The following is a 72,089-nucleotide window of genomic DNA, read 5'->3' as shown; positions in this document are numbered from 1 at the left end:
GTTGACACATGGAATACAAAGTTCATTTTTTCTACAAGTTCGCGACTTAGGTACAATCACGCAGGAAGACTTAAACTATCTTTGTATTGAATACCCAATATAATAGGTAAAAATAATTTAGTGCCGGAATTTAGCTCTGCAGGATTTCGCGTATTATCACAATTCCCGAATACGGAATAAGATCCCTACCTACACTTCACGTTCGATGCACCTGCAGGCCTAACGTTGCGTTGATCACTCAGTAACCTCCCGGGACTTGACATGGTACCAGGGAGATGGTGTAAGACTTAATACATATTCTTTATTCATTGAGGCGTAACGCTGAAAAGCGACTTTAGGTCTTGGAGAGTTGAGCGACCGCGCAAGGTATCAGCCAAGGAAAGACAAGAGCTACGAAAGACGTGGAAATTACAGACTCCTTAGCCCTCGTAAACATAATAGCATGGGGGTCGGAAAAGAACAAGCGTTAACCGAGGATGATCGGATAGGATGGATAAAAGTGAGTGGCCTAACACAAGTAAGTAGAAGCATGCGTGTACAAGGGCTCTTATGGCACTAACCCGGTGGAGGCTGTGCTAGGGATTTTTTCAAGTATTACCCCAATTCGAGGCTCTATCCTCCTAACCGGATGCCCTTCCTAACTTGAGACTCTAGGTGGAGTGATGTAACAGGGGAGGAGGGTGGTGGTGATGGAATACTGTTGTAAGAAAAAACTAAAAGCGGTGTTATGGGCTCTTAGCTTCCGAGCGTGTAATTAGCGGCTAGAGGACCTCAAGCTGAGCCTGGCATTAATCATAGATGTTTATTTGAATAGGAAATCGAGGTTGCTATTAATTTGAAAGGATTAACTATTCCCTAGACAAAATGAGCAATCAAAAACCTAAGACAGAATATTCAATTTGTAAATTATAATCTAAAAACATTAAAATTAAAATTAAAAAGTAAAGAATATCAATTACTCTCACAGTAAAGAAATCCCCAAAAATTCATATCATACATAATTAACAGGTCGTAACAAACCTAGAAGTAAACATTCAACCGTCAACATTGAGAAATACAGGTAGTTCAATATAAAACGTGTGGCATTCAAAATAACAGGTGAGGGCTCTACATTATAAAATATATTCATTGTTTAAATCATCATTTTAGCGTGCAATTATTTCTTTCTTTCTTTCTTTCTTTCTTTCTTTCTTTCTTTCTTTCTTTCTTTCTTTCTTGGCAATGTGACTACTGTGCCACTCAGCTGACGAAGTAAGTTTCTGGAACATTATAATAGGGTTGCCATGTCTGCAGCACTTCGTAACTGAATCAATTTCCCTTCAGGTAATTCTCATCGTGGCCAGTGTCACTAGAATTGACCCCACGTAACCTGGCTCTTAGGAGGACTACCTGTTAATTTGTGGTGTCATTGAGTGTTCCAGCCTCGGTGCGAGCTCTGTGCGGCACTCTATGGATCACTGGCAGAACATGTGGAGATGAGGGAACTGCAGCTGAAAGATGACACCAGAGTGGTGGAAGAACGGGAGAGCACCCTTAGGGAGACAGAGAACAGCACGAGTTCAAGGGAAGAAGTGCTGAAAACGAGGGACATGATGATAGAACAGAGGGAGGAGGCATTTGAGAAGAAAGCAAAGGATGTGAAGAAAGCACGTAAGGACAGAGAAGAGGAGTTGGAGAGAGCATGTAAGAATAGAGAGGAGGAAATGGAAAGGACATGCAAGGACGGAGAGAAGGTTGTTGAGAAGAGAGAGCTAGCGTGCGAAGTAAGAGAGAAACTTCCTCTCCAGAGAGAGAGAGGGCGTGGCGAAACAGAGAGGAAGGTCCACGGTGGCGGACACTGCTCTTCCAGTACGAACCAGGTCACGAAATCCTTCAGCAAATTCTATATTAGGCCGCTGATCAGGGATATATCAATGTGAAGCGCACTGATTTGAACCATGCTGCAGAAGGGGACAGCTGCATGTTGTGGAGGGTGTGGTAGTAAAGGAGAGGACTGTCTTCACATCCTTTGCTTTCCTCTCAATAGTGTATAATAAACTCGCAATTTCAAAAGTCCATTAAGCAGTAACACATTATTACACAAAAATACGCCCAACCATCATTTCTTTTATAGTCATTCATTGTCATTCCGTCTCTTTAAAGTGTTTTGCTTTACGAAGATGTCTAGCCTCCATAACCTCTGAATAAACATTTGAGTATGGAAAGGGACATAGTGCTCGACATAAAAAATGGTATAACTTGAAAACCATACTTAATATGATTTCCATACTTTGTAGCTGAACACGCAGAATTATTTTGTATAAATGCCTAATAGAAGCTTTTTTGATCAAACCTTTCTTTTAGCTACAAAACAGATTTTCCCTTTTTCCTGAAAAGTAAGGATTTTGGAATGTGTACACTATTCAACTCGCCTATTCAATTACGTTTTCCGTACTATCCCAGTTAGGAGCTATTGATCTTTTCTTAAGTTTTCCAGTTTTTTTGGTGTTCATTACACACGCAAGCTGAGGAAATGTTCATATCAGTATAAGCCAATTTCCAGCTGTCTCACTTTGTGTTGCCATTGCCTTTTCGATATGCCGTGCTACTGCGCGACTTTCCGGAAAGTTTTGCTCGTAGATAACCAGCAGAAGCGATCACAAAGGCGGTGAACGTGCGAAAAACGCCAGTGAACTACAGGAAGAGATTCCTACGCCTTGGAACGAGTGTATACGTGCTGTGTAGTAATACAATGCGTATACAACCTTTATTAGTAAGAAAAATATAAAACGCTTATACAGGGTTTATTCACTGTATAACTATACAAGAGTTAAACAACTGTATAAGGACTTTTATTAGTAAGACGGAAGGAGTGCCTGCACTAACCTCTTGTACAAGCTGCTCAGTGGGCTCACCTTGATATAATGATGTACCTCACTACACTAGACCCTCTAGTCTCAGTGTTATGACTAGTAGTGGTAACACTACACTACATTTGGCTGCACGGGAAGGTCACTTTGGAGTAATGAAGTATCTCAACGCAGTAGACCCCACTAGTCTCATTATTAAGACTGGTGATGGTTACACTCCATTACACCTGGCTTCTCAGGGAGATCACCTTGAAGTAACAAAGTACCTCACCGCACAAGACCCCACTAGTCTCAATGCTAAGACTAATCGTGGTTACACTACACTACATGTTGCTGCACGTGAAGGTCACCTCGAAGAAATGATGTACCTCACCACACTAGACCCCACTAGTCTCAATGAAAATATTATTTATGGTTACACCCCACTACACCTAGCTTCTCAGGGAGGTCGCCTTGAAGTAATGAAGTACCTCACCGCACTGGACCCCACTAGTCTCAATGCTGAGACTAGTAGTGGTTACACTACACTACACGTGACTGCACAGCGAGGTCAGTTTGAAGTAATGAAGTACTTTACCACACTAGAACCCACTAGCCTCAAAGTTAAGACTAGTGGTGCTTACACACCATTACACTGGGCTGCACGTGGAGGTCACTTTGAAGTAATGAAGTACCTTACCACACTAGAACCCACTAGCCTCAAAGTTAAGACTAGTGGTGCTTACACACCATTACACTGGGCTGCACGTGGAGGTCACTTTGAAGTAATGAAGTACCTCACCACACTAGACCCCACTAGTCTCAATGCTAAGACTAATAGTTGCACAACCCTGACCCTTGCCAAACGGAGGGAGGAAGGCACCATGAGGTGGTACGCTTCCTAGAGCAGTGCTCACTGAACAAGTAAGTTACTCGGACGCAAAACAATAATCTAGTGTTTTTCCCTGTATCGGTAGTACGATCCTTACCTGCGCCCTGGAGGTGAGGAGGAGCCCTTCCTCCTCTCAGGAGGTTCAGTGCTACAACAGTGAGGGATCCTACCGGTAACAAAGAACTCTGTGTTGTGTCGTTGCCTAGAAGTGAATGGTATTCTGTGCTAAGGTTTGTACCAATGCAAATAAGTTGTTTCAAGGTAATAAAACTGTTAAATGTGAGTTTGTGTTGGCCCCAGCCCCATCTTCATTGTGATTAAATTAGCAGCTCCCTGCCTCCTTTGCTCTCAAGGGGTGCAGAACATATAACTCTCTCTAATTGAGAGTTGAGTAGAGTAATATACTTGCACAGTATCGTCCAATTAAGTGGTTGAAGCCGCTCTACAGGCTGAAGACAGTGTGGATAGTCAGCACCATAGATCACCCAGGTAAGTGACCTCGAGAAACTTTTCCGTTGAAGACACTGGCAAGGAAATATGCAGCAGGATCTCACATAGATAGGTGGCCTTCAGATGTGGCACAGATGGGAAACTTGAAGTAGTGTACGTAATTTTCCCATCACACAGACGACAAGCACATCAGTCATCTTATAATTTTCATTTTTTTTCACTCCTCACCACTACATTTGTGTTTTCAGTAGTTCCTGCATTGATCCCTGCAGAGGTATTTGAATTACTTTTTAAACAGGGGTGAAAGTGAGAGGCGATGTAAGTGGCTGTGTCAGCGGAGAATAAGGCAGACTTATGATCCATGTATCCCAGTGCTTGAAATACGATTTTACCAGAGTATAAAATCAGGCTTGGAATTATAAACCATATTCTGATATTAATTACATAGTATTTATCAAAATAATAATTATCTCAATTAACTTATGACGATAAAAATACCTTTGGCAGTGAATGTTTGGTTTGAAAATCCATTTGCTCAATAAACTCGCGTCCTCACCCTGAAGTAGTGCAGCTAATTTCAGGAGCACCTCCCGCCCAATGGTGCCGCATATAACTTTTTAACCACGTACCTGGAATCGAACCCGAGCTAAATGTTATGCTGCCGTAGTGTCATTGAAATGGCAGAATGGTTTGAACATAACACAGGTTGAAAGGAGGGAGCTGATGGCTGTGATACTGAGCTATGCAAAGGAGGAAAACGGCCAATGACATAAGAGGCCTGTCGCTACAAAGAAACTATTGTTCCCATACGAAGCTTGAGTGGGTCACTAGTTGCACTATGCGATATTATGCAATTCAATATCAACATTTTAACTCTTACTTCCAACAAATCATTTGCGAATCTCCCCACAAGAAATACATCATTTGATTCATTGATGCATTTAGGAATAACCGTGGTATTTAAAATAGAGGGTGCAACCTTCAGTCAGTCGCCACTGATCTGCATTTAGGGCAGTCACCAGGCGGCAGGTTCACTACTAGATGTTCACCCAGTATTTTCTCAAACCGACATGGACAGGTCTTGCGGTGACAATGAGATATGGAAGGAAGTTACTCTGGCCTTAGTTTGCCTGGTGTGGAATTTGGAAACCACAGAAATCAAATTCAAGTCTGCTGAGGTGGGGTTTGATCTCATTTTCTCCCGACAGTTATGTGGTCACTAGCTCTGTGGAAACATTTTTTGGTTATGCTGAAACTAAGCTGTGAGGGGAGAAGTGCAAAATAATAGTGATTGGGCTCAATTAGTTACCCGAGCAAAAATTACCTTCTGAATGTAATAAGTAAAGTTACAATCATCGTAGAACGCGAGTCTTCAGAGAACCACTGAGTTTTTCCACATGGGTATTCCAGAGGGAAATACATTAGTCTGTTTCGTAGCTTTTAGTATAAGGATATTAAGTGGCTATCATTGCTGCGTTAGACTAAACAGACATTCAAAATGATAGCTCCCGAGCAAAATTAGAACGTCACTTTCGAGTTTTCAGGGTAACTTATTCAAATAGCTGAGTGGAAATGCCTTAACCCGTTCACTGTCATATGTTTATTCCGGCTCTATTCTCCACGACGTGGGGGCTGTATTCCCTCCCTCTAATATGAGACGATCTTAAGTGGGACCAAGGACTGTCAACTTGGAATGTCGTTTGGTGACCGCGGTTCCGATAGGAGAGTCTGGTATTAAGCTCCTCCACAGTTTGAGGTGCTCGAGTCCTAGGGAGTCCTCCCTCTCTTTAGCCGATACCTTCACTTCGCCTCCACTTTCCCTCTGATTAGTGTTAATAGAGGATGGTTGCCCAGTTGCACTTCCTCTTAGAACAATAATCACCACGATTACCTAAATCTCAACAAGCTGTGAGTAAATGAATGAGTGCTCAGGCTCCAAAGTTACCAAGCTCTCGATGCGATGTATATCAATTACTACAATATATAGATTACAATTTTATTTTCAGAAGTAAATTACGAGTAAATATTACTAAGAAAGTAGTCGTTAGAAGTAATAGAATTACTTGCCAACTCTATAAGTAAGATATTCGTGCTTATGACACAAGCTCGTATTACTCCGTGTTAACGTCAGATACGTACGGTAATGATGTCGGAACAGAGTACATTTTACTGTATTGTTACATCCTGATTGTTACAGAGCACTTCATAAGCAAGTAATACCTTTTCTACGAATTCCATGATCATCGTCTTAGCGCTTGTCCCGCAATGGAGCAGCGTCTGCCGTCTTTTGTAAGCCAATTTTCACTTGGTTCTATGAAGGGTATCATTTAAAACCAGATGAATATCCCTCATGTCTTCTTGAAGGTGATCAAGCCAGTGTTTCTAGGACCGACCACGTGGCCTGTTTTCAGATGGTGTGATGTGAAGTGCCCTCTGTACACATTACACGGCCACACCAAGTAGGTTATAATGATTATAGCAGAAACACTCTCGAAAGTGCAGCCACTACCACTATCTAGCGGCTCGCTGTCGATTGCTCCTTGTATTTGGTTAGGAATACTGCAGCATCAGCCTCACAATTGCTGTCATGTGATGGGGATATTAAGTTATATATCTAATAGTTCTTAATGCACTGTGAAATTTAGATGCATCTGGAGCAACATTGTCGCCCACTTTATCCCTGACAATGGCAAATGTATTTTCCAGACTATCTTGTGTCAGTCTTCTAGTGAAGAGAAATCGAAAATCTAATCGCTCCATCAATTCTGACCGCAAAATCTTAAGAGTAGTGATATTATCTACCCAACCTCGAATACATATTAGGTCGAGTTTACTATTACCACCTCTGTTTAACACAATGATCCGCCTTAGATATTTTCTATTTCTACCAATTTTCCTAAATGATTAGAATTACTGCAAAGTTTATTTCTATACTGCTTGGGGCCAGATAGATAGATAGATAGATAATGCCTTTATTGGTGGCGAAGTTAGGGCTCAAGGCCCTCTCTTACACTTAACCACTAGATGAGTATACATATACATAACTTATAATTTCGAATACAAATAAAACAAATAATACTAATAGCAATAGCAATAATAATAATAATAATAATAATAATAATAATAATAATAATAATAATAATAATAATAATAATAATAATAATAATAATAATGAAAGAATCCTTAATTTTAAAATACACAAAATAACGTACACTTACAGTGATACTATGTTTTGAGGAACTGAAGATTTCAAATAATCTGTCACATATTTGTATTAAATCAGTTCTAACAGCCGCAAAGGGTGACAGTGAATTAAACTGAACACGCGCCTTTATGCCACATGCAACAGAATGGCGCACAGCCTGAACAGCTAAATACACCTTCATTGGTGAAAAGAAGCGAAGTGACATACATTGTTTTGTTAATTTTGGGGCTAGTCTGGGAATAATGGTTGAATCTTTGTTATAAAATTCTTCAGTATGAGACTAGCTACAAATTTCCCCGCCTACATTTAAATCATACTTCTTTAGATTGTTTTTGAGTGATTTAATCAAGTGAGGGGCGTTATAGAAAAAGTATTTTTTATTATTTATTTCTATTACTTGGATACCACGGTGGACAGAGGGAAAAGAAGCTGCGGGCATGAATTGGTCTATCTAGAACAATCAAAAGATTAATTAAAAGCTTTAAAATTAGAGTTATATTTATTTTTTGGCTGTTTTTATGCTAAGTTTTAACAAAACAAAACGCTCAGTAACGGAACAAGATTTCGGGTACAGAACTAGCTCGTTAGCTTAGATATAAGATACAAGATATCTAGAAAATCAACCAAAATTGCTAATTAAAATTACGAGCTTAAAGCTCCCCATTTTACAAATGTTACTTGAGCACTGTTGCTCCATCAAGGAGACAGGTCTCCCAATTTTACAAATGTTACTTGAGCACTATTGCTCCATCCACTCAGTGGTCAAGGAGACAGGTCTCCCAATTTTACAAATGTTACTTGAGCACTGTTGCTCCATCCACTCAGTGGTCAAGGAGACAGGTCTCCCAATTTTACAAATGTTAGTTGAGCACTGTTGCTCCATCAAGGAGACAGGTCTCCCAATTTTACAAATGTTACTTGAGCACTATTGCTCCATCCACTCAGTGGTCAAGGAGACAGGTCTCCCAATTTCATTCACAGAGTACTCACAACGTGCAATCTTCCGAGAGCACCTTTTGCTCTACAAAGTTACCGCCTTCCAAAAGGCACCATTCAATATTTACACTAACACCTCTACAAGAATAGAAAGAGCATCTATGCTCTATGAATATATCCAGGAGGCTGCGCTCCGAACCTTATACCCTTACTGCCTTCTCAAGGCAACCTTCAACTTTTACATTTACAACCAGAGCATCTTTGCTCAATAAAATTAACATTTTCCAGGTCTCTCGAGGCACAACCTACATTTTACAATTCAAACCGTATTCACTGTCTTAAGCACTCAACAGTCTAACATCTTAACATAAATAATCATTTCTATAGCAGTATGGAATACTCATTCTACCGGAACTTGTTGGGAGAAAAAAACGCACATTAAAGTTACTGGCCCAAAAATCAAAATGATGCGGAGGCGGACACTTGCACTCTTTGAAATTTGCACTAAAAGTATTAAAACACTATTTGGACGTTACAGAGGCTACGGAGGTGACTACATGGAGAAAAAATGCTAGGTGGATTTTAACTAACTCGAGGGGAGGGTTTCCTATCTTTAATAATGTAACATTAAATTTCTAGTCTTCTAAAATGTAAATTTCTACTTCTAATGTAAATCATAGTCATCTCAATATCAAGATGAGAGGGAATACAAGAGAGTTTTAATCACCATTCCCTGATTTCGGTTAAGTTCTTATGACATGTTTGAAATTCACATTTAAAGTTTGAAATTAACATTTGAGAAAATAAAAGTTACAGTACTAAATATTTGAAACGTACCCCCCGAGCTAGCTCTCAAAGGCTATCACGTAATTACGCCGAGACTGCCATTACCTTGAGCTGGTGGACATCCAGAAGATGGACGAGGGAGCCTTTCCCCCTGCCTCCGTTACGTACACACTCTATACTGGAGCGGTCACCAGGCCTCGGCTTTTATAGCGGAGGGGTAAGTTCCAGGAAACTCTGGACCAAGGCTCTGTTCCACTCCCAATTCTTATTAGTTAATTTATTAAATATGAGAAATTTTTGATTGGTCGATAAATAAATGTACAAGAATTTTCACTGCCAACGTCTTCAGTTGGTGGGAAGATATAGAAGTGTTGATAACTTTTGTACATCAAAAACAAACAATAAATATTCCAGTTTAGGAAACCTTAACACACAACATTAATTTAAATTTTAATAGTTCATCTTCACCTCAGAGGGCGCAACATAAGTTGATAGCAGTGACATCTGTCGAGAAATGTTCCACGCTATTTCCAAAATGAGTTTCAGATTTCATGACCTAGATGGCCTTCTACAAGGCGCTAGTTTTAAATGCACGGGGGGGGGGGTGAAGGGGGTGTATCTACGGTGCAGAAACCATGGCATGGATCTATTATGTTCTACCGCTTTTCCCACACCAGTGGGTGCGAGATGTGTCGCACATGTGCTTTTGACTCTGTTTTGCGATATGATGCTCTTCCCGGCGCCAAGCCTACGTGATGGGATGTAATCACTATTGCGTGTTGGTAGTGTTGCCTAAATATGAAGAGGAAAATTCTGGGACAAACACAAACACCCAGTCCCCGAGCGTGAACTAAGACCAAGTACAATATTATCAGACCTGAATGCATACAGTGGCGGCTCGTGATCAATTCCGCCAGTGGGGCCCGATATAGAGTCTCCGCACATTAAGAAGAGTCAATAATGTATAATATGAGTCAAAACAGACTGAATTCATTCACTATTTGTTCAGTTCATACGGAGAAAACTGGTGAAATGCCCAACTTCACGAACAGAGTCATTGAAATATTTGCCAGTTAGAAGAACAGGCGTGCTCAACCGCTGTATAAATGCCATTTGGTGAGTTAAATTCTGTTTTCATAATTAACTATTTAGTGTATATATTTAGGCCGATATATTTCGCTATATGTACTCTCATTTGGAGTTTTTTGTGGTACGGTATAGATACCCATGTTTCTAAAATACCTGCCTCAATCCCATTTCCAGTTTCGACTGATAGTACGGTAGTTGCCTGCCATTATAATAGAAACTTTTCAAATGTTATCTGTCTGGAAGTAGGAAACGGGGTCTGCCATTGTAGCGAAAACTCCCCAAATCGATTATAACCGCGCAGTAAACAATGGGGCCTGCAATTTTAATGTAAACTTACCAACTCGATTGCGAATGCCAGTAGGCAAGTAAGCCTGCCGTTATCATCACAAATCCGTAACAAACACTTTACATTGGAAACAACGTATGGGGACCTCTCCATGCTGTTTCTCTGAAAACGCTAAGAGACAAGCTATTTTAAAACAATATTATTTACTGCATGTACAGTATTTACTTCAATATTCGTAAACAGTGCACAATACCGTAGCGAAACACGAGTACATTTGCTAGTATGGCAATAAGTTTAAGACTTAGCGGAGTAATCACAACAACTCTGTAAAAGGTAGGCCTAATTTTCACAAACCTACAATTCAGTACAAGTGTTTGCTAACATACCGAAGCACATTGCATGTGATATATTTCTAGTTGAAAGTAGGAGTTCTTATACATGGGAAGCAAAATATTAAAACGTTACTTTCTTTAAATAAAGTGCATTTTATGTAATGTCTGTGATATAAATGATATAAATATCGATGTAAAAGTGTTTAATTTGTTTCTTTGACATGGCCTCCAATATGAACCGGAGCGATAAATATCTTATCTCCTCCTCACCGTGTCGAAAGTGGATTATTATTATTATTATTATTTTTAATGTGTACAACTTTGGCATTTTGGATATTCGTTGCACAAAATCCACATGCTAAAATTTTGTCACGGTATTTTTGGAGTCGGTTTACTACTGTTCTCCTGTATGTGTTGAAGAATGAGTCACTCTGCTGTGAACTTACTCCCTGGCAAGGAGTCACCTAGGCGCCTCTGCGAAGTAATTTGCACGTTACTGCTCATCGGAGGAATCGAACCCAATCCTGGGCCTAAGTTTGAGGTACATAAAATATTCCCTGTATCAATGTATCTTGTATCAAGTAATAGCCTGATGGTGGAATTCTGCAACACATATTGATTTATGATTTCTCAAAATAATCGAGCATTGCTCATTAGGCTTATTGTTCCAGATTGTTGTAAATAACATTACACACTTGTATGATGATGCTCTTATTCAGCTGCTTCAAAATTCCCACGAGGACTCCATCTTGTCCCGGTGCCTTTTCCTCCCTTGCGAAGGTTTATTGCTCTTATAACCTTTCCCTTGAGTATACCAGCGCCAGATTCAGAATTGCTGTCATATACCGCGCCATGGCTTATATTGAGCAAGAAGATTGTCTGTGTGACTTGTCGATCCTCTAACCTCCGTTCTGACATTGAAGTATCGTCATCTTTCTCCCTCCCCCTTATCCAGCTCCTGCTGGGCTGGGATTATGTCAGTATATTCCAGGGACCTCCTTAACTTTTACAGTATTGCCGCGCTTTTACTCTCCCTCATTTTAAAACACCCCGTCATTTACAACATATTTTTGTTGGTCCTCTCTGTGTCCCAATGCCCGCAATGAACTAAAATATTTAAATTTACGTTTGCGACATTTTATGCATCCCGCTATTTACACCGCGTCAGTCTGTTCGCGACGGGTAAATGGAGTAAAATGGTGTCGCAACCAACCTGTAACGCTTCTACTAACCACGGCATGATGACAAAACTAGACAGCACAAATGTTACGACAACGCTCTGGCAAAACTAGGGGAAGCTTCGCAAACCTCATGACAACTCAGACGAGGGGGTTGCCTACCCAACAAATTATTACTTAATTATTTTATTAACATGAATTTTTTTTGAGCTGGCGGTCTATGTGAAATTAGTGTGGACGAAAAACAGACACCATAACCAGGCAACCAGTGCACGACATATGGATGGAAGGTCGACGCTATTATGGTGGACAGAAAGGCATGTTTCGGAAAATGAGCGTAAAGCGGCGAATATTCTTGGCTTTGAACATTTAAGTGCATCGAATGGCTGGGGAATGAAACGCAGTTAGTGACGGGACTACGGAAGAGAAGATTGCAGGAGCTGACCCCCAATTACGAACAGGGGAACAATTGTAATTTAAACGGAATTGGGCTGTTTTTCAAAGTGCTGCCCGGCAAGACCTTGGCATTCAAAGGGAAGTCTCACAGTGATATGAGAGACTCCACCACTTTTTGATAGGGAAATCGAAAAAGCCTCGTCGCTTCATGAGTGTGCGATCATTAAGAACTGCCTACGATGCCAGTCACAGTTTGGACGACATCGGACCTTTTTCGACAGCAGTTAGTGGCTTTCGATTCAAAAATGGGTGCGCAAAATAGGAAGGCCCTTCTTTTCATCGACAGTGGTCCTTCACATCCTGTGGATTTTCATTTAAGGAACATGCAGTTAGAATTTCTGCCTGTCAACTGCACACGTAAGCTGCGGCCTATGGATATAGACATTAGACACCTCTTTAAGTCATTGTATAGGAAGAACCTGGTGCAGCATATTTTATTCCTTATTTTAAGTTTCAGCCTTGGATGCGTTTCACTTTATTGCAAAGTTATGAAGCAGACGACAGTTTCAACTCTTGCCTCCCATTGAAAGAAGAAGAAGTAGGCCTGCTTGCTGAGGTATGGAGAATGCTGCGGTCAAACTGTACTGATGAGGACTTTCTTTCGTGTGGATGATTCTGTGATAACTGCAGAGGAAAGAAGTGTGGGGGCACAGTGAAGATATGCCTACCAGTACTGACGCAAGTGCGGCAGTGAACACTTTACGTAGGCATCTGCCTTCTGTCCAGGGGCGTGAACATAATTTTAATATCCTTTATGAATTTGAAAAACAAATAGAGTACATTAGAGCTAAGAAGAGTAAACTGAAATAATTTCTGGTCTATTTCGGTAGCAAGCAGTGTTTGTGTAGTTTTCCATCTGGAATAAGTATGAGTTAGTATTGTTAATAGGTACAGTAGTAGTAATTAAAATATTTCATGAAGTGAGAATATTTATTGCCTGATTATGTTGAAATTCTAGGAAATATACCCAGATTAAAATGATATACTCTACTACACTACATTCTGGTGGTCAGTGGATGAGTGGAATTACAAAGGCAGTGTAGTGTCAACAGTTAATTTACACTGGACCTTTACTTGAGCAGGCTTAAGATTAAAACACCGTAAATTAATATTTTGCCTTTGTGTAACGTTTACAGTATAGAAGTTGTTAGCTACTTTCCTCACGTTTACACCAGTATTCTATCTTCACATTTCGATTTAAGCGTGCCTTTTTTCAACTTAATTTTCCTGTATATTTTCGTATCTTTGGTTTTGTAACTAGTATTTTAATATTCTTAACCTACCGCCTATTTTCCATTGTTTTCAGATTTTCCACAGTCACCTGTTCCTTTGTCTTATTAATGGAGTCGGGTGCGAGGTGTCCTTGTGCAGCAATTTTTGGTATATTTCACATCTTCCGTCTGACTTTTTCAAATTCGGCGGAAATTTGGCTTTTTACTGGAAATAACTGATAAGATCTTTGTAACTTTGATTTTGATTTCATCATCCTTCACTAAATGTGTGTCTACATTCTTGTTGATGCCACTGGATTTTATCAGTCATTTAACACTGTTCTACTTGTACCAACAACTCGCGTGTGATGTATTCTAACAGAGAGGAATCTGTTCTGAAATCTTATATTAACCAAGGTAAGGTCTATATCGAAATATTGTACCCGTAAAAATGTGTTCATATCTTTAAGGCGCTTGATATTAAATGAACGAGCATGAGGCTTAATCTCTGTTGTGGCTTTATCATTGGAGCTGGTACAGAGAGAGGTATAGTTATCAAATTGAGAGATTATTTTGATAAATTGAGTTTATTGATCATCAAAAGCAAGTTCATATCACCTTCATACAGCAGCGTGGAAATGTCGTGGCTGGTTGGTACCTCCAAGTCCTGGGATGGTGCTGGACATCGACTGGGCAGGGACCACACCTGCTCGGATGAGGAATTCAGGAACGTCTGGAGGTTCTGGAAGTGTCTCGACGTCCTGGAAGTCTCGACGTTCTGGAATGTCTCGAAGATTGGTACGTGCTCTTGGGTTCGATTCGAGACGTAATTCACACCTGAATTTCCTGTACGGCACTCCACACATTCAGGGCACTGTCTGAACAGATATGACCTTTTTAATTATGATTACTGCAAAAACGTTCTAGAATAATCACTCGAAGAACAAGTACTGGTAGAAATGCAAGTTCATAAGGCAAGCTCACTGTAAGTCAGAATGTTCTAGAGGATTACTGTTACTGCAGCCCTAAATGCATAGTTCTGAAGGTTTAAAGCATATTGGCGATGAACTGAATAAGTAGCACTCGGAAACTGTCCTGTTGCATTAATAAGCGAAATGAATAGCCATTAAAGAAAGTAGTATTTGAAAGAAAAAGTCTGACTTCATAAATTATGGATCACTCAAAATACTGGAAAGTTCTAGGCTTTAGGGAAATGCGATATGCGTATTCCGAATTGTCACAGTCTTTAAGAATCAAACATAAGTCCCTGTGTAGCACTTGGAAAGTATTGCATATTTCGCAATTAAACGTAATGTTGAATGTCCCCTAAGTTCAATGTTCCAGAAATTGATTCAAAAATATAAGTTCGCGTAAGTTCAATGTGATACACAACACACGTGAAAATTCAATCGTCGTCGAATAAGTAAGTCCTTATGTGGCACTTCAAAAAAACAAAGTTCCAATGTGTAGAAATAACAAAGTTCCAATGTGCCGAAATGTTAAAGTCCCAACACGACACTCGAAGAAAATAAAGTTCCAACGTGTCGAAATGTTAAAGTCCCAACACGACACTTGAAGAAAATAAAGTTCCAACGTGTCGAAATGTTAAAGTCCCAACACGACACTCGAAGAAAATAAAGTTTCGATGACAATGTTCCAGTACGTCACCTTAAGAAAATAATAAAGTCTTATCGCGACACTTGGCGAAAATAACTACGTTTCAATGAGACGCTTCAGAAAAAAACAAAGTTCTTATATGGCACTTTAAGAAAACATCAAAGTCCAATCACGACACACGAAAGAAAAACAAAGTCCCAATGCTTCAATATGACAAAGTTCCAATATGATGTCCGCAGGAAACAAAGTCCCATTCAGGCACTTCAAGAATATGGCAAAGTCCTGATACAACACTTAGAGAAATACCGAACTTGGATTTCGCAGACTGTCAACTAGAAGTTCGACACACACACAGGACTTTTCTTGTCACCCGTGTCACAGAGACGGCGGAGTGACAGACACTGAATTCGTAGGTCGGGTGGTCTTCCTTTTATACACGTTCGCATGGAAGTGTCTAGAACTCAGGTACTATCTACCCTTATAACTTCTATAATACTCGGTGGATTTTCTTGAAATCTGAACAGATGATGTCTATTGTAAGGGCCTTTAAGATGGCAGTGTCAAAATAGCAATAAATTAGCTCAAAGATGTACTTTTGAGGACGAGCTGGATCATTACCATATATGGTAGCGGAGAGCTGGCTTACGGCGGCCACGTCACTCGCTGGGTACGTCACTGCGTTCGGCGGGCTGCCTACCTTCCATCTCGCGCGAAGTTCAACAAACATACTTCGGACTTCTGTCGTAGCGGTGTTCCCGGTACAATATGGATGCAATTTTAACGACGGAATAATTGGTGGCTAATCTGTAAGCCTAAATTTCTCCTCTGTTACCTCTTTCTTATATCCATAACTCACACCGGCATATTTTATTGAGGGGCATTTGACTTTCCAATACATTCACTTGGTATTTATATATTTGTCGTCATCCGGCTGTCCTCAGTTTTAATCCATTTTCTATTAATTTCAACTTACTTTACTGAATTATTTTCTTCCTTAATTACCGTATGTATGCGAGTGCTAATCCCGAAAGCTTGACACTGTTTCCTTTGAGGAAATATTCTAAGCTATGCAAATGTATAACTTTCGGCCCCGGAAAATATCGTAATATGGATGCAATTTTAACGACGGTGCACACCTTCGTTTCGGGATAATTGGTGGCTAATCTGTAAGTCTTTTCACAAATCAGAAAGCACAATCGCCTTTCATTTTGGAGAGATTTACAACTTTGGTCCTATGACTTTTTATCGTATTTCTATTCCTTATACGTTAAATAGAGCTGTATTTCTCGATTTCAAATTAATTTAGTACTTTCACACGTATATGTTAACATTAATTTGGCCCACTTATAGGAAAGGTAGAATCATGACATTCGGCACACACATTGGCATGACCAGTGGCAATGTGATAGCGAAATTTTATGTTTCTGTCACATGAGTATCACAAATATAAAGTAGTATTCGAAAACTGTACAAAATTTCACACACAATGATTCTAGCTCAATCTAATCCATAAATATAAGAGATACGAGAAGATGTCATTGGACCAACCATGTAAAACACTGAAAGAGGCGTCTGATGGTGAGGTCCGTTTGCAGATATGTCGCAGAGTTTCAAAGCAGTAACCCTCGAAATAAAGGTCTGCACTTCTAGAGTGTGTCTGTACATTGACAATTTTGGCGACATTTCTGTACAGTTATCCGTTTCAGGTGTAATAATAACAACCATCTGCATAATGTTTTGGTTTAGTTTCCTGAAAGTCCTAATTTTAACCCTCCTCGCCCAAAATTCTCATTGCGGCATAATCTGCCAGACGAACAAGAAAACAGGAAATTGGCAAAATTATAGGTTTTAGCCTGTAACGGACAGAACATTTCCAAGAGCTTTACATTTTTAACTTTTTCCCCAAAGAATATCGAAATATGGAGGCAATTTTAATGATGGTGCAGATCTTCGTGAAGTCCTATCACATAAGGGAAGGCACAATCTCCGTTCAATTTGGAGTGAACTACAACCTTGGTCTTATGACTTTTTGTTGTATCTGTATCCCTTTTACGTTTGATTTTTGTCTATTTCTCGATGTTAAGTTAATTTGGACTTTTCACATGCATAATTCAAAATTTCAGTCACTTATAAGAAAGATAGAATCTTCAAACCCTACAAGAAAATTGGCCCACCCAGTAGCCATATGTGAGCCAAATGCTATGTATGTAGCTGTCACATAATTATCTGAAAAGTAATGCAATGTGAGATAATCTTACAAAAATTGTACCCTATTCAACGTTTCTAACTCAATCTGACCCATGAATAGATCAGATATCATACGACCAGCCTTTTAGGCCGCTAAATCTGACGTCTTACGGTACAATCCTTTGTCGATATGACGTACCGTTTTGCAGCAGTCAATCTGTAAATGAAGGTCTGCAATATTTTAAGCATGCATATACTTTCGTATGTCGACCTATATATATTCACTGATGTCGTGTTCTAGCGATCGAGAAAGGGTGTGTCTGCTATTGTAATCAGTACTCCCCACACCGACTTTGACTGGCAGTAGGAATGGGGTCCTTCCCCAACATCTGTGTAACTGGCATTAGTAAGGACGGCCTACCATTGTAATGAATAATTCATTCTCGATTTGACTTGCAGAAGGCAAGGGAGCATGCATTGTTGTTTAAAATTCCCCTACTCGATTGTTTTAGGCTGTAGGCAAGGGTACCCGCCCTTATAAACAAATTTATCCATCTAAAATGTGACTGGTATTAGGCATAGTGGCCTGCTATTTTGATGGAAACTCACCAACTTGGTGTGACTGGTAGTAAGCTGGCTGGCTGTATGAAAAGGGGCCTGTCATTATAATTATAACTGCACAACTCAATTTCGACTGGTGGTAGGGAAGTTGCCAAACATTCTAATGAAAACTGTAATCTGTCTAGAAGTAGGAAAGAGGGCCTGCCATTGTAACGAAAACTCCCAAATCGATTGTGACAGCGCAGTAGGCGATGGGGACTGCAATTATAATGAAAACTTCCACACTCGATTGTGAATGGCAGTAGGCAAGTGAGCCTGCCGTTATCATCACAAATCCGTAACAAGCACTTTACATTGGAAACAACGTATTGGGAACCTCCCTGTGCTGTTTCTCGGATAACGGTGAGAGACATGCCATTTTAAAACAATCTTATTTACTGTATGCACAGTATTTACTTCGATATTGGAATACAATGTAGAATACCGTAGCGAAGCACGGGTACATTTGCTAGTCTGGAATAAGTACGAGTTAGTATTGTTAATAAGTACAGTAGTAGTAATTAAAATATTTCATGAAGAGAGAATATTTATTGCCTGATAGAAAATTATGTTGAAATTCTAAGAAATATACACAGATTAACACTTGAACTGCCACATTTTGGTTTAACGCAGATGCTATCTCGGCGCACTGAGCTGAGGATTTTGAGCCACTTCACGCACAATTTGACGTTTGTCTTGTACTGATAACTTTGAGGGGCGGCCACTTCTTGATCTGTTTTGTTGTCTTTGTTCTTTTGTACCTGTACACAATATTTTTAACAGTTGTAACAGTTCTGCCAATTATTTCACTTATTATGTCCTTAAAAGATTTGACTTTTTTAAAATAGTCACACTAAAATCTCTTCCTTTCTTCCACGGTTGTTTCATTTTCCTTCCCATTGCTGGCCGAACACGGAAACAGTGCTGAATATTACCTTCCAACGTATCAGCACACACACACACTGAGCCCGAGTTGCGGCAGATAGCACGATGTCACGAAGATATTGTTTACTAGATCAAAACTTGTTTGGCGTGTAATGACGCACGCCGTTGTATTGCTGTTCCATTTGCAAAAAGCGTGAATCTCAGACTGCGTACCGTATTCAACCCACTGATCTACTTGACTGTCCTAGATATCTGCATACGAGTAATTTCAGTAGAATTGTAGTGAAGATAAGGTATAATATATTAGATAGTATCTAGGCAGTTATATTCGTGTTTTTCTTCGTGTACGACAATCCTTTCGCTACTTAAGCATTTAAATAAACTCAGTGTAGTGTACCGGTAGTGTAGATACATTGTAGTATAGATACAGTACATTTAGATAGTGCCGTATCTGACCTGCTATATTCGTGTGTTATCTTTCGTGTGTATTAGACCATAATACTAATAATAATTTGTCTAAGCATTTAGCTTCGTTGGTAATCTCTGAGTACAGTAGTTCTTGCAAGTTTCATTTCTGTTTGTGCTTAGTAGTGACATACGGTACCGGTGTTGTAATTAGGGTACGTCTGAAAGTAGTTTGAAATTACTATAGTGTACTGTACAGTAGTATACGAGTAATATCCTATTAGAATTTAGTGTGCTTATTTTATTATTGTAAAATATTTGTGTAGTACTGGTGTAGTAGATGTATCCGTAGAAACTCGTACTAAAATACTGTTGTTGTAATTACGATAGGCTTAATTGCAGTTTGGAATTGTGTAGTTCTTGCGTATTACTTTCTATATTCAGTAATTAACAGCAGTTTTCATCCTGTTAGGGGTTGTAGGATACAAAATAGAGCACGACTAAGTAGTATTGTAGTGTAGTCGTATATTAATTACTTTATTGTGCGATCTTTGAGTACTATCCCAGACAAAATATCCCTCCGTTCATTTATTTTTTTGCAAATAAGTTATTTTATTTTTAATTTCATTTTTTCCGTAAAGAATGGCTAAGGAGCGCGAGTGTACGAACTGTGGGTGTGGCGCGGCATTGACGGTTATGAGGGTGGAGTTGGAAAGTTTGAGGGAGATAATTAGGATTCTCACAGAAGACAGGAAGGAAGATAGGACTCCCTCAAACAATGTACAGGTTACAGTAGGTGTACAAGAGCGAGGGGAAGCAAAGGGGGGAGTTGTAGAATACAGGTGGTCTAATGTTCTAAGGGGAAGGAAATTGCAGGCTAAGGGCTCTATTCAGGATCAGAATTCAGGACAGGTGTCTGTGCGAAATCGGTACGAGTCACTCCAGGTAGAACAACAGAGGGAAGATGAGGGACAGGGAACTGTTGGTGAGATGTGTGGAAGTAAGAGGAAGGGAAAAGGTAGGAAAGGGAAATGTAGAGTAGAGGATAGGAAAATACAGGTCGAACAGGGACATGGGAAGGAGAAAAGGGATAAGGAAGTAGCTTCTGCAGCTATCAGGAAAGATAGGGCTGACCAGGAGTGGAGGGGATCAAATGAGGTGAGTAGGGTTGAGGTTCTGGTCATGGGGGATTCCATCGTTAGACACGTGGGGAAAGTGTGTGGAGGAAAGGGAACCAGGGTAGAATGTTATCCAGGAATTAGGTTGGGGCAGATGTTGAGGAAAGTAGAAGAGAGGGAGGAGGGGAAGGAGAAGGTGGTAGTGTTTCACGATGGTACCAACAACGTAAGGCAAGCTGATATAAGTACCAACATAGTTGGAGATGTGTGGGATCTGGTAAATGCAGCACGGGTGAAGTTTAAGAAAGCGGAGATTGTTATTAGTGGAATACTGTGTAGGAGGGATACTGACTGGAGGGTGATTGGGGATTTAAATGAGACTATGGAGTGGGTATGTGGGAAACTGGGAGTGACATTTCTAGATCCTAATGGGTGGGTAGGAGATAGGGATCTGCGCTCAGATGGCCTTCATTTAAACCGCAGTGGTACGTATAAGTTAGGAAATTTGTTTGGAAGGGTAATAGGGAGGTACATTCAGGGAAACGGGATGGCCTAGGGAGCGGTGATAAGGGAACAGGGAACTGGAAATCAAGTAGGGATGAGATAAAATTGTTAGTGTTGAACTGTAGAAGTATTGTAAAGAAAGGAATAGAATTAAATAATTTAATAGATATATATTTACCAGATATTGTAATAGGAGTTGAATCATGGCTGAGAAATGATATAATGGATGCAGAAATTTTCTCACCGCACTGGAGTGTGTATAGTAGAGATAGGATAGGAATGTTGGGAGGGGGAGTGTTCATTCTGGTGAAAGAAGAATTTGTAAGGTACGAAAAAGTTAAAGATGAGACACATGAAATTCTAGGTGTAAGGCTCATTTCTAAAGATAATAGGCAACTTGATATATTTGGAGTGTACAGATCGGGAAAGGGTAGCACTGACGCGGATTTGGAATTATTTGATAGGATAGTCAGCTATGTGGGAAACGACATGGAAAGAAATGTGATTGTAGCGGGAGATCTGAATTTGCCAGATGTCAGTTGGGAAGGAAATGCGAACGACAGGAAGTATGACCAAAAAATGGCAAATAAGTTAATATGGGAAGGACAGCTGATTCAGAAAGTGATGGAACCAACCAGAGGGAAAAATATCCTGGATGTGGTGCTGATAAAACCAGATGAGCTCTATAGGGGAACTGAAGTAATAGATGGTATTAGTGATCATGAAGCTGTTTTTGTGGTAGTTAAAAATAAATGCGATAGAAAGGAAGGTCTTAAAAGTAGGACTGTTAGGCAGTACCATATGGCTGATAAAGCAGGTATGAGGCAGTTTCTAAAAAGTAACTATGATCGGTGGAAAACGGTAAATAAAAATGTAAACAGACTCTGGGATGGGTTTAAAGAAATTGTTGAGGAATGTTTGATCAAGTATTCTATAATTATGATAACATTGCTTTTACTGACGTTTTTGTAATGACCTATGTTGGCTTCAGTTAGGAAAATCACAAAGTCAGTCTTTCTGAGAATCCCGTAGCGAAGCACGGGCACATCAGTAGTAAACTAATAAAGCTAAGAATATGTTCGCGTTTATCCCCCCAAACCCACTCCTCGCAGAAGAGAACAAACTTGAAAGCTTGCGCAAATTTTGCGAAATGAAATGAATAAAAGTATGTGTAAGGAGCGATGTTAACATTTGGCAATGATTATAAACTAGACGGCCTGCAGTAAATATTGTCTTAATTTCAAAATATTGTCAACCATACTAAAAAATGAGTCTGGCGGGTTTTTTTCTCTCGCTGTCGCCATCGGGACGTGTGTGTAGAATATTTCTTGCGTCATGAATATTCTCCTCCTCTGCGAACCATGTGACCTTGCCGCGGTGGGGAGGCTTGCGTGTCCCAATGATGCAGATAGCCGAGCCGCAGGTGCAACCATATCGGATGGGTATCTGTTGAGAGACCAGACTAACGAATGGTTCATCGAAAGGGGGGTAGCAGCCTTTCGGTAGTTGCAAGGGCGGCAGTCTAGATGTGACTGATACGGCCTTGTAATAATACTCAACATAGATTAGCTGTGTTGCTACTGCCACACGGCTGAAAGCAACGGGAAACTAAGCCGTAATTAACTCCCGAGGACATGCAGCTCTCTCTGTATGAATGATGTACTGATGATGGCTTCCTCCCGGGTAAAATATTCCGGAGGTAAACTAGTCCCCCATTCGGATCTCCGGGTGGGGACTACGCGAGAGGGGGCGATCATCAGGAGGATGGATATTGACATTCTGCGAGTCGGAGCGTGGAATGTTAGAAGTTTGAATCGTTGTGGTAGGTTAGAGAATCTGAAAAGGGAGATGGATAGGCTAAAGTTAGATGTAGTTGGTATAAGTGAAGTACGTTGGCAGGAAGAACAAGATTTTTGGTCAGGCGACTATCGAATTATCAACATAAAATCAAACAGGGAAAATGCAGGAGTTGGTTTAATAATGAATAAGAAAATAGGGCAGCAGGTAAGCTACTACGACCAGAATAGTGAAAGAATTATTGTCGTCAAATAGACACCAAACCAATGCCCACCACAATAGTGCAGGTCTCTATGCCTACTAGTTCAGCGGATGATGAAGAAATCGAAAGAATATATGAGGAGATAGAAGATTTAATACAATATGCAAAAGGTGACGAGAATCTAATTGTGATGGGAGACTGGAATGCAGTGGTAGGCCAAGGAAGTGAAGGTAGTACAGTAGGAGAATTTGGATTGGGACAAAGGAACGAAAGAGGAAGTCGGCTGGTTGAATTCTGCACTGATCATAATTTAGTCCTTGCCAGTACTTGGTTCAAACACCACAAACGACGGCTGTATACGTGGACGAGACCTGGAGACACTGGAAGGTATAAAATAGACTTCATTATGATTAGACAGAGATTCAGAAACCAGGTGCTGGATTGCAAAACTTCTCCAGGAGCAGACGTGGACTCTGACCACAACTTGTTGGTCATAAAATGCCATCTGAAGTTGAAGAAATTGAAGAAAGGAAAGAATGCAAAAAGATGGGATCTAGACAAGTTGAAAGAAAAGAGTGTGAGGGATTGTTTCAAGGAACCTGTTGCACAAGGACTAAATGAAAAGGCTGAAGGAAACACTATAGAGGAAGAGTGGAGAGTCATGAAAAATGAAGTCAGTAGGGCTGCTGAAGAAATGTTAGGAAGGAAGAAAAGATCAACTAAGAATCAGTGGATAACTGAGGAGATACTAGACCTGATTGGTGAACGACGAAAATACAAGAATGCTAGAAATGAAGAGGGCAGAAAAGAATACAGGCGATTAAAGAATCAAGTGGATAGAAAGTGAAAGGTAGCTAAGGAAGAATGGCTGAAGGAGAAGTGCAAGGATGTCGAAGGTTGTATGGTTGTAGGAAAGGTAGATGCTGCATACAGGAAAATCAAGGAAACCTTTGGAGAAAGGAAATCTAGGTGTATGAATATTAAGAGCTCAGATGGAAAGCCACTTCTAGGGAAAGAAGACAACGCAGAAAGATGGCAGGAGCATATCCAACAGTTGTATCAAGGTAATGATGTAGATAATTTGGTTCTGGAACATGAAGAGGCTGTTGATGCTGATGAAATGGAAGACCCAATTTTGAGGTCAGAGTTTGACAGAGCTGTGAGTGACCTCAATAGGAAGAAGGCACCTGGAATTGATGAGATTCCTTCTGAATTACTGACTGCCTTAGGAACAACCAGCATGGCAATGTTATTTCATTTAGTGTGCAAGATGTATGAGACAGGAGAAATTCCATCCGATTTTCGGCAGAATGTTGTTGTACCTATTCCCAAGAAAGCCGGTGCTGACAGGTGTGAAAACTACCGCACCATTAATTTAGTATCTCATGCCTGCAAAATTTTAACACGTATTATTTACAGAAGAATGGAAAAACAAGTTCAAGCTGAGTTGGGAGAAGATCAATTTGGCTTCAGAAGAAATGTAGGAACACGTGAAGCAATCCTGACTTTACGTCTGATCTTAGAGGATCGAATCAAGAAGGACAAGCCCACGTACATGGCATTCGTAGATCTAGAAAAGGCATTCGATAATGGTTATTGGACGAAGCTATTTATGATTCTGAAGATGATAGGGATCAGATACCGAGAACGGAGAATTATCTACAATCTGTATAAAAATCAGTCTGCAGTGATCAGAATCGAGGGCTTTGAAAAAGAAGCACCAATCCAGAAAGGAGTGAGGCAAGGCTGCATTTTGACCCCTCTCCTTTTCAATGTTTACATAGAACAGGCAATAAAGGAAATCAAAGAGAAATTTGGAAAGGGAATCACAGTCCAAGGAGAGGAAATCAAAACCTTGAGATTTGTCGATGATATTGTTATTTTATCTGAGACTGCAGAAGATCTCGAGAAGTTGCTGAATGGTATGGATGAAGTCTTTGGTAAGGAGTACAAGATGAAAATAAATAAGTCCAAAACAAAAGTAATGGAGTGCAGTCGAACGAAGGCAGGTGATGTAGGAAATATTAGATTAGGAAATGAAGTCTTAAAGGAAGTGGATGAATATTGTTACTTGGGTAGTAAAATAACTAACGATGGCAGAAGTAAGGAGGACATAAAATGCAGACTAGCACAATCAAGGAAGAGCTTTCTTAAGAAAAGAAATTTGCTCACTTCAAACATTGATACAGGAATTAGAAAGGTGTTTTTGAAGACTTTCGTGTGGAGCGTGGCATTGTATGGAAGTGAAACATGGACGATAACTAGCTCAGAACGAAAGAGAATAGAAGCTTCTGAAATGTGGTGTTACGGAAGAATGCTGAAGGTGAGATGGATAGATCGAATCACGAATTAAGAGATACTGAATCGAATTGGCGAGAGGAGATCGATTTGGCTTAATTTGACGAGAAGAAGAGATAGAATGATAGGACACATCTTAAGACACCCAGGACGTGTTCAGTTGGTTTTTGAAGGAAGTGTAGGTGGTAAGAACGGTAGGGGTAGACAATGGTATGAATATGACAAGCAGATTAGAGCAGATGTAGGATGCAATAGTTACGTAGAAATGAAAAGGTTAGTACAGGATAGGGTGGCATTGAAGCTGCATCAAACCAGTCTATGGACTGATGACTCAAACAACAACAACAACATAAATATTCTATTGTGCATGCAATTCTTAATTCTGAAATGAATAGATGGAATAGATCTGTGGTTTGGGTGCATTTTGAAAACTTTCAGCTAAATGTCTAGTGTGTAAAAATTAGTTCAAGTGCAAAACCAACACTTCCAATTTAAGAGATCATTTGAAACGGAATCATTTTACAGTGCTTCCAGAAAGTGCCAATACTAGGATAACGAAAAATAATATTTTTCTCCCTTGAAGAAACTCAAGTCGAATATGTGTATTCCCGTATATTTGTACGCGGAGTTTCCTTCTCTATTATAGATCCTCTTTGGGCCAGACATAGCAGGACATTACACCAAGTGCTCTTATTTTGGCGTATTACAATAATCCCATCATATTATTGGCTTTAAATTCTTGACTACACATAAGGTATACTTCACATTTCACGCATTGTTTTTGTCTTGTTTTCCTTCGCTACTGGTTTAACTTCTCCTTTTTTTTTGCATTTCTACTGTCTTTTGTTAGCTGTTCTCCTCCAATGAGGGTGCGTACTTCTATTGTTTTCAATGACATTACTTCCAGTATTTGTCAGGTTAGGTTTTTGTCCACCCGTTTTTACCAACCTGGTTCTGTATCTATCACCATTACATCAGTCTGTTCTTCCTGCTGTTCTACATCTATAGCCATCTCCCATCCCTTAATATATACCTCATATGTCGTTCAATGTCCATTAATCCTCTCTACCTTAAATGTTGACCCGGGCTTGTTCGTCTTGTAAAAAGTAGCTGAGGTGGGTCACTCTAGCGTGAAGATTAGCACCCTGTGTCCTCGTGTGTTTCCTATACCGGTATATCCTGAGCATTATATTTGTAATTCAAGGGGAGTGTGACGCGTCGCTGCAATCCATCTTGCAACAATAACATAAGGACTCGGCAAGTTTGAGTCCTCTAGCCTCTCACACTCCAACTCCAAGCAGGTAACCTACAAGAGGTGCCCCCGGTAAGCCGAGCAACCCAGTGGAAAGTTCGGGTAACCAATCCCAGCGGAAAGCTGGGTCGGCGAGCCGATCAGTGCGGGAAGATCACCAATCCGTCAATGAAGCAGGCGTGGTGATTATGCTTCACATCCTTTAAGTCAAAAGACAATGAGTGACATTAAGGTGAAATTCCTACATTCCGGAGGTAAAATAGCCCCACAATCGGATCTCCGTGTGGTTGCTACTTTGATGTCTCATGAAAGAGAAACAACCATAGGAAAAATCCAAACCTACCAGCTTTGCACGTACAACTGTCGTTCTCTATTAGGCAATGACAGGTTAGAAGAGCTCGAAGATGAACTGAGAAAGATGAGCTGGAGCGTAATCGGTCTATCTGAAGTACGCCGTAAAGGTGAAGGGTGTTACCTTGTGAATTCTGATAATCGATTCTATTACTGTGGTGAACCTGAAGGAGGGCTTAATGGAGTAGGATTCCTAATCAATCAATATCTCGTAAACAAGGTCTCTGTATTGGAAGGTACTTCAGGTAGAATTGCGCGATTAGTTCTAAAACTCTCTAAGAGATACGAAATGCACATTGTGCAAGTATATGCCCCCACATCAAGCCATTCAAACAAGGAATTAGAATCCTTTTATGAGAGTCTACATGAAACCTGTGAGAAGGGAAGTGACTGTCACTTTCAGATAGTAATGGGTGACTTCAATGCGAAGGTTGGAACCTGTAAGACTGGTGAAACTGTTATTGGAATCTGTGTGGTAGAAGAGAGAAATGAGAGAGGGGAGAGATTGGTCCAGTGTGCCGAACACACCAACATGCGTATAATGAATACATTCCTTAAGAAACACCCAGGGCGTAAATGGACATGGAGAAGTCCCAATTTTGAATACACCAATGAGATCGATTTTGTTCTCTGTAACATCCCTCAAATCATTAAAGATATATCAGTCCTCAACAGATTCAATACTGGTAGTGACCACCGATTAGTAGGGGCTAGAGCCGAGTTAAACATTAAGGAACATCGACTTAAACTAGTGCGGTAGAAAAAGAAACAAATAAATCTTAAATGTTTAGAAGAAAATTAAGAGAAATTCCATCAAGCCCTTCAACAAAGCCTACATGAAACTGGTGAAAATTTGGTAAAAATGCTAATGGATACGACTGAAGTAATTGGAGGGTTCATAAAGAATAACACTCGGGATAAGAAACTCAGAGATGATACCAGGAACCTGCTAAAGAAGAAGAGAGAAATGAAAATTCAGCCCGACTGTGACAAAATACAGTACTCTGAGCTGTGCAAAACCTTAAGAAAGAGAATTAAAACCGACTTAAAGAAATTCAATGAAGATACCTAATCTAAGAACTTGCTTATCTGAAAAATGAAGTTTGAAGTCTACTAAAAGGAGGCTACAGATCGGGAAGAAGCAATAAATTGCATTAGATGGAGACAACGGCCGAATTACCGATAGGGAAGAACTTCTTGAGTTCATCAGAAACTTTTAAAGCAAGTTGTACGAGAAGGCTGATGATAACCTGTCTTTGCCTGACTTATCCAACATTTCCCAAGTCCAGAAAGTTCTCCCATCTGAGATCAGATATGCTATAAACAGTATGAAAAAGGAATCAGTCGCAGGTAGCGATAACCTTTCAGATAGCGTTAAACTTGCTGGTGATGAAACTTTAAGACACTTGGCAAAAATATTCACGTCTTGTCTACGCAATGCATTCATCCCTCCGTCTTGGAACAGAGCAATGATAATTCTCCTGCACAAAAAAAGGGAACATACATGACATCAGAAACTATCGTCCTATTACCTTGCTTTCTGTCCTTTACAAGGTTTACACCAAGGTACTTACAAATAGAATCAGTTCAACGCTTGATTTTGCCCAACCAATTGAACAAGCAGGTTTCCGCCGAGGTTTTGAAACAATCGACCACATACTCACCCTTCGTGAAGTTATCAGCACTAGTAATGAATATCAAATGCCGCTCTGTCTAGCCTTTGTGGACTTTGAAAAGGCTTTTGACTCGGTGAGCCACGCTGCTGTTATGCAAGCCTTAGCTGAACACGGCGTCGATATTGCCTACATAAGAGTACCCCAACATATCTACGAAACCTCTTCAGCCTTCGTGAACGTTAATGTGCCAACCACGGATTTTCCAATTCAAAGAGGTGTAAAGCAAGGCGACCCCATTTCCCCCAAGTTGTTCTCAGCAGTATTAGAAATGGCCATGTCAAAAATCAACTGGCAAAGTACAGGTATCAAAATCAATGGGAAAAGGCTAAACAATTTTAGGTTTGCAGACGACATTACACTTTTAGCCAACGGCATCGATGAACTACAAACTCTAATACAAGATCTTGTCTCAGCCTGTCAAAAAGTGGGACTATCCATGAACCTTTCTAAAACCAAAGCAATACCGTACTCAACAAATGGGCCCCAACAGGAAAGCTGCATGTGGGAAACTCCACATTACAACACGTCAGTGAGTATGTTGGGCAGCTTGTGAACATGAAATGGGACTTAAGACCGGAAATCCTCCGACGTATCAAACTAGGATGGCAAGCCTACGGAAGAAATTCTTCAATCTTCAAATCCAACATGCCAACCCACCTAAAGAAGATAGCCTTTGAACAGAGTGTTCTTCCTGTACTGACTTACGGTTGTGAAACCTGGACATTGAGCGAGTTTGTTAAGCTAAAACTCAGAACAACCCAAAGAGCTATGGAACGGCTTATGCTAGGCTTCACGAAGAAAGACAGGAAGAGAGCAGACTATATCAGGTCAGTCACAAAGGTCAGTGACATTTTAGAAAGGGTGTTTACCCTAAAATGGCAGTGAGCAGGCTATGTTGCTCGGAGAACTGATTTTAGGTGGACAAAGCTTGTGCTTGAGTGGAGTCAGAAAGATCATCTGAGACCTATGGGAAGACCACCGGACAGATGGGATAAAGACATCCGGAAGATTACTGGGATCAATTGGCAGAACATCGCTCAAGACCGTCCCAGGTGGGGAGACCCCATGAAAATCTACCTTGCTTCGGACTTAAAGAGGCCACATCATGGGCGCCCATATGACAGCTCGTACGGAGGGGCCGAGACCTGGGGTTACGTAGTATTTTTAATATTTTGGAAGATAAATGACGACTTGTATTCTGCGGTACAATAACCCACGGTATCCCCTGCCTGTTGGTGGGGGACGGTACTACAACTTCTACGTAATACTGATTTTAAAACCATTTTCTTGAAAGGAAAACACCTGACTACATTATTGTTTTGCCCTTCACTGAGAGCTAGTAGGGGGGGGGGGGGGGGGGGCACGGCCCCACCCTGGCCCCGGGTATGGGCGCCCTTGGGCCACATCGTAAAAAGATTGAATATGGCTGATAATGATAGTGATATAACTAATTCTATTACAAACGGTTGTACATGCGCTACCTTTACTAGTGAACTATTTCGTGTGCTTTGGAACCACTTTTTATGTCAATGCACTCCCTTCGTACCTCAATTTGCAAGTCCTTGTCCATCAAGCAATTATGAAATTCTCATCTGTGTACACATTTATAGGAGTTTGGTGTGAGCGTAGCAATCGTACGTTTCTTTATAAATATTGTACCTGGGTGACATAACAATCCCACAACCATTTCAAGGAGGAGAAGAAGAAGTGGCGTATTCTTCGGAGTTGTCAGAGGAAATAAATCCTTTATAAATTCAGCCTGTTCTACTAAAAAAAAAAAAAAAAAGGTAAACTCGTGTCCTCATACCGAGGTGGTGCAGCCCTTTTCAGGCACACCCCCATTGGAGGTGAACTGCATGTACCATTTCAACCACATACCAGCTCTCCTGCCATTCTTTAATTTCTGGCAGTACCGGGAATCGAACCCGGGCCCCCGTGGACGGCAGCTAATAACACTAACCGTTACGCTCCGGAGGTGGCAGCCTGTTATACTGAATCATTTATATCAAATTTGTTCTTCAAGCGTTTAAGTGATTAAACTACGTTCAAATATCCGGTTTTGTTTCGAAGTGGTAGGTATGTGGTTGTACAGCTTATTCCGTTAGTTGTGTTACAGATTTTCTTCATTGAGGAATTGTGATTTCTATCATTTTGCACTGTGTCCGCAACCCCTAACATATTGCCGGTAATGTTCAAGATCCAATAATTTACTTTTGAAAAGATTTCAATTGTGAACCGTAATAAGTTAATACTAATCTTTCTCAGTTTCAGCATTCTAGCCTACATCTTTTTTATATGTAATAATAATATTTAATAATTTAATATTTAATTTATTTTTAATTTTCTTCAATTTCATTTTTACTTAAGCATTAAAAATGTATACCCGTATAACTAGCCCCCTCATTGTAAACTCGTAGGCTTTTGCATTACAATTGCCAGCAAGTCTAACCCTCGTATATTGTAGCAATATTTATGATATAGGCCCTATTTCAATTTAGTGGAATGAGGATTTTTTCTGAAGAGCTATTCAGATGAAGAAATGCAGATGGTAGTTTCAGAAAGAAATGACAAGATGTAGTGTATAATTTTAATTATTGTGTTGATGTGTTGTTTACTTCTGTGTGCAATTTAAATGTGACGCTGTGAATGTTCAGTATTTCTTTACACTGTAGGCTGCGAATCATGGTATAAGGTTATGAAATGTGGAGAGTTGTTTTGTTTAGGTTTTCCACGTGCCTGTTGCATATGTCAAAATTGTTGTGTAATACATCGGGCGCAAATTATTCTTGTATTCCTTTGGGATGTCCCAGTTCTGACTATACATCTCAAACAGTGGTAAAATCCCATTGGCTTGTTCAGTTCTCTTTCCAATTTCTTAAACTGTTTTCCCATCTTCTGAAATACTCTTCCCGAATACTTGAAGCTTTCCACAACTTCTAATGGTCTTCCATTTACTTCTCTATTACCTCTCGTCACCACTACTATCGTACACTTCTCCACACTTATTTATATTCCATATTTCTCTATCTTGTGATTCCATACAGTAACATGTTCTTGTACTTCCATTTCACCTTATCCCCATATTACAATGTCATCTGCAAAGAGCAAGGCGTTTGCCGGCTTGGCTCCCATTTTTTGTTGTATACTCTTGTGGATTTCATCCATGACTGTAATGAAGTGTAGAGGGGATAATACACATCCTTGTTGAGTCCTCCTCCTACTCTGAACCAGTTTGTTTTGTCCTATCGTAGTCTTCACACATTATCTACTCATATTTCATTTTTGGCTAACTGCTTCTTCTCCTCTCCCTGTCATCTTTTTATCACTGCATCCAAGACCACTTGCAGAGCTACACGGTCATATGCCTCCTTAATATATATAAATGTCATCACTAAATCCCGCCAAAACTCATATTTCTTCTGCATAATGTTCTTTAGTTTCAACGGATTGAAAAACTTAAAAAAAATATGTTTGCACTTGCTGCCTCTGTGGATCAGCGGTAGAGTGTCGGCCTGCGGATCCCAAGATAGCGGGTTCAAACCCGGCTGAGGTAGTCGGATTTTTGAAGGGCGGAAAAAAGTCCATTCGACACTCCATGTCGTACGATGTCGGCATGTAAAAGATCTCTGGTGACACATTTGGTGTTTACCCGACAAAATTCATTAAATCTCAGCCACAGACGCCCAAGAGAGTTTCGGTTTACTCGGTCTGCCATCTAGTGGAGGGCTAGAGTAAAACGGAACGTCGAAATTGACGAGCAGACAGCCAGATGGCGTCATCTTGAAATGTCTGCACACGGTAGCTGAGGCCATACGATTATTATTATTATTATTATTATTATTATTATTATTATTATTATTATTATTATTATTATGTTTGCACTGAGTGTGGAGTACAGCACGGTATGGAAGTGAAACATGGATAATAACTGTTGCCAAGATAAACAGAGTTGAAGCCTTTGAAATGCCGTGTTATCGGAAGTTGTTGAAGATCAGATAGGTAGAACATTTCTCAAATAAAGATATAGTGAATCAGCTTGACAAGAAGAGAACATTTTGTGAGAATATGATTCTAGGAGGGTAGAATTTGATAGAACAAATCTCAAGGTACTGTGAACTTGTTCTGTTAGTTTTGAAGCGAGTGCAGAGGATACACATGGTACAAAGATTCCAAGATATGGACCCGGTGATTAGAGTGATATGCAAATGGAATAGTCTCTGAATTTTCAAGAAATTTAGTGCATTTTGATCACAATTAATGTACATTGGATTTTTAAAAGGAAGAGTCATCTTACTGTGTTTTCAGTTCCATATAAAAGTGTATGTTATGTAGCTATGAGTATGATATAAGGTGTCGTGTAAATCTAGGGGTCCTTTGACTATGATCTTGATACCGACAGATATGTTAAATTAGATATCCTATGGAAGTGATCACTGTATTAGAAGTCATATAAAATTGGAGGTCCTTGGCTATGATCGTAGTATCAGTCATAGAAAATTTGAGGTCCTATAGGTATGATCATGACATCAACAGTCATGTAAAATTTCGGGTCTTTTTGGTATGATCCTAATATTGACAGTCATGTAAAATTACAAGCTTGTTGCTTAGTCTGTTGACAAATAACCTAAGTAGCAATGACTGCAATAAGGTAATATATTTATCTGGCCTGTGTTTCAGTGTAAGGTCATTGGAAAGAATCAGCAACCCCAGTACCTTCCAACTACTTCAATTGCAGTGTGAAATGGACCTAGAAGTTAAGATCAAAGAGGAACCAGCCTGGCTTGAAGAAACAACAAATGCATCACTTGTAAGTCTCATTCCAGATAATTTTATAAAGATCAGAATTTAACCCTTAGTAGTTGAATAAGTTTGGCAGGGGCAACATTTACTATGTGCTTACCCAACATTAACACCAGCAGTCACCATTTGCTGCATGGGCATCTAGGTGTAGTACGACTCTGTTTTGTTTCTTTGTCTGGAAATATGCCACAACGCACTACACAAAGCTGCCAACTCTTAGGAACTACAATCCACAGTATTGGTGTACATCTGTGGGTCAAACTAGTGACAGAAACATTGTTCGTGGGACAAGGAAGGGCCGCCGAGTGGACAGTTGGCCTTTAGTATTTACTAGGGAGATGGCAGTGCATTCTATGTTTGATGGTGGCATGAAGCTAGTTGAATCAATCTTGAGGGCTTGATATTGAAGGAGCCTTGGTATTATTTTCAAAATGCTATTATTCAAGGCGTCGACCTATGAAGATCTTTTGCCCCTCCTTTGCACCATATTTTGTGAACCTGTGTGTATTTGAAAATGGTGGAAGTGTAAAATGTTGAATGTGAGGAAATGAACATTAAGGATGACACAAACACCCAGTCTCCAGGCCAGGGATATTGATAATTTTCAATTAAAAACCCCTGACCTGCCGGGAATCGAACCCGGGGCCGCCGGGTGACAGAACTGACCCGTTGCCTCTTAAACCGCGGGGCCGGACAAGGAGCCTTGGTTAGGTCAAGCTAGTGGCAAAGTTGTGAATAGCAGTGTCTCAGGATTGAGGCTTCAGAGCATTTCATGTGTTAAGCATCCATTGACTGACTGTCTGTTGTTAACTGATTTCCTCTGTTGGCTATTGAAATGGATTTCAGGAGGGTGTGTGGTTATGTATTGATTCTGCATGGTTTGGTAATGGAATCCTTGTGGGACTGACATAATTCTGATCATTTCAGCCAATTGCAGTGCCAGTAGTTGCTGAAGTGATGGAAAATGGTGGGTGCTAGATTGAATTAGGTTATGGCCAGTATGTCCATGGCTCTCATGGAGAAAATTTGAACTTCTTTACAATGACACTAATGTTGGTGAGCACGTAGTATAATTCTGCCTTGGAAACTTACTGTGAGTATAGCTCGTCTAAAGAAAAACACCCTGATGAAGGCGGAGATGCAGTAGAAAATTTAGGAAAAGATGTAAGATATTTTCATCTTCTTTTCTTGCTCTATCTGTTGCTACTCTAATTACAGTCCATTGCAATTGTCTGAGTGTGTGGCTTTCAGTTCAGTGGCCCTTCGTCTCATAGCTCAGAGGCTAAACTGATGCTAATTTCATGTCGGCGAGTGTGATTCAGGTTCGGTCTAGAGGTATTTGAAGAAGCTGAATTATCTCAGCACATGTCTGTAGTTTTACTGGCAAGAAAGTGAATTTCTGCACATCATTCTTGCACCTCAGAGTCTTTGAAAACTTTGAATGTTGGAAGACAGAAGTTCAATGAATAACTGTGACTTGACAGTGATAATCTATTGCAAACACTGTGAACTGCTAATTTACAGGTGAGATATTGCCCAATAGTTGCTTCAAGCTAAAATTCTGCAATTAATAAGCGCTATTCTCAGAATAACTGTTTACTTCCTGAGTTCTGAGTTACAGGCTCTACAGAAGAGAATGGTGTCTGAACATATCCAAGATGTGAGTGTACTGCTGTTCAAGACCTCTTCCTTTGATATTTCTTGTTATGTTCTGTGTTAGACTTGAACCTGGTATATGAGCGCAGTCCTGATCAAGAACTCTAGGTTTAATATTTGTAATAACACTACTGTGTCAAACTTGTACATATATGAAAATTATGTTAAAGAAATGTATGCCAATATTGGAAACTGGTATTGAGTGTGTTCAGGTTGGGGTTGGATTAATCTGTACTTTTTATTGTCAGTATTGAAATTACGTTGGTTTAGGGGTTACACATCTTCTATTTTTCCCCTGTGATTATAATAGAAGACGGTTGGCCCATTGTACACTACTGCACCACCATTAGCACCACATGTTAAAAATTATACTCCTATCATAATTAGTGTAGAAGAAGTTAAATCACAAGTCTGTCGTCACTGTTTTTGAGACTGGATACACCAGTCTGCTAAACAAAATATAAACACAGGTGTGATTACTCTGTTTTACCCTTACAACCACAATGTGCTGGCAGATATGTATGTTAAGGAAAGAGCAAATTTGCTTATGGCATACGAGAGGTAAAATGGCTAAAAATCTAAATGTGCGTTCTCACAAAATAAGTACTTTGCTCAGACATTGAATTCATTTAAAAAGGCAGAATGGTGATTATCACATTTTATTCTTCAAATACAGGTCAAACTGTATGTTGAATGATTCTGAGAAAATTCTCTTTAAATCTTTAGCTGCAAAAGTTGACTTCTGTTGACTTACTTCACTATAGAATTTGTTACGGTAATCGACTTTTGTCGATTTTGTACTTTCCTGCTTTAGTTTCCGCTTGCTTCTTTAATAAAGGTGCATTTAAGGATACATATATATATATAATCATGTATTGACTATGTACTAAGCATTGTTTGAAAACATTGCCGCCAACACTGGACGTATGTTTATTTGTTATCTTTCACCTGCCTGCCCGTCAACATTCCTGTCAGCTGTCTCATCAATAGCAGGCTTCACTCAGCTGCTGTGAGCGCGCGGAACAACATTTGTAATGACAGTGAAGAAATCTTCAATCTTTTAGTGGCTGATTATGATTCAGACTGTTCAGTAAATTTGGACAATGAAACAAGTGATGATGTGCATAGTGATTGTTCGGAAGAAAGTGCCAACAAGGCAGATCATCATTTTGTATCGGTCTGGTGGGCAAAGTTTCGAATTTTGATGACCCATACAAGGCAGTTCTTCTGTTTAAGTCACGTTCAGTGTTTGAGCATACAGCAATGGAAACAAACAGATATGCTTAGCAGTGTTTAGATAAATCATTTGATTTTCCTCCTCTTTCGAGGTATAATCGATGGACTGAATGCACAATAGAAGATATTCAGGCAATGGTGGCTATTAATATTGGGATGGGATTGTGGCGTAAATCAACATTACAGGCTGACTTTTCTGAACAATATTGGCTTACTGCTATGCCTAATTTTGGCCAAGTGATGTCGCAAGACAAGTACTGCCTTCTTTGAAGCTTTATACATTTCGATAACAATGAAAACCGCATTGCTAAGGGGTCACCTGGTTATGATCCATTATTCTGATAAGACCTGTCATTTTTATTGTAGAAAATTCATACCTGAAGCGTGCTTTACCTGGAAAATGCTTATCAGTTGATGAGTCTATGCTGAAGTTTATGGGAAGGCTGTGGTGTAAGCAATGCCTTCCTTCAAAGCCACTGACAAAATGGGGTGTAAATTTGTGGTCACTATGTGACAGTAAAAGAGGTTACCTTTGTAAGTTTCAGACTAATGTATTAAAGGACAGTGAAGAGTCAGTGCCTGGGGAAACTTTGGGAGAGAAAGTGGTAAGAAGCCTGACAGAGGGTTTTGATAATACTGGCAGAATTGTGTATGTGGTCAAATTTTTTTCAATACCAGCGCTTTTCACCCAGCTTTCTGAGAAGAACATAGGTGCCTAAGGGACAGTGAGATGTAACTGCAGAGTACTATCTCATGAGAAGAAAACCCCAAAAATGAAGAAAAGGCAAAAACCCAAGTTCTGGCATCTTCCATCCAAAGAAATGCTAGTGTGCACATGGTAAGATACTGGCTGGGTAAACATGTTATCAACCGTTCACACATCTGAGATTGTGAAGATTCAAAAGAGTTGAAAAAAAGGTGAGAGTGGCTACGTAACTGTTGATAAACCCAAGTTAATTGTGAACGGTGTTGATAAATTTAATCTACCGAAAACTGTGCATTTGTACACAGGAAACTCAAGTGGTATCAGGTCTTGTATTATTTTCTCATTGTCGCCATAAGACCTATCTGTGTCGGTGCGACGTAAATCCCCTAGCAAAAAAAATATTTCTTATTGAAACTGCACTAACAAATGGAGGAATATTGTACATTAAGCTTCAAAAAACGGGCAGAAAATCTGCCATAATGGGACTTCTACGAGAGTATCAGCACAGTCCGCTGGCTAAACGAGGAAGACCTTCTGATTACATACCTCAAGCTCTCCTGACTGAGAGGCACTCTCTTGGGCAGCAGCAGGACAAGAGTCACGAACCTAATTGTGTTGTTTGTTCCCTATTACCAGCAAACTGTTCAAAGAAAGGAAGGGGACTGTGCAAGAGGAAACTGACATTTTTTTTTTTTTTGCAGTAATTGCCCTGGACCGCCTGCAATGTCTCCAGTTCCATGTTTCAAGATGTATCACAGTAATGTGTGTTTCAAGGTCAAATGTCACTGCTAGTTTGCCAAAGTTGAGTAAAAAATGGTGCGATTGTGTTGAATATCACTAATATTTAAAAAAAAGTTATGTTTCAGTTCAATTGGAAAATACGAAAGATATTAAATTTTTCTGGAAGTGTTCTTTTTAAAAATAGCGCAGTATAAGAGTTAATGTGCCCCTTCTTAGTGGGCACAGACACTTTGAGGACTTACGGCACATTAAAAAAGTTCTTTCCTTTTTGTCATTATTTCCCTCTTCATTTTGTGCATCATTTTCATCCATTCCTGAGTTCGGCTACTGTTCTCTTCCTTCTGTATTGAATGGGGTAAGTTGGTATATTCTAGAACTTTATACTTTAATTCACCTTTTTTAGTACGTTAACTTATTTTAACCCTCGGACACTCACGCTGGGAATGGACGCAGCGTTACTCGCGCAGGCTACATATGTAGCCCAAACTGAAATTCAATCGGAATGACTCCTACGCACTATTTTTAGGTTTCTTTGGTAATAATACCTTAAGTATTAGTATATATTAATATTCTAAGCCAAATTTGAAGACCATGCATAGGTTTATCTTTTGTTCAGAAGACGAAATTAAAACCCTTGAAGAAAAATTTGATTGCATCTCACACTAAGGGAAATCTGCCATGGAAACAGAAATAAAAGAATTACAGCTTTAAAATTTATATATATGCATACCCAAATACCTACATTAGAACATATTTGCATGGTAAATAAATGAAAACAATATCAGGTTAAAAAACTGTCTTAGGGTTTCTGTAAGTTTTTAAGGAATTTTGGCACTTTATCAAAACAGGTATTTCTGTAGTATCGGTAAATTTTGCATCACGATCATGTTCAAACTTGTCTCATAATTCACCTATATACATATGTGTCGCTGTGGTTCTCATCTGTATTACATTGCTATCTATAGAAAGTTCTAAGCATTCAAGTTCAGTTTTCATAGCATCAGCAATTCCCTTATGACCAGGAAAATGCTCGATTCAGTTTGGTGTAATTTGTGTATACGTATCGTCACTATCGTCACTATCACCGCTAACAACATTATCACTACTTTCATCTAACCACTGTCTGATTTGAAAGTAATCTACTTGGCCACCTGAGCAGCGAAGTTTCCCTTGCTCGGCTGTTGTCAGCACTGAAACAGCAATGCTCGCGCGGGCTACTATTGTAGCCCAGACCACTGGCACCTAAATGGCACGCCTAGTCAAGCCGGAAACACAGTCACTAGTTAATTGCAACATTTACAGGCAGCTATAGAGAGTATCGACATTCCTAGCAACGAATACACTCTGTGCTACAACAAAACATATGACTGGGCTACACCTGTAGCCCACGCGAGTATCCCAGGGTTAAAACATGAGCTTTTGATCACAGTCCCTCCCCACCACCCCTTTAATGCCAGCAAGGTTTTATGAATCCAAGTGAGAAATCTGAAATTCTGGAGTAGACCATGAAAGAGCTTCTGAAACTGCAGATGTACACTGATGGTGTTCTCATCCCCACAGTTCTTCACAGAACATCACATAAAATCATTGTAGTAGTAAAATATTTAATTTGTTGTTGCTTTGATTTTGGGCTACATCACTTCTTTTGCTGGTATATGGCTGTGATGAACCTGCTTCTTTCATATTAATTCTTTTATTTTACACTTGGAAGCATTGAAAAATGCTGTTTGAAACAGAACTGCCTTAATGCTTTATATAGCCCCGGTGAGCTAGGCAAATCAGAATGGAGAATGTGATTTCAATATAATTCAAGGTATTTTAATCTGTCTGTAAACCTACTCTATGCTGAGAATAAAAATGATTTACAACAGTTGTAACACTTGTAAGTAGTTGAAATAACGTTTAAGATGTGATTGATATGATTGTACATATGAAAATAGTTCATACTGTTCCGAGCTATCTGTGGAACAGCAGAGGTGAAAGAAGGTGCGGGGGTGAACAGGTCTCAGGCTACGAAATTAAAGTTAATTTAAAATTTAACAAGGTTATATTTTCTTTGCAAAATCAAGAAATAACAAGAATGGCAGGTACAGAGTAGCAAAGCCACTATTCGAGAATGTACAATTACAGAGTTACAGGATTTGGGTTCTGAGAGCCAGACACACAATTCTTGAGCAATTAGCCCAATTTTAAGATATAGAGAATTCAACAAAGGGGCAGAAGACCCCAATCATGCCCAGGAGCACTTGCTCCCAATTACACAGTAAAGCCTCCTCGAGGTGCGCAGAAAACACAATTTTTATTTTGGAAAGAGCAACTAGCTCTCAAAGTTCTAGCCTATCAAAGGCCCACACGAAATTCCACCTTCAAGCTGTCCTCTAAAGACATAAACACAGGGGTCAAATACCCAACCTACTGAGGCCTATTAAGTGAGAAAAGGTTAATTACATGGCCTCTAAAATACCAATTTAAGAGGAGGCGATCTGCACTCCTAATACATTTTGTTTAAAACCTAATCTGGCTCTAGGCCACTAATGCAAGGGCTAATCCCATACTAAAGAGGTGACTTATAGAAGGAAACAATTTACATAACGTTAAGGAAGAAAGGTTGTGAAAATAAGTTCACCTCAATGCAATATGAGTGGGAGCTCGAGAGGGTTAAGCACTCTCTATCCCAATATGTAGTTAAAACAGAAAGAATTGACACTGAGTGTCTTTACATTATTAAAGGAAAGTTACATGGAAAAGGCTTCGGACCTGCCCCGAGAGTTAAATTGCTGAGCTAGCAAGAAAAGAAGTTATTAAAAGGCCATTACCTTGTGGTTGAACTGCTGCCCGAAGAAAGAGGCGCTTCCCGCCCCCTGCTACGTACTTTACACACTGAAAGATGTTACAGAAGTGGTGCGGAGACCCGAAGAAAGAGGCGCTTCCCGCCCCCTGCTACGTACTTTACACACTGAAAGATGTTACAGAAGTGGCGCGGAGACCCAAAAATCAGCAGTTTATATACTCTCGCGGAAAGTTTGAGGCGTTTAAGGAATGAGAATACCCTCCCACAAAAACTTTATTGGCTAGGGTTAAGCAACATATCCCCTTTGGAGAAGATACACCTGATTGGTCATAAATTAATTAAAGAAATACGGGATTGGCTAGATTCAAAACAAGGGGAAAGAAAGTGTTATACGGCCAACTTAAACAATAACAGAAAGAAATTTAACAAGGAACAAACTTTTGAAATAAAAATTTCTCCAAAAAACAGTTCTTTCACTTCGCACTAGGGTGCACCATTGTAGTTCTTCAGTAGTGTCCTCTAGAAGAGAATGTTCACACTTCTTACTACAGGCAAAACAAAAATACATCGAAAACGACCCAGTTCAGAAACTTCAAAATTTCCAAGTAGTGACATCTTCTGAGAAACTTGAAAATTAACACATTAGATAAAGTTCAGACTTCCTCCAGTAGGGGAGTTTCAACTGGCGCAAAGTTTGAATTAGCGACGTGGATGTGTACCGCCCGGTACACATACAATTTAGGTTTTATGTCTATGGGTGCTTCTTTCCAAATTCTGTGCAAGATGGCCCCAATTCCATCCCTGGTAGGATATCTTCTGAAGTGGCTAGGAAATGTTTATCAGTTTATATTTTGTTCTCAGTCTCATCCTTTCTCTGTCATAAGGAGTGAGCAAGAATAGTAACACCACCCTCAGTACAGCTTTTGGTTATAACAAACCTCTGCTGGTAGAAATCTTCCTTAAACATTAGTGAAATTTGGAAAGTAACTGTAATACTGGCAATTAATGAATTAATATGCTCATTTTTTGGTGACTGTATTTGTAGATGTGTGTTATGAGCGTACCTAATATATCTTATTTTCCACAGGAAAATATTGAACATATATCAGAAGTGATAGCTCTGAAAGAAGAAGTTAAATCAGAGTTAACAGATCCAGGGTCAGCGCAGGAAAAATCTCTTGAGGTAATGTACATAATTTGATAAGCCATCGTCAGGTAATGAAAATATAAAATGGCTCACTAGATATCAGTGTTTGACCCTTCATTTCAGTGCACACGATTGATAGTCCTATGTTTGTAACGTGCTCCCGATATATATGTTTTCTTACCTCATGCATATCCGTCACTAGTGACATTGGACTGCTACGTTTACCATCCATCTGTTGCCTTGTCTGCCTCACGAGTGTGTGTGTGCTTGCTTTCCTCTCCCCGCCACCCCCGACGTCATCATTGTTCCCACACATTCCACGCCTGGCTCTCCGGCCTATATAAACTTGCCGTTTCGTCTTGATCGGCGATCAGGTGTGTGCATTATGCTATTGTAAGCAGTGGGAGTTTTATATCGTCCGCGGCTGGTCCGTGCTGACTCATTTAACCTGTGTGGGAACCTTCTACGTCTCGCTGGGTGAGCAGACTCATGTTTTATTTTACATACTCATGTGGATATTCTTTCTAGTTCCTCACAGACTTTGTTATAAATATCAAGCTATGAAAATTTCGGTCCCTTTTGGACTTTACTTACACTATGGAGCACTTCCTTCTTTTCTGTGAACATTGACAACTGTGATTGGGGAGTTTTCCTTGGTGGACCAATAAGTGAGCTCGAACCTTACATCGTGTGTTGAAATGAACTTAACCTTCAACGGGGTTTTGCAGCCTGATCCCTACCTGTTCCCTTAATGCCCTTAGCTGTGTTTTGTTTTTCTTTATTTATTTTCCCTACCTCTCCTTCTACCGGTGTATGCCCTTTTTGCTTCCTATCCTTCTTCTATGAGAAATTAATAACGCACCAAAAGATTAGTAATGGTCTGCGAATTTTCATAACTGTTCTTCTGTTTGATGGTTTTAAAATTAATGTCAACTTGTTCTTCTAGTTAAATGAAATTCGTTTTCGGGGCATTAAATATTGTGTAATATCGATGTGGAGGTTTCTTCGCATTGTTATCCAAATGTTTACTGAATGTATCATTTCACTAGTAATACATTTTTTTGAGTATATTCAGGGTACGTTCTTGCTACGATATTGATACCATTGTAACTATTTGAATCTTGTCATCTGGTTATAATTCTCACAAAGCACGTGTACATACGCCTTATTTTCTTAACTTAATCTCCTAACATGTCTACTATTCCAGTACCTGACCTATACCAAAGATTATGAGTTTTAATTGCTATGTATCGTGTTTATAAGCTTTCTTTTGATATTGTTACAATATATGTCATGATTCTTAAAACCTGATCCCTTGGGCTTATTATTTGTTTGGTGTCCCCTTTTTATTCCTATGCTCCTACTACGCAATACCTCTGGGGAAAGGCCTTGAATTGTGTTCTGCATGACTAACTGCGCACTGCCTCGTGCGCGCTTCCAGTTGCTCTGCTTGGCCTGACACGTAAACATTGTGCTCTGTCATATTACTGAGGGAGACTCTCCTCTCCTTTCTTTTGAGAAAATGTGTTTTTTTTAACTGATCTATGCTGAAGATATAAAATCTTAACAAATGGTAGCAGACTACTTTCTGTTTTAGTGTTTTCATTTTCTATCTCCTTGGTTGTCCTTGTGTTCTTTATTATGGTCTGTTTTTCGGATAACTTCCCTTTAGGGGAAGATTCCTCTTTATTATCTTCTCCGATACCCCACAATTTATTGTTACCTAATCCTCCTGTACAAGATTTAATTTCCTTTTCTTCTTCTCCTTCTCCTTCTATATACCCTTCTTCAACTAACATGGTAACATGGTAAATATACTTTTTTTATGAGATTGACTGTTTACTTAACTAATTTTCACTTTACCTTCAAGTTGTTTCACGATCTTGCATTCTGAATTGTGCAGCAGTTTGGATTGCTCCAAAGACCTCTACGCTACATCATTTGGAAGCTGGTATCATTCCTAGTAGTACTTTTACTTCATAAATGTTTTCTAACACAAAGTAGCTATCTTTTGTTCCTGTTACAGGATATTTTACTAGTTGTTTCCAAATGAAACACCTTTGTAATCTTATTGATTATATTAATTACTAGCTGATTTACCCATGCTTCGCTATGGAATTTTACATTGTATACAGAATTCTAGATTAGGTAGTGTACATGTTGTTGTACATGTTGTGAGCAAGATTGTATTAAAGTGAATAGTTCTTAACAATACCGTAGAAATACGACTGGGAAGTTACCAAACATCTTTTCTCATATGAAGACTGGGTTAGGGAATATTAATTGTAATGGTAGGCCCACTTGCCTACCATCAGTCACAATCAGGTTGGGGAGTTTTCATTATAATGGCAGGCACTCTCCACCTTCTCTTTACATCCTCAGAAAAACTGTCTTCGTGGTTTCCCCAACTGAAATTAACATAGGCCATTACAATTACGTCAGTATTTATGGCGCAATTAAGAGGAATGCTTTCATATGAAACACTCGACTAAACAAAAAAAACCACACATTTTCTCACTTTTAACAAACAGCAGTACACTGGTGATCTAACAGTCCAAAGTTCCGGAGCTCGGATGACCAAGCCCCAGACAGGCGTGGTCCGTGAACACTCTTAGTCTTTATTCGGGGGGGGGGGGGGGGTTGTTGAGTAGTGGAGAGTCTCATTGGAAAAACTATGCCCTTTTAGTAATTTGCTTCTTAGGAGTACCCGATGAGTCAAATAATCTCAATTCATTACACTGGTGGAGGAAAAATCTATCTGACTTGGAAGCAAATTTTTCCTGCAAGGCAGAGGAGAAACCCCCTCTTCACTGCTGATTTGGAATAAAATGAATGTAGAATTTAATGAAAGTGAAGAGGAAAAAGCTTTTCTTAAGAAACGGCTCTTTTCAGAGTTGAATTTTGAGTTATTTAGTTAATTTGCTATAATTTGAAACAGGCCTAAATTCTAATTCTAGCTACTACTAAGTGAGCCTCTGCCTTACATGTGCACACTGCTCATTCAAAACAGCGTGTCAGAGTAGGGATCGAATATCTGGAATACTATGATGAACCAATGTATTACGTACCAGCAATATCAGAAAATTTATGAACCAGAGGAATGGCATGCTAAATAAGAATGTTTTCTAACTCCCCAGATATTTCGCTGCAATATTCAGTCTCGCTGGTATAGTTGGTACGCACAGCAAACAATGGTCAATGTATTGTTATTGTTGATCAATGTTGTGCGCTTTTGATATTTTAGGCATTCACATTAATTTTCTTCCGACTCGGAAATACCCCTGTTATACACGGAACGGTAAAACTAAATGAAACATAAATGATCGGAAAATGTGTTCTCCATAACTTTTGTCATGTATTACATTTCTATAGGACCAATAACGTAGGTATTTACAAATTAAATTTTAGGCACCTTCCCCTAAACTACAATTTAATCCCGGATGAATAAAATTGTTTATAGCTTAGACTCTAATTCGTTATTCCCCGACTCTATATACTGATTTTTCAATAATTTCTGTTAACCCATTTTTTCGTGGCTCGGCATTGATATGGACTTAGCAACAAAAATACAAATCCATGAATTTCTGTGTTATCATAGCCGGTGCGGTAAAAATGTATAAGACATAAATAATCGGAAATTTAATTCTATATAACTTTAGTTATGTAGCATTTATTGATAAGACAACTAATGTTTGTATTTGTCCAACCCTTGTCCCATTTCCCTACTGGGTCGGGTATGAGGTAAGATGAATCTGTTGTGGCGGATTTTTATGACCGGATGCCCTTCCTGATGTCAACCTCATCAGAGGAGTTAATGAGATGAAATGAATGACATGATATATGATAGTAGGGAGAGGGTGAAACCCAATGCTGGCACGTAGCCTACTCCTGTTGAATAGCACCAAGGGGTCTGCTCAAGGCTTAACGTCCCCATCCGATGGACGAATCACTATCAACAGCGTCATATGCCTTCACTCCTATGAGCACTGCGGAGAGGTTCAGAATTTAATCCAGGCTATTGGCACGCAATCTAGTGATTAGAAATTGCATACCACCACCTCCCCTACCCTGCCGGCCAACATTCTGATGGTGAAATTTTTTTGACCAATGGGACTCGAACCGGCTAACCTCGGTGTCAGACTTCAAGGCCTTAACAATCATGGCCACCAGGCGGGCTATTGATAAAAACACTAATAATACAAATATTTTATATTTAAATTTTAGGCCTTCTCCTAAACTACAAGTACACTCAGTGTGAATAAAATAATTTATAGCCTAGATTGTGGTGGCTCATCCTCTGACTTTACATACTGATTTTCATTAAATTATCTTCAGCCGTTTTCTCGTGATGTGTGTACATGCATACAGACAGATAGACAGACAGACAGAAATTATGGAAAAGTAAAAAGTGCATTTCCTTGTTACTGTGAACATGACCGATACAGAAATGCCATTCTATTCAAATTCTGAGCATTGTAGACAAAACTCTTATTTTATACATATAGATTGTTTTCTAGATAATACAATTATTTGTAGATACAAGTTGCAGGTGATATGCTTGCTTATTGTGAGCATTCACCTATATACTACACACATTGTAGCCATCTCGTGGCAAGTGAAAAACATTCTTATTCTTCCTAATGTGGTGTCTGGTGTTACTAGTCCATTGTGACTTTTAATATTATTTAAACTTGAAATAAATAAGCCATTCAAGAGTTATCTTGCCTTTCTTTTTCATACTCCTTAAGAGATAGTGTTTGTGAATAGGCCTTGTAAGTTTACCATTACTCATCTGAACAATCATGACATGAATAAATTCGTTACTAACAGGGTACACATTTGATCACTGCCATTGTCCACTTCATAGCATGTGTGTCGTCTGCTTTCAGTATTACTATGTTGCTATGGGATATATCATTGCCCATTTATCGATATATTCATTTGACCATCTCTTCCAGAAGTTGTAGGTTACATGCTGAATACAAAGGGCACTAGGAAAGTTTTCCAATGTGGGTGAACGCTTTAGACTTTTTCAAAATAATTTCCACCACACTCAATACACTTCTCCATACTTCGATACCAGTCACTGAACCAACTTTGCCACTTTTCTTCGGTTACATTTTCACACTCTTGATCCCATGCTGCCAGAAGTTCCTCATCGGATGCAAAACGCCGCCCTTTTAGCTTCATCTTCACTTCTAGGAAGAGTGCGAAGTCACATGGGGCAAGAGAGGACTGTATGGAGGGTGATCAAGCACAGTCAACCCTGATCTGGTAAGGAAATCAATTGTTACATTAGCACGATGTGTTGGAGCATTGGCGTAATGCAAGAGCCAAGTGTTGAGCTGTGACTTGGACGGAGCTGCTTGAAAGCCTGGATGACCTGATGCAGGCAAGTCTCACTGTACCACTTAGGAGTAACTGTCCTTTGTGTTTCTAGCACAACCCCAGTCAGGATGCCTCATTTAGTGAAGAATACTGCAATCATCCTTTTCTTCACTGACCTTGACTTTCGCACAGTCACAGAAGTACCCTCATCTTCAAACAACTACACCTTGTTCTGGGATTTTGTTGGGACATCGTAATAATAAAGCCAAGTTTCATCACCTGATGCGATGCTATTGACATTACGCGAAGTCCCATTTTCAAATTGCTTTAACATTTTTTGTCCACATTTCACTTAAGGTGTACTTCGTTCCTCTGAAAGTGAATAGGGCACCCAAAGGGAACAAACCTTTCTAACATGTAGATGGTCATGTAGAATTGAATGAATAGCTGGTGCAGGGATGTGGAAGGTCTCTTCTACCTGCCGATATGTCAACCGCATCTCTTGCTGCAACATTTTCCTCACAGCTTCAATGTTTTCCTCAGTCACTGATTCAGACGTTCGCCTAGTACGAGGATCATCTTCAACCCCAAAATTTCCCCCTGGAACTCTTTGTACCAGCGGAAAATTGTTGTCTGATGTGGACAGTCTTTTCCCAGCACAAGAGTAATTTCCACTAAGCAGTGGTCATCAGTTAATCCACAAGCAAAATTGTAGTATATAATTGCGCGATATTTACCTTTAGACCACACTGACATCTTAACTTGCTTTCAATTCCACTGCTTTGTAACAACTGGTGTGAAGGTCATGCTTTCTTGTCTTCTGGACCATTTTTCACCCCTCTTTTCATCCCTCACCATAACAGGGGTGTCCAGCCAACCGTTTTTGCATATTGCAAAACTTTCCTAGTGATGCCCTTTGTAAATAGCCATGTGGGTAAGGATGTGATGGGAGGGGAAGTATAATCATGACCAGGGTGTGTAGTAATTGGCTCTCCTATAATGAGATGGGATGTAGTTAGGTAAGAAGTGTCAAAAGGGTTATCATTTAGCTTTGGTGAGAGGACGTATGTGCTGTAAGACTGGTCCAGTCATTGTTGGTTAAGTGATAAGAATCCATCACTCGTCTGAGGTGACATATCAGACTCTTGATAGCTGCTTCTCAGATTCCACCAAAGTTTGGTTCTGCACGAGGGAAGAAATGGCATGTCAGTCCCATGCGTGCAGTTGTGTGAAAAGTTGGTTTTCTGAGGGTTGTTTTGCAGAAAAGCTTTGATTTCTTTAGCTCCTCCAAAGTAGTTCATGCCATTATCACTGTAAAGTGTGGAGAGAAATGCTGTGGTGAGATCAGGTATCATATCTATGTAGACAGCCTTGGTAGCTAGGCAGTCTTGTGTTGTTCGAACTCACACCATTTTCCATGAGTATTGGGCTGGCAGAGTCTCTGCTAGTTTTAATGAATGGGTATGTTGGGTTTGCATGCACCCTGTGTATATTTTGTATTAATTGTTCTGAGGTATCTGCATTCAACTTAGAATACTTGAGACATGCATGAGTGTGACTTCTTTCCTTCCCCCCTTGCTGACGAGATCTTAAACTTTTCTCTCAGAGAGCTGAGTGCCAGGATGAAGTAGTCGAAGGTGTTCCGCTATCCTAATTATATTAGTGGGATGATATGAATACAGAATTTAAAATCTTCCCATTCCACTATGATTGTATTTATAATCTTAATATGAGTTGATAGTTTTCTACACAACATTAATCTAACATTTGCTTACAGGGTTAGACTCCAATACGAACAGTGGACTCTAATTTCAATCCGTGGGTTGTTACAAAACTTTATTGAGATACACCTCTTCATTACACTTTTGGGTTCTTAAAATTGAGATTTACACCTTGTCATAGTAATTTAATGGGACAGGATTCACCCATTGCATGGGCATCATCAGCCGTGATCTCATGCCTAAAGGATAAAAATCATGATCCTGATTACTCTAATCAAAATGTTATATAGAGAAACATGTGTGTTATAGAAATGAGGAAACTTGTTGTAAGTTCACAAATGATGATGTATACAATTAAAACACGCCTATAAAATATTTGGTGAGAGGATGTGAGTATGTTTTGTAAGTGTGGTCCATTCTTTATTTTTGAAGTGATAAGAAACCATCGCTCTTTTGAGGTGATATATCAGACTCTTGATGGCTGCGTCCCAGATTCCACCAAAGTGTGGTGCTGCAGGACCGATGAAATCCCTTGTCAATCCCATGCTTGCAGTCGTGTGAAGAGTTGGTTTTTGGAGGGTTGTTTTCAGAAAGGCCTTGATTTTTTTAGCTGTTCCGGAGAAGTTTGTGCCGTTATCGCTGTAAATGTTCAGCCTACAGCCAACAGCGCATAATTTCAATACTCCGCCCATGTCCTCTCCTCTGCCACACACCCTTCCCTCAATTCCATGCAGATACAATACATGAAGTGCAATTGTCATTCATTCTGACGCTGCAAAGGCAACTAGTTAATACCAGAAAAGTCAAGGGGTTAAGTAAAATTATACACAGCGTTTTTGTCAAATTTAAACCTTTGGTCTCTAATCCTAAAAATCCTTCTACCCTCCTCTCGTTACAGGTTCTTCACCACACATCCCTCAATAGTCGATTTCAAAATTCAAGCTGTAGCCAACTTCAAGCAGGAGCATCCCCATTTGACTAAAAGTACAAGAGGGAGCTATCACTTCAGCTAGTACAGACATACTCGGCACACAGATTTGTGAACTTTTTTCACGTCTTCAACAAAAATAAGAAGACTGTGGACTCACCTTACAAATACGGGTTATATAACAATAACAACTCCATCAGTCACACAGCTGTACACTCAATGTTAATACTACAAGCTTCCTACAAGAATATTCAGTGTCATCTTTCAATTCTTAAACTACTTAAGGTTCATAGTAACCATTCTAAGACTTCAAATTGAGTTGCCTTAAACCAGACCGCACTCGTACTTTGAACTTGTAACTTGAGGCCATAACTTTAGCCATAGACATTCTTATCGTTCATGTTAATATAGACAGATTGGCTAATTTTAGAAATGTTTTAAATATATCAATGTAAGTCTGCACCAACATTATCCATTATTATTTTACTCATATTTTTTAGACGTATTTTAAGTGTGTAAATTGTCGTTTATGAACTTACAAGAAGTTTCCTCACTTTTTTAACAAACATTTCTCTATGTAACACTGACTAGAGTAATCAGGATCCTGTTTTTTATCCTTTAGGCATGAGATCGCGGCTGATGATGATGCCCATGCAATGGGTGAAATATGTCGTGTTAAATTAGTATGACAAAATGTTGATCTTAATTTTAAGAACCCAATGTGTATTGAATAGATGGATCTTGATAAACTTTTGTAACATTGTTGAATTAATGTACATTTCAGTATGGACCAGTCATGAGATTTGTAACATGTAATGTCGTATCCAACCAGGCTCCCTATAAGTTAAATAAATACCTCAACCTAAAGGTAAGGATCTGTAAAATCAGTCGAGATATAGCTTAATTAAACGAATGCCTATGACTAGAGTTTTTCCCCAGATTTTTGAGACATGTTCAGAGTAAAGGCTTACTTGCTCCTAGTTTAACTAAAACCCAAAATAGAACCAATGAAATCTGGCTTAAGGACAAAATCAAAACATTTTATCGAAAGAAATCACAATTAAATTTACAGTTATACAAGATATTCTTAACAGTATCTCAACACATATCCCCAATAGAATGGAGTTCCTTTCAGCTACATGTAGATTACAAGTTAAATGATACCTTGCTGGAAATAAACGAGTTTAGATAAAAAACTTGAAAAACTTGCTCACTTAAAAGAAACTCAGCTGCAGTTACCTAAAAAGAATGTAGAAAAAATAAAAAGTACCCCACCTTTTAACAACTCAACAGCCATAGTTAATATGACAAACACAAACTTCTCAGAAATAGAAACTTATCTGTTAATCAATGGATTAAAGCATAATTGTCCCAGCACACGAAAAGAAAGCGACATGACCTACAATAAAGCAGAAGTTGAGTCGAATATTTTGAAACACCCCGTAGATTTAAAGAATGATACCAGGTATGAAATAAAAGAGAAATTACAGACAGTAACCGAGGAATTAAATAAAACTTCTGATCCCAACCACACAAATCTCATTCAAGGATTAAGAACCAAAATTAATGACAAGAACATCATAGTATGTAAAGCGGACAAAGGAGGGACCACTGTTTTACTAGACAGGAATGAATATATTACAGAAACAGAAAACTTTTTTGCAGATGCAACATTTTCAACAGTCGACAAAGGACCCACAACCAGAATTCAACGAAATATAAAAACACTAATAAAGAATTCAGCTTTCCTATTCAATGAGCAAGAGCAGCAAAGACTAATCCACATGAACCCTATTATCCCCACGGCCAGAGCCTTACTTAAATTACACAAGAAACACACACCCATGCATCCCATCATCAATTGAAGAAATAACCCCAATTATAGGACTTCAAAGTACCTTCACTATTTTCTCAAAAGACATTATAGATTTAATAACAAATCCCCATTAAAGAACTCGGTTGACTTTTGTGATATCTTAAAGAAATTTACCTTACTACCCAACCACATTATGTGCTCCTTTGACATTATGAATATGTACTGTAAAGTACCGACAAAGGAGACAGTAAACATTATCAAGGACAATCTTTCCAAACGTAGTAATCTTAGCACGATTGAATTAAATGAGTTCACTTTGTATTAAAGAACAACTATTTTACTTTCAACTTCAAAATTCATCACCAGGATGGCATAGCTATGGGTGATCCATTGTCAGGCATCTTGGCTGACATATACATGGATTCATTAGAACACCATAAAATAACTTCAAAAATATGGTGACTCAGCCTGTGGCTCATGTACATAGATAATAATTTTGCAATAATCAGTAAGACTTAACAAGAGTAACAAAATTTAGGATTTTTTTAAACAACCTCGCCCAAAATATAAAGTACACCAAGGAGGACAACGTCAATGAATCCGTTAACTTTTTAGACATCACAGTAACATGCGTTAGCAATACATTCGATATCCAAATTTTTAGAAAACCCACTCATACCCCACTAACAATTAAAACTCAGCAGTACACCCTAACTCCCAAGAGCAGGCCACCTTTTACAGTTTAATTTAATGTATTTTTAATGCACATTTGTGCACTATTAAATAAATAAATAAAAATCCCTTAACACCTAAGAGCCTAAAAACAAAGGTCAATTACATAAAGAATTTGGCGAAATTTAACAGTTTGAAAACAGAAACAGTTAACTGAATAATCATCAAAATCAAACTGAAATTAACAACAAACCTCGTCCCAGATAAACCCAAAAAATCTTAAGTTCGTCACTTTCACCTACAATAATCCAGGTATTTACTGGGAAACAGGCCCCTTTAAAAAAATGAAATATCAACATTGCCTTTAGGACAACAAATACCAACCAAAACCTCTTTCTCAGTCACAACACAGTCAACTCAAACAGTAGAATCTATACTGGCTCAGGCATATGCAGGCTCAAATGCACACAATGCGATGTCTCATACATCTGCGAAACAGGCCGTCAGGCCGGAGTTTCTTAACAAGGTATCACAAGCATTATAATGCCAATGAACAAAATAAGTTCTCAGTCATGAGTTCCCTCATGAAAGATATAGGGCATCAATTCACAACTATCAAACAGGTCCGTACAATTATCAAAAGAGTGAGCAAAGGGAAATTAATGAATGACTTAGAAAGCATTTATGTGTTTTTGGACCAATACTATAACAAGGACCTAAATCTCAATGATTTAATTGTATATGAGATTTTACCCAACTTGTTACAATCACTAAATTTAAATCAAAATAAAATTCTTAAAAATCTAAAACTAATTTCCCCAAAAGCTCCCACCATTCCATTAAAGGTAACTCCCTCCTTGTCCGCCCCTATCAACCTCCTACAGCCAACAGCTCATAAGCTCAATGCTCCGCCCATCTCCTCTCCTCCACCAGACCCCTTCCCTCAATTCCACGCACATAAGATACAAGAAGTGCAATTGTTATTCATTCTGAAGCTGCAAAGGCAACTAGTTAATACCAGAAAAGTCGAGGGGTTAAGTAAAAGTATACGCAGCGTTCATGTCAAATTTATCCCTTATTTCTCTAATCTCAAAAATCCTTCTACCCTCCTCTCTTTACAGATTCTTCACCACACATCCCTCAATAGTCGATTTCAACATTCAATCTGTAGCCAACTTCAAGCACGAGCGTCCGTATTTGACTAAGAGAACAAGAGGAAGCTATCACATCAGCTAGTAAAGACATACACTGCAACACACAGTCGTGAACCTTTCTTCACTTCTACAACAAAAATAAGAAGTCTATAGACTCACCTTACAAATACGGGTTTAATAACAATAACAACTCCATGAGTCACACAGCTGTACACTCTATAATAAAACTACAAGCTTCCTACAAGTATATTCAATGTCATTTTTCAATGATTAAACTACTTAACCCATTGAGCCCTGCATATTTGTTGGATTGAAACTGCATTGGCGCTGGGATTATTTTGGAGGAAATATAGTGTCGCTTTATATCATCAGAAATTTCTTAGTTACAAGACCATTAAAGATTTAAATATACATGAACACAAAAGGCTTCCATACCACAAACTGTGGAACAAGGAATACAGTAAAACACTTTATTAGCATCACGGGCCTACTCAGTCCGCCTGCTGAGCTGTAACCCAGTTTTCTCTTTGCACTTTCTCTTCGATTTCCACATTTATTTGTTATTCAGGAGCATTTCTCACACTAGTACTAATATTACTACTAATTTCACTGAAAAAATTACATTCTTAATCATCGTTACTTCCTAAAAGGGGTTATATATCTAAATATCAGTTCTATACTGGCAGCCATCTTGTTTACAAGCAAATCTCAAAGGTAGAGATAGCCCACTTCAAACTAATATTACCAAGCACACTATCGATATATATTACCAAAGAGCATATAACATTGCAAAGAAAGAGTCCCTACGCAAATCACAAATGCAACTCACTCTGCCATCTCTTGAGGAAAAGTAGAATTACGTAGTAAAATGAGACAACGGAACAGTTCCGTGGTCCGGCATTTGGTCCACCCAGACGCAGCACGGAACGGTTCCGTGGCTCGGGCCCAATGAGTTAAGGTTCATAGTACCATTCTAGGACTTCAAACTGAGTCGTCTTAAACTAGATTCCATTCATACTTTGAACTTGCAACTTGAGGCCATAATTTTAGCCATAGACTTTCTTATCATTCATGTAAGCATAGACAGATTGGCTATTTTTAAAAGTGTTTTAAAGATATCAATGTGAGACTGCACCAACATTAACAATTATTCACACTCATATTTTTTAGATGTGTTTTTTATTGTGTAAATTGTGGTTTGTGAACTTACAAGAAGTTTCCTCATTTTATAACATACATGTTTCTCTATGTAACACTTCAACTAGAGTTATCAGGATCCTGATTTTTATCTTTTAGTCATGAGATCACGGCTGATGATGCCCATGCAATGGGCGAAACATGTCCCATTAAATTAGTATAACAAGATGTAAATCTTAATTTTAAGAACCCTATGTGTATTGAATAGGTGGATCTCAATAAACTTTTGTAACATTGTTAAATTAATGAAATTTCAACATGGATCTGTCATGAGATTTGTAACATGTAATGTCAAAGCCGACCAGGCTCCCTATAAGTTAAACAAATACCTCAACCTAAAGGTAAAATAAGTCAAGACATAGCTTATTTGAAAGAATGTCTATGACTAAAGTTGGTCCCTAGATTTTGTTACATGCTCAGACGAAAGGCTTACCTGCTCCCAATTTAACTAAAACCCAAAATAGAACCAGTGAAATCTGGCTTAAGGATGAAATCAAAACATTCAATCGAAAGAAGTCACAATTAAATTTACAGTTATACAAGATACAGTTAGCAGTATCTCAACCCATATCTCCAGTAGAATGGAGTTCCTTTCAGCTACATGTACATTACAAACTAATTGATACCTTAAGCAGGAAACAAACGACTTTAGATAATGAACTTGCTTATGGTACTTAAAAGAAACTCAGTTGCTGTTACCCAAAAAAACTTAGAAAAATTTTAAAGCATCCCACCTTTTAACAACTCATGAGCCATAGTTAATATAACAAACACAAACTTCTCAGTAAATGAAACTGAGCTGTTAAGCAAAGGATTAAAGCATAATTGGTCCGAGACAGGACAAGAAAGGGACGTGATCAACACTACTATAGCAGAGGTTGAGTCGAATAATTTAAAACTCCCCTTAGATTTACAGAACGATACCAGGTACAAAATAAAAATGAAATTACAGACTGTAACCGAGGAATTAAATAAAACTTCTGATCCCAACCACACAAATCTTATTCAAGGATTAAGAACCAAAATTAATGACAAGAACATCATAGTATGTAAAAAAGGAGGGACCACAGTTTTATTAGACAGGAACAAATATGTTACAAAAATAGAAAACTTTTTTGCGGATGAGACATTTTCAATAGTCAACAAGGAACCCACAACCAAAATTCAACAAAGTTTAAAAAACTAATAAAGAATTCAGATTTCTTATTCAGTGAGCAAGAGTAGCAAAGACTAATCCACATGAACTCTGCTACCCCCATGGCCAGAGCGATACCTAAATTACACAAGAAAAACACACCCATTCAGCACATCATCAATTGCAGAAATGGCCTGAATTATGAGACTTCAAAGTACATTCACTATTACTATTTTCTCAAGAGGAATTATAGATTTATAACAAATCTCCGTTAAAGAACTCGGTTGGCTCTTGTGGTATCTTAAAGTAATTTACCTTACTACCCAACCACATTACAGTAAAACCTCGATAATTCAAAATTGTTTAATTCAAAATCCTGCCTAATTCAAAGCGGCTCCCATTCCCTGAAACAAGAGGTATGGATTTGTGTGTTATTTAAACTTTTTAACGGATAATTCATAATTCAAAGAAGAGTGTTGGTCCCCATTATCGAAATTCAGACTTTTAACTCAAAAGTACCTCAAAATTTAAAAAGCGTTAGTATTTTCCAAGGTAATTTAAATTCAAAATTTATCCGGGTCATGATAGAATGCATCTTCTGGAACTTGCTGGTGTAGTTTTCTGTACTTTCACTCACTTTGGTGCATCTACAGTGTGCTTCATATTTGCTAAGTTGGAGTAAAATCATAATTCTTTTGTATTCAGCGTTTCAAAGATTGCCACAATATCACGTTGCAGGCAGTATGCAGAGAAGTAGAATCCATGAACACTGGCGATGCTGACAGTTGGGGAAAAAGCGTGCATATAATCTGTTTATTCGCAACGAACAATATTGTAAATGCCAATGAAACTGCGTTTTTTCTTTTTTTTATGCTGAGCCCAAATGGACTTTGTTTTAAAGGAGGGTTTGCCAGCCGGGGAATCGTACAGGTTGCGGGTCATTGTACTGTGTTGCAATGCACAAGGAAACGAGAGAATTTCTTTCCTCGTCGTAGCAAAGTTCGACAAGCTACGATGTTTCTGGGGTGTCGGCCACTTCCCGTGCTAGTACAAGGCATCTAAAAATTGCAAACAGTACAGTAATCCAAAAATTAAAGCATTTGAACAATAGAGCCAGCATGATTTGTCCTCATCTTTGAATCGAATGTACACTGACTGACAGAGCAAATGCAACACCAAGAAGGAGTGGTCAGAACTTTATGCCAATTGCAGGGTAGACTGACGTCACTGAGGTATGCTCATGATGTGAAATGCGCCGCTGTGCTGCGCACATAGCGAACGATAAATGGGACACGGCGTTGGCGAATGGCCCACTTCGTACCGTGATTTCTCAGCCGACAGTCATTGTAGAACGTGTTGTCGTGTGCCACAGGACACGTGTATAGCTAAGAATGCCAGGCCGCCGTCAACGGAGGCATTTCCAGCAGACAGACGACTTTACGAGGGGTATGGTGATCGGGCTGAGAAGGGCAGGTTGGTCGCTTCGTCAAATCGCAGCCGATACCCATAGGGATGTGTCCACGGTGCAGCGCCTGTGGCGAAGATGATTGGCGCAGGGACATGTGGCACGTGAGAGGGGTCCAGGCGCAGCCCGAGTGACGTCAGCACGCGAGGATCGGCGCATCCGCCGCCAAGCGGTGGCAGCCCCACACGCCACGTCAACCGCCATTCTTCAGCATGTGCAAGACACCCTGGCTGTTCCAATATCGGCCAGAACAATTTCCCGTCAATTGGTTGAAGGAGGCCTGCACTCCCGGCGTCCGCTCAGAAGACTACCATTGACTCCACACCATAGACGTGCACGCCTGGCATGGTGCCGGGCTAGAGCGACTTGGATGAGGGAATGGCGGAACGTCGTGTTCTCCGATGAGTCACGCTTCTGTTCTGTCAGTGATAGTCACCGCAGACGAGTGTGGCGTCGGCGTGGAGAAAGGTCAAATCCGGCAGTAACTGTGGAGCGCCGTACCGCTAGACAACGCGGCATCATGGTTTGGGGCGCTATTGCGTATGATTCCACGTCACCTCTAGTGCGTATTCAAGGCACGTTAAATGCCCACCGCTACGTGCAGCATGTGCTGCGGCCGGTGGCACTCCCGTACCTTCAGGGGCTGCCCAGTGCTCTGTTTCAGCAGGATAATGCCCGCCCACACACTGCTCGCATCTCCCAACAGGCTCTACGAGGTGTACAGATGCTTCCGTGGCCAGCGTACTCTCCGGATCTCTCACCAATCGAACACGTGTGGGATCTCATTGGACGCCGTTTGCAAACTCTGCCCCAGCCTCGTACGGACGACCAACTGTGGCAAATGTTTTGACAGAGAATGGAGAACCATCCCTCAGGACACCATCCGCACTCTTATTGACTCTGTACCTTGACGTGTTTCTGCGTGCATCGCCGCTCGCGGTGGTCCTACATCCTACTGAGTCGATGCCGTGCGCATTGTGTAACCTGCATATCGGTTTGAAATAAACATCAATTATTCATCCGTGCCGTCTCTGTTTTTTCCCCAACTTTCATCCCTTTCGAACCACTCCTCCTTGGTGTTGCATTGTCACTGTCAGTCAGTGTATTTTTCTTTCATTGTGTAAGGTTATGTTTGCCAGTGATTTATCCAAGTTCATTATTTGAATAATGTAAATGCACCTTGTAGGATACTTTTTGGAAATTGCTTTCTCCATGGCATTTGAAGGTTTTAAACTCTGAGTCACAGTGATTGCAAGCATTAATGGGACTTAGAATAATTCATGACGTGGCAATTACAAGAAGAATTTTGAGGGAAGTACCATGGTGGGAAATTGTACAAGGATAGAGTCACTCTACTGTGTGGTAAACTTGTAATGCAGACTGAAGCAAGAGACTTTCTCCTGACGCCATATAAAAACCACGATGTTTTGAGGACATTGGGTATGTACTTTCTGTTCAAGTACAGGACATCTAAAATTCATGCAGTACAGTAATTCAATGAATAAACGACTTGTACAGGGGAGCCAGCATAGACTTCTTCTCGTCCTTGAATCATGCTTTTTTTCTTTCCTTGTGTGAGGCTATGCTTGTCAGTAAGTTGTCCAAGTGCATTATTTGAATACTGTAATTGTACCTTGTTGGATACATTTTAGAATTTTTTTTTCTATGGCATTTGAAAGGTTTAAACTGTGTATCAAGTTTAATTGCATGCAGTAGCAGGTCCTAAGGATATTTTGTGATGCGGCAAGGGTTGGAATATCTGAACTATGAGTTGGCAGTTAGTTTGAAATCACATAATTCGACATCTGATTTTTGCATCCCAGTAACTTCGAATTAACGAGGTTTTACTGTGTGTGCTCCTTTGACATAATGAACTTGTATTCTAACTTACTGATAAAAGAAAGAGTAAACATTATCAAGGATTACCTTTCCAAACTCCGTAATCTTAGCACATTTGAAATAGATGAGTTCACTAAGATTCTGAACTTTGTATTAAAGAACAACTATTTTACTTTCAACGGCAAAATTTATCATCGGGATGGCCTAGCGATGGGTGATGCATTGTCAGGCATCTTGGCTGACATATACATGTATTCGTTAGAACATCATAAAACAATGTCAGAAATATGGGGACTCAGCCTGTGGCTGAGGCATGTAGGCGATACTTTTGCAATAATCAGTAAGTCTTAACAATAGTAATGAAATTTAGGACTTTTGAAAGAATCTCGACCAACATATAAATTTTACGAAGGAGGACGAGGTCAATGGATCCATTAGCTTTTAGACATCACAATAACACACCTTAACAATACATTCAATTTCCAAATTTTTAGAAAACCCACTCATACCCCACTAACAGTTTTAAACTCATCAGTACATCCTAACTCCCACAAACAGGCCACTTTTTACAGTTTAATTTATAGAGCATTAAAAATCCCTTTAACACCTAAGAGCCTAAAAACAGATATCAATTACAAGAAGATTTTGGCAAAATTTAACGGTTTTAAAACAAACAATTAATTGAATTAAATTAAAAAATTAATCAAGAAGATCGAATTTAATTTAGCAACTAACTCCGTCCCAGATAAACCCAAAAAATCTATGTTCATCACTTTCACCTACAATAATCCATGTATTTCCCAGATAACAAACCCCTTAAAAGAAAGCAAAATATCAACATTGCCTTTAGGACAACAAATACCAACCAATACCTCATTCTCAATCACAACACGGTCAACTCAAACAGTAGCATCTAATTCGGCTCGGGCATATAGAGCTTCAAATTCACACATTGTGATGTCTCCTACATTGAACAAACGGTCTGGAGTTTCTTTACAAGGTATCACAAGCATTGTTATGCCAATAAACAAAATAAGTTCTCAGCCATGAGTTCCCTCATGAAAGATACAGGGTATTGATTCACAACTATTGAACAGGACCTTACAATTATCAAAAGAGTGGGCAAAGGGAAATTTATGAATGAATTAGAAAGCATTTATATATTTGGACCAGTACTATAACAAAGACCTAAATCTCAACGATTTATATGAAGGAAGAATCCATTATACGAGAATTTACCCAACTTGTTTCAATCACTAAATTTAAATCAAAATAAAATTCTTAAAAATCTAAAAGTAACATCCCACAAAAGCTCCCACCATTCCATTAAAGGTAACTTCCTCCATGTCCGCCCCTACCAACCTCCTACATTCAACGGCCCATAAGATCAAGACTCCGCCACCTCCTATCCTCCGCCACACCCCGTTCCCTCAATTCCGCACCGATACAACACATGAAGTACAAGTGTCATTTGTTCTGATGCTGTAAAGGCAACTAGTTCACACCAGAAACGTTGAGGGGGTAAGTAAATGTATACACAGTGTTTCTCGTCAAATTTAACCCTTTTTGCCCTGATCTTAAAAATCCTCCTACCCTTCTCTCATTACAGATTCTTCACCACACATCCCTCATTAGTTGATTTCAACATTCAAGCTGTAGGCAACTTCAAGCACGAGCATCCCCATTTCACTAATAGTACAAGAGGAAGCTATCACATTAGCTAGTAAAGACATAGACGGCAACACACAGTTGTGAACCTTTTTACACTTTAACAAAAATAAGAAGACTGGGGACTCACCTTACAAATACGGGTTTAATAACAGTAACAACTCCATCTGTCACACAGCTGTATACTCTACTGTGTGACAATGCTATAACCTTTCTACAAGAATATTCAATGTCATTTTTCAATTATTAAACTACTTAAGGTTCATAGTAACCATACTACGACTTCAAATCGAGTTGCCTTAAACCAGATCCCATTCATACTTTGAAATTGTAACTTGAGACCATAATTTTAAGCATAGACTTTTTTGTTGTTCATGTAAATATACACAGGTTAGCTATTTTTAAAAATGTTTTAAAGATATCAGTGTAATACCGCAGCAACATTAACCATTATTCTCATACATATTTTTTAGACGTGTTTTATTTGTGTAAATTGCGGAGTGTGAACTTACTACAAGTTTTCTCATTTTTATAACACATATTTTTCTCTCTGTAACATTTTGAATGGAGTAATCAGGATCCTGATTTTTATCCTTTAGGGAGATCACGGCTGATGGTGCCCATACAATGGGCGAAGCATGTCCCGTTAAATTAGTATGACAAGGTGTAAATCTTAATTTAAGAACCAAGTGTGTATTGAATAGGTGGATCTCAGTAACCTTTTGTAACATTGTTGAATTAATCTCTGATAATTTGTAAACAATCTGTACCTTGTTTAATCTTGCAACTATCGTCGCCATAAGACCTATCTGTGTCGGTGCAACGTAAAGCCCCTAGCAAAAAAAAAATATTGCAACTTGTGTCACGAACAGATCATCATGCATGGCTGTAAGAAGCAGTAGTGGCAAATTTTGAATTACGAGATTAATTGAACATCACGTTTTCATTTTGGGCTACTCAAGGGATCTTGATTCAACCATCTTGGACCATGTATTGTTGATGATTATGTTCATTTGTAGTCGTCTGGACACTAAGACGCCAGGTTTTTCCTTTTCTCTACGATATTTTAATTTTTCTTATTTACAGATGTTCCTCCTTTTCTATTGCTACCTTGTCTACTGCTATCCAACAGTGTGTTCCTTGTCACGTTCTTATCTCTCTTATCAGTTTTCTCAAGAGCAGTGGCAAAAGGTACTCAGTTTTTTAAGATGCAGCAAGTCATTATGTAAATGTAATGTAAATTTTAATCTAATAGCAGTTGTATAGTATTATTCGAAGTAATTACACATGTTGTGTATGAGTTGACTATATTTGTAAGTATAGAAGATATTATGAATAGAATTTTATATATAATGTAAATTTATTAACGGTGAGCTGTATGTTTAATAGGAAAAGATTTGTGTAAAATGTATAATAGTGTATTTTAAGAAATTATCTTCTTCTCTGCTCATTTAACATTTAGTACTTGATGATAATGTATTTTTGTGTACCATTTGCCACCAAGGTAGACACCTCTTTTGCATTTAGAGCAATTTTGATTTGATTCTTCCTTTCCATTCTTATATTTTTGAAATGGGAGATAAATTAACTATACTCTTCTTGTGCCACTATGAAATTTATTTTCTCAGCTGTTTCTTGTTTAGGCCTATATATTTTTATTTCCTTACTTCTTTATTGTACTTTTCATATTTCTTACTTATAGCCACCTGAAGATATTAAGGAGGAAATATTCATAGAAGAACATACTGATGATCAGCTGCTGCAATACATCAAAGAAGAAACAAAGTATGTACACTACAAATCCTATACAGTATGGAATATGTTGTACCTATTCACAGTTGTGTTCACTGTTGGTTGGTTTATCTCCAAAAACTGGCCATTTTCATCACTTTAATTCTTTCTTTACAAGGTTATACTTAAATACTATATCTTAAAATTCTATTGGTTAAAATTATCTAAAACAATCAGGAACTATAAGATCACATTTAATGTTCTCTCATGTAGTTTTATTGAATAAATGTCTACAAAAAGAATATCTGGTAAAGCTAGATATTTTAGAAGTATATTTCTTTGCAATACCTTTAAGCAACGATGAAAAATGAACAAAGAGGTGACAAGTCAAGTTATGTATAGAAAGATGGTAACAGGGGAATGTGAATATATGAGGATAAGGATAATAGCTAGTCATTGTGGAAATGTCACTGTCACCGCATCATTTGTTCATCACATTCTTATCATCTGAAATGCCATCTGCAACTATTATCTGCAGATATTCTCAGTAATTTTGTATGTTTGTACCAACAGTGACACACATAAAAAGCCATGTTTGTAGAATATAAACTAAATATATAAATTCAAATTTGTTAAGTTTTATGTTCATTTTAAACAATATAATAATTTCAAACCAACATAATTAGGTTCATTAATCAATGCAATGATGACTGAGTTCAATAGTGTGATAACTCAAAACATGTCATTTTTAAGTTATTTAGTTGGTTAGTTTCTTTTTATTTATTATCTTTTCTGTTCTCTTGTGTGTTAAGTCCGATTCCTCTATTTGTGGATCCCAAGCAGATAATGTGTTGTAGAAATGAAACATTCAGATCAGTAGTGCTACATCTTAGATATGATAGGTTTCAAATAAAATTCCCACATTGTTGAAAGTGTAAAAAAAATATTGTGGTATTGAATTTATGCCTGTTCCAGTGTTGTGATCACACTTGCTGATTGTCTACAATTCCCACTATTCATTTTAGTGCTCATTATCAGTCAAGTGTTTGTAGTGTGTTGATTGGAAACACATGTACACAGTTAGTATAAAGTAATAAAATGGACAGCTAAAAGTGAAGTTCAGGTTGCCTTAACAAATTTCAGAATTCAACAAGTAAGTAAATTTATTATCACGTAAAAGTAGGTAAATAATAATGTAATGATATAATCATATTTCAAAATTGTAATTTTCATCACTGACATTACAAAGTAGCACAAGTGTATATCCTGTTTGCAAACATTTAATACAGTAGTGTTTTTTGAACTCTAGGTGTCCCATTGGATTTCTTGCTAATTAAGTTTTTGCTCTCACACCTTTGTTGGTTAGAGTGTGAAACGATCTTTGATAATCCTTGGGAAATTATTGTATAACCATGGACTGGTGCTCTTAACTTAGCCCTTGTATTGGCAGGTCCTCCAATGGCTAGTCATAGCCTAATGTTTGACTTCAAATCATATTAGTGATGGAAACTACGAATTCTGAAAGGATTATTTGATTTTGTGTGTGGTTAGAGTCTGCTCGACTGTTATGTGATACATTGACTTGTTCCTACTGTCCGTTCACAACTAGTTGCAAGGAATATTCATTTCAGTCCTCAGAACTGCCCAGTAGCAGCCTACACGCTCTCATTAGTCAAGGTAGATCCATGCACACAACTGAAGATCGCCCAAATATGTCAACTGTTCAAATTCTACTGTTTGTTTGTAATTCTTGTGCAACAGGGCACAGTAGGCTACCTTAGAGAACGATCTTGTATTATGACCACCAATAAAAATGTTGCCTTTCACACACAAATTGCATATTTCTATTTTTGGATGGCGTTTAAATTAGCTTTCTTCTTCCTAAAGATATCATCTGCAGAAACACTCTTGAGGCAACAAAGCAACAAGCCGTTTGTGTGTTTTCCTTTTGCTTGGTATATAAGTAAGAGTACAGTTGATTGTTTATATAGCTTAGTCCATTGTATATCATAGATTTTAGCTGCTTCTGAAGGTTTCAGTCGACTGGATCTTCTCTTCTGTTTCCCACTTTGTTTTATATCTCACCTCAGGTGTTATGTTATTGTGACTATCATTTCAGCAGTCCACAAATATCATTCAGAAAATAAATGACTTATTTTAAAATGTCTAAAAGATGTGCCATGTCAATTTGGTACTGAATTATATAAGAACAGGTTTCAAGATCCATAAAATTTCCTAATCACTTACTTATGGATAGACACATATTTCTGAGCTTACCAATTATTGGAGAGACACATTGCCTTTGCTAAATAATTAGTGATGAGGCTAACTTCCGTTTTTGTAGAGACACATGGTCCTGAACTAACCACTTCGTGATGCAGTTTCCCTCCACTTGTAGAGTGTCGAGTGTCAAAGGGTGCTGAGCTGACCACTTTGTGCTACTCTTCCATGGTCTTCATATTTATAGACTTGATTGGGTGGAAAATAACAAATTGAATATTCTGATCATTTGCTATCTATGATGGATGTAAGCAGAAATATGAATTGCAAAATTCCATTCAGGCTGGAATACACTGACAGACTCCCCTTTTGTTGGTACTCATAGCATTTCACTGGATATTCAAACTGTCACTCCCGATTAACACAGATAATCAGCAAATTTTTATTTTGTTGAGTTACATATTTTTCTTTAAATGCATTTATAGGAGTCACTGAAGCACAAAATCCAGAAGCATTCTGTCATTCAAACACTACTGTATTTTGTGAAAATAAGTCTTTAATTATTGGACATAGGCTTTAGGGGTGATAACTTGAACATACTCCATTGAATGTTAGTATGTGGAAATATCAATTGTATCCCGTTTTTATAACAATATTTATCAATCTTCTTCTTGTTATTCTGCTTCTTTAGTGTTAGTCCTGCCTGGTGGCAGGGTCCAGTGTTGTGATTCATTGTCTCCAGTTAGTTCGGTCTCAGGCCATGTCTGTATGTAGTCTCACAGCTTTCATGTCATGCACTTTACCTGTCCTATGCTGTCTTGTTAGTTTGATGATCTGGTTGAAAAGCTTGCTTCAGCCACACTGCTCCATCCCCCCATTTAGAGAAACAGAACTCTGACAGAAAATATTTGAGACAGATGGCTTTCCCTGGTTGCATTTCCTTCAGCATAGCCTGGACTTTGGTGACATCAATTTCCTATATTGGACCTACAACAGCGGAGGTGATCGGGTGTAGTAGATATGGAAATTCATAAATTGAAATTTTGTCGAAGTATTTCTGCCAGTTGAGTAGCAAATTTTCTGTTTCCTCATTGATGCCATAAAAGCGTTGGACTTCTTCAGTTTTGCGATGCCTAGATTTGACTAGCCATTAAATATTCTGCACATTTTTGCATGTGTCAGTTATCACATATAGACCTGCTTACCAGTTTGCTTTTGTTACAGCAACAATCTCCTTCACTTTACTAGTGGCTGCTTTATAGGCTTTCCAATGAGCATGAAACTATTGTACACCTGTTTATTTAACCGTACTGTATATTTAACATCGTCATTCTGATGCCACGTGTCATAGTTAATCCTTCGCTGTTGTCGCCCTAACTTAGTTGTTCCAAGAATACAGTGTGCAGTGTCTTTCAGTTTACTCACCGCCTCACTTCAACTATGGTCCTTTGTGCACTATAACTTCTGCAACAATGTTGGCCTCCTTCTTCAGGCATAACCATTTGATCTCATTTGGTCAATTTCCAGCAAAGTATTGGGCTCTTGGTGACTTTATCCGCAGCTAACAGATGACTGCTCGAGGTTCATTCGCAATGGTTTCGTAATTAACAACTGTTGTCTCTAGAACATCTATCAGATTCCTTCATCTCACGAGGATGTAGTCAATGTCAGTTGGATGGGAGGCACAGTAGTACATGACGAGATGAATTTCACGCTTTTTGAACTGTTTGTTTGCGATGATCAGTTTATGCATAATCGAGAATTTGTTGGCCATTGTCGTTCTTCTCAACATATCTGTGTCCACCATGGACACTGAGTTCTTCTTTCCTGCATCTGACGTGTCCTTTCATATCTCCAGCAATGAGGCAGTGCCCAGAAGGCATCTTGGGTCTCTATGCCCTGGCCAGTTTTGGAGCGTTCCACTGAGAAATTAGAATTTCCTTCTCTCTCCAATGTTTGCATCAAGCAGTTGCCATACTTTTGCAAATCAGGGACTGAACCGTCAAATTTTGCTTATATAACAATGCCAACACCATTAGTTGTTTTTCGGCTTCCTTTGCACATCAGTTAGTAACCACACCGCATTTTGCATGAATTTTCTCCAGCCCCACATTTTTCTTGTACCTCGCAGATGTATACCTTCCCTCAAGTGCTGTGGCTAATTTGCTACCTTCTCCACACATAGTTCAGTGATGTGATACAATAAGGGGTAATCGCTTCTTTAGCTGTCACAGCCCGTTCGACGGTAACCCTTCCATACTTTTCACACTGCCTGGGCCCTGCCAATGCACGTCCCTTCCAGGGGATAGCCTAACCTTGTTTCTGATTCCATGAGGCATATTTCTGTAAACATGAGACGGTATTATTTTATGGCCGACTTGTCTTGAAGCATTTTAGAGCTCATGAGAGCAGGTAGTTACGCCACTCTGGACATGGGAAACAGACGCCTTGTGCAGCTGCTCCTTTAGAGAAGAAATGCTATCCTCCCTTCTGCATTAACTTCCATGAAGGTAGAGTACCTCTTCTGTGAACTGATCCATACCGAACATCTCAGTCTCCAACAAATTTGCCATTAAGGCCTGTGTGATTGTTTGGTCCACGAGAGCTATTATATTTCGCTCAAGTCTGCCGGCAAATCAGTGGGATACCTGTACCTCTCACCTGGGACGCACCACGTGTTACAGCAATGTAGCTGATTCCTGGAGAATATTTATCAGGGCAGAATGAAATACCGTTTTACTGAAAAACTAATTGTGAACTTGATAAATCACTTGTGACAAAAATCACATAATCATGTAAAGAGTAATGGCCACAAAATTACGCACCTTTTGCTAGGCGTGATATTCCTTAAAACATATGACATACAATCCAGTGTCGTATTTTCTGCCCCCTGTTGTGTAGTGATGTCATCATCAATATCTTGTGTGATGATCAAGAGGTCTAGCCTGTTGTACCTGGAATCAGTGTCCCCCTTTTATTTGTCCACTTATTTTCTCCTAAAAGTGCAGCGACAACACATTTTCGAGCCTCCCACTACTTTGCTTGTAAGGAAGTCATGCATTCGACTGGGCCATGTGAAATCAGCATGAATTGTTAAGTGCTACTTCATGTTGCAATGTATTTTGGCCTGCATGATTGAATTTTCCCACATGCCTGTTGTAAGTGGATCTCACCTTTAACCAAGAAATTTGTATTTCTCGCTCTTCTTTAATAGAATATGTAGAACCACTCTGCGGTGAGGAGACAGGCACAGACTTGGATGCTATCCAATGATGTTATCATTCCACTAAAAATTATCAATTTGTCTGTGATCTTTGGAAATGAAAGAAATCTCATTCCTTCTTTTATGTAGCAGCAATATCCACTACAGTGAAATTCAATGTCCTGTCATTTCGAATTTTGTCTCATTCCTTGATTTTTATGCTTCTAGTGTTAAGAATATTCAAGAATACAATAGCTTGCATTTGGGTTCAAATTCAGGGTATAAAACACTACTACCATATTCTTTGTGACCTTCATCATGTCTATGACAGCAGTATCTGGGAGAGAAAAGAAAGCATCAGTGTTAGGGAAAGTGCCATCATCTGCTTGTTATATTCCAGATTTCCCAGGATTTCATCGGAATTCGTTTTTGCCATGTTGCACACGGACTCTGTTAAAGACAGCTGTTAGAACAGACTGATGTAATACATGGTTGTGAGTATTAACTTCCTTGTATAAACCTACAGTCCGGTATGCAGGTTGGTCTGTTTGATTGCACATCAAAGCTATGTAATTAGAAATAACTACACTGTGATGTAATGGAATGCTACACTGATATGACAATATTGTACAAATATAATAGGTATGTTTGCATTACTGTAAATAACATTCATAAAAGATTAGCCATCTTGCTGTCTGCCAGCAAACAATGTTCTCAACTTCATTAATATCTACAACAGATTCTCTCAAGCAACCTGAACAACAAGTGCTTTTTACAAAAGTCACTACTTGCCTGCCACAAAACGCAGAGTGGTTGAACAAATTCAAAACTCCAAAACATATGCCGACCTTCATGTAGGAGTACAGATATATTAGGGTATCAATAGGTAAATGTGTGCCGGATTAAAGAGCGTGTATTTCTCCTTTTAGTCTGAATCACTTTTCCTGTATTCTTTAATTGAGGTTGTCTATGAGTTCGTACATTCCTAAATCGTCAGTTTCTTGCATGTGATGTCGTGATTTGAGAGAAAAGACACACCACATCCTTGTAAAAATTGGGATTTATTGAAATTTAAGGCTACACTCTGAATGTGACCTCAAATGACGTTTACCCTCAAGAGTGTGATGTTCATGAGTAACAAGCTAATTGAATGGGATCTCAGTGAGTGGAATGTTAAGTAGCAATTCTTTTGTGTGAGAGTTGTAGTGGAGTTGGCTGTTGAACTACTGGTAACACGGCTTTAATTTCTTACTGTAGATCGAGCCCCGAGGTGAGCAACACAGATCATCAACCTCCGGATGGCGGAGAACCTTGCTTTAGGTGCAGTGCGTGCGGAAAAATCCTGGCCGGGAAATTGAGCCTCTTGCGACATCTGAAGAGTCACAGAAATGATCGTCCCTTCAAGCTATTTGGCAGAAGAAACAGCTTGTCGAATTACCTCAGGTTCCACGCAGATGGTGGGCCGTACTTGTGCAATGTCTGTGGGATGTCATTCACCCGAAAAGACAGCCTAGCATATCATATGCGTACTCACACAGGTGAGAGGCCATACAAATGTAATGTTTGTTTTAAGTCCTTCAGAACCACATCACACCTAGCAAAACACGTTCGTACTCACACAGACGACAGGCCGCACTCCTGCACTGTCTGTGGCAAATCTTTCATTCAGAAAGGAGGCTTAGCTAAACATATGCGCAAACACACAGGCGAGAACCCTTACCGATGCAATATCTGTGGTATTCTCTTCACCGTTGGAGGTAATCTTTCGAAACACATGCGTACTCATATAGGCGGGAAGCCTTTTTCCTGTAATGTTTGCGGTAAGTCCTTCAACCGGAAAGTCCATCTTACTGATCACATGTGGACTCACACAGGAGAGAAGCAAAACTGGTGCAATATCTGTGGCCAGGCATTGAGTACTAAGCCGCAGCTAGAAAGTGATGCACCCACTCACACGGACGGCAAGCTGCACTGGTGCCATGCCTGTGGCAATTCATTGCCTAGTGAATCCCATCTAGCGCGTGATTTGCAGACTGACACGGGCGACAAACTGCATCTCTGCAATTTCTGTGGCAAATCCTTCGTACAGAAAGCCAGCCTAGCATATCACATGCGGATTCACACAGGAGTGAGGCCATACTGTTGTAATGTCTGTGGCAAGTCGTTCAGCACTAAATCCCAGCTAGCACGTGACTTGCGGAGTCACGCGTGCGGCAAGCAAAACTGATGCAATGTCTTTGGCAAATCCTTCATCTAGGTGTCAACATAGTAGGTCACATGCGACCCACCCAGGCATGTAGCCAACCTGGTGCAGGGTTTGTATAATGCACATTTCCGGGTTAATTGCGCTGTCGAAACACACGCAGACACATACAGACGAGAAGCCATATTTAGGAAATGTCAGTAGTAAATCTTAAGCCAGAAAGTCTATCCAACAGTTCACATCCGAATGCACACGCTTGTTATATCACACGAGTGCTCAGTAATGCGAAAAATGTTCAAAGAATCACACAACTTAACCGAGTACATGTGAACCGCATTGGAGAGATACTGCACTGCTTCGTGATTTGTGGCAAATCGTTCGCACGGTGTCAGTGTACAATGGCGAGACGGCGCACAAGCGTCACTTCACGACGGAAACCACACGAGATTTAATAATAATGTTATTTTGCTTTACATCTAACTAACACGTGCAAGAGAGTTCGGAGTTTCACAAGACCTTCTCCAATTCTGGAGATGTAACCAGGCACATGCGATCGCACACAGCAGAGAAGTAATAATTTCTTCAGCCAGAACGGCACGTTTCAGGCACACCTCCTGATGTACGCCGGAGTGCGGTCCATCCCTTTTTGTCTTTTTCGCTGAGATAGAATCTTCAGGTAACATGATGCCAGGTCCGTGTGGGAAAAGATCAAAGTACTTTTCATGAGTTATCTCCTCATCAATCACAGATATATGACACCCTCTTGTTCTCAGCCATGGACGACGCTTTTTCTGTTTGCGGACTTCAGTAGAAATGTGCTCAGTAACACTCATTGAGGAGCCGTTAAGATGCGGGGATAAGAAGTAATCATCATGAACAGAGAAGAGTCATATGGCAACAACAAGTGGTGAAATGCTAGAAGAGCATGAAAAAGTATTCAAACCTTCGAATAAACATTTCAAGGGAATAAATAAGTGCCGAATCTAGTCATAATATGGTATACATTTGATGAAATTGTTGCTGATGACTGAACACACCTTTGCTCTCTTGCTACATGTCACAAGTGTGTTCCTATAATTATGAGTAGACAAGTAGCTCAAAACTGTACCTGCTCCCTCGGCTCTGGTACGATAATACTGTGTCTGTCAACCTGTTCTCAATGCAAATTGAAAGTTCTGCTTCAATGCCCATAGTTATTCGTGAAGATCCCATAGTTCTCGTGGAGACGTCTACAAGTAAAGACTCGTATGTTGAGAGCTACAGTATAATCCAAGTTTCTCCATCTTTGTTTACTGGGTGGCAGATGATTGGCCACTCGCTAATGAAACCTCAAATCACTAAAATCTGTTATATCTCAATGTTGTTAGTGTTAAAGAGACATACTTAGTACTGAACCCTTTTTGTCATGTCAAACTTATATTTGCCTGTTGCAGGTCTTCACTTCGAATTGTTAAATCTTGTGTCTCAGTGGATGTTAATGACTCTTCGTCACTTCCAGACGTAACTATCGGGTATCAAGGAATGCCTACTTACTGAAATTAAAAGCTTACATAAACTATGTTTATTCAATCAAAAACAATGAAATATGATGGTGGGTGTGTTTACATATATGGCCAAAAGCAGTGGTCTGCTGTCAATAACAATATAATTGTGTGGTTGGACGATTTCAGGATGAAAATTAATATCCACCATAAAAGAAAGCCCGGAATTCTATTTACAGAAAACCACGTTGTGGTTAACTAGAAAACAAAAATATGAGATTCAATCTGCTTGCCTCCATAAACAACTGTGCGTTATGCTTCCGATGTCTCGATCGTCTAATTATCAGGAAGTGATCTCCAGACCTTTTTTAATGTAGGCTGTCCACTAACTGACCATCCGCATACAACGATTTACCTGGACCCTCAATTGAATATGAGTAACCTCCAATTCACTTAACTGAACTATCACGGTCATCCAATAAAATAAATATCTAAGATTAAATAAACATGCCTGATGACCAAATTGGCCTTTCACTGAAGTTAATTGAACGTGCCTGATGACCAAAATAAGAGGACTTCTAGTGCCAGTGAATTAATGGTGTAATATCACACATCATAAAATAGTATTATTTATATAAAATGTATGAAGTTATATCATGAACCAAAACAACATTATGAAGTCAGTGATTGGAATAAATCCATGAAAACTTG

At 39.2% G+C, this 72,089-nt stretch overlaps 1 protein-coding gene across 1 annotated transcript; it reads left to right on the top strand.

Annotated features, from left to right (window-relative positions):
• Window positions 1-30,710: 30,710 nt before the first annotated feature.
• On the top strand, window positions 30,711-71,365 carry LOC136885875 (uncharacterized). The gene is made up of 6 exons (XM_067158553.2): window positions 30,711-30,726; window positions 33,219-33,348; window positions 41,559-41,654; window positions 62,244-62,326; window positions 63,248-63,425; window positions 71,331-71,365. The coding sequence occupies exons 2-5, from the start codon at window positions 33,283-33,285 to the stop codon at window positions 63,330-63,332; spliced, it is 330 nt and encodes a 109-aa protein (XP_067014654.2). The 5' UTR covers window positions 30,711-30,726; window positions 33,219-33,282; the 3' UTR covers window positions 63,333-63,425; window positions 71,331-71,365.
• Window positions 71,366-72,089: the final 724 nt, after the last annotated feature.

The sequence above is a fragment of the Anabrus simplex genome, chromosome X (assembly GCF_040414725.1).
Source record: "Anabrus simplex isolate iqAnaSimp1 chromosome X, ASM4041472v1, whole genome shotgun sequence".
Lineage (NCBI taxonomy): Eukaryota > Metazoa > Arthropoda > Insecta > Orthoptera > Tettigoniidae > Anabrus > Anabrus simplex.
The sequence above is the reverse complement of the archived record's forward strand: the minus strand, read 5'-3'. Positions and strand labels throughout refer to the sequence as shown.

Coding starts and splice junctions, on each gene's coding strand:
- LOC136885875 (XM_067158553.2), top strand. CDS start 33,283: ATGGACCTAGAAGTTAAGATCAAAGAGGAACCAGCCTGGCTTGAAGAA. Junction 41,655..62,243: donor CGCAGGAAAAATCTCTTGAG/GTAATGTACATA, acceptor TCTTACTTATAG/CCACCTGAAGATATTAAGGA. Junction 62,327..63,247: donor TACATCAAAGAAGAAACAAA/GTATGTACACTA, acceptor TGCCTGTTCCAG/TGTTGTGATCACACTTGCTG.